We start from the raw sequence: 51,982 nt of genomic DNA on the forward strand, positions 1-51,982 counted from the left end.
GCAGCATTGCTCATCCTTAAAGCCAATAGCCACTGGGCCTGGAAGTAAGGATCACCTTGGTTGGTCCCACTCCACATCTTTCACATATGATTATTGTGCACTACAGCCAGAGATTTTGATACAGCACAGACATGTTATGGCTGGGTTGTATCACAGGTATTGTCATGGACTGCTAGCTATGATGAAAAGTAATCAGGCCCAGGCTCTCTCTCTTCACTACTCCTAATCATCTGGCCAAAGGAGGTGTTAAGTGTGATTAAATCATAATCATAGTCCTCCCACAGCCACTTTCAAGGAAACAGCTCCTACCAACACTTTGGCACCACTATGGACAATAGTTTAACAGCAGACAAATGAGACAACAAAGCTGGTTTCCCTTTGCCCATGCCCTTCAACTGATGATCGATTTGTAGATGCAACCGAGTCCCTAGGGCTGCCTACTTAATCCACTTGAAACATATCATAAGAGGAGAGGAGAATGTGTGTGATGGAATTGTCACTCTAGTTTGGTCATTGCAAAACCAGAACAAATGTGGGCATTATGCCAACCTCCTCCCAGCAACCCCAACACAAAGGAGAGGGAGAATGGCTGGCTGGCTATACAGCAGACCCAGAACAAGCAGTGCCACCACACATCTGGGCAATGCGAGTGTGAGCCCTGGGATGGCTATGTCACACCGAGGGTACAGACACTGACAAGTATAGACACAGTAAATAGATTTGGTTTATTAAGGCTTTTAATATCACTCACACCCCTATACATCCAGAAGCCCAGCCTAAAGTGACAGCTCCATTTTCACACCCATCTTGCTTTGATACGGGGTCAGCATTGGGCGAGCTTCCTCCTTCAGGAACCTCGCCACCTGCTCAAGGGGAAAGAGGAAGGGAAGGTTAGAAAAAGAAATGGGTTCTTCTCTGTGCTTCATTCAGCTCCAGCTTGTGGCCCCAGGGTCTCAGTCTCACAGATGCACCCAGTCACCCAGCACATCAAGGATCGAAGACTATGGGGGAGATAGAAGGCAATTGAGATGGACAGAAAAGGGAATGAATGCCTTATGTAGCTAAGAAAATGGTAACCCTTCCTTCCTTTAGAAGAATGGGCAGAGATCCAATCCTTTAATGGAAGGGGCAGAGATACAGAAAGCGGATTGTCTCAGACACCTAAAGGGACATGGTTTGGATAATTTATGGCATGATGCCCCATAACATCTTAAGCTGCTTCCCGCAACCTCACCTGCTGGGAAGCACGTCCAGTGAAGGAGGTGGGCTCCAAGAGGCTCTCCAGTTGTCCCTGGATGGGGCTGAAGTAGGGGTCAGCACGGATCCGAGCAATGAGGTCATTATCCCCCCCTTCCTGTTTCACAACAGCAGCTGCCTGCTGGGAAAGAATGCGTATCTTCTCATGGCAATCCTAGGGGGAAGAGAGCCATCATCACATTACTGACAGCACACCTCAAGCCAGCTGACTCACTGGTACATGGAGGGTAGAGGTGGGTCAAAGGCTGTTGTATCGCATAGCATAGGAATGAAACAGCTAAACTTTGTATCATAGCTATTTGATGCCCATCACCATATCATCACAGCACAGTGTGCACACGCATGCGCTGCATGGTGCATCCTTTAAATTTCCCCCCCTGAGATTAAGGCTCTGAATTATAAATACATTCCTTGTTTAATTACACTACACCCACAAAATAAGATGGTGGAACTCTTTCCACTTCCTCAAGCCCTTCCTTGGGGACACACTGTGGGATACTTTTAGTAATTCTAACCCATCTATGGTCTGTTGCTGGAAAATCATCATGACTGTTCCCAAAGCATTCTATAAACTGGGCATGCAGGAATTCCTTATCCACCACTAATTGCCCCTGAGGTGCAGGGTACATTGCAGGAGTTGAACAGCACAAAACATTCACAAGTTTGGAAAGGAAGAGAAGAAAACTGTCCAGCTTAGCAAGCAGGGAGAACGTAGTTACCCGAAGTGAGTTAAGGTTTATTTGGAAAAAAAACAAGGGCCCAAAATATCCCCTCCCAAGGAAAATCCTACAGGATTGGGCACTGGGGGAGGTAACAGCCATAAGGATTTCCTTAAAGAGATGCCCCTGAATGGAAAAGCCTGTGCCAGCCAGTCTCCAAACCTAGGGAAACCAATGGCAGGCAGGGGTGTCTGCATAAAGACCCTGTACCTCCACACTGATCCCTGATTCCCACCCACGTAGCTCCACTGGAGCCATGTCAACAGAGACTCCACCGGCTGTGGTTTCCCAAAACCCTAAAATGCATTATTTTTTATTAATGCCCTTCCCACCCCCATGCTGCCAAAGGCCAACTTGCTCCTCCAGTGGACCACTCAGTTCCCCACCGCAGATCTATAGAGCACTCTCTATGGGGTCCAGAGGTGAGGGTGATGGTGCCAACACCATGTAAGCAAATGAGTCCACATCCTCTAGCTTAGAAAGAGAAGATCACCCTTGGTAGGATCTGTGGGAGACCATTTGGATTAAAGATAGCACAAAAGCAGAACAAGTTAAAGTTAGTCAAAGGAGTTAATGGGAACAACAGGAGATTTTATTATAACTGTATCTAACTATAACTAACTAACTAATACTAGAGAGAAGGAAGGCTCTCTAATAAATAAGAATAAAGTTAATTCCAAGGGTATGTCTACACTGCAGTTAAAAACCCAGGGCTGGCCCATGTCAGTTGACTCAGGCTTGCAGGGCTGTCTAATTGCAGTGTAGATGTTTGGACTTTGCCTGGAACCTGGGTTCTAGGACCCTGCCGGGAGAGAGGGTCCCAGAGCCTGGGTTCTAGCCAGAGCCCAGATGTCTACATTGCAATTAAACAGCCTCTTAAGGGAATTAAGTTACCAAATTTAAGTTACAAAAAGCAAGTACACTGGCCCAAGCTATACTGGAGGGGAGGAGTGTTCAGGAGTGTCTAAGTGAGTTAGGAACACAAGTTCCATTGAAAGCTCCAAACTCACTTAAACAACCTGAAAATCCCACCCATTGTTACCAACCTGCAAGTCTAATTTCTGTCAATAATAAAACGATGAAACTAATATTTAGGGGGAAATTACTGTCTATAGGCAAGTGGAAATATAGGCAGCATGAATTTATTAAGAATTAATCCTGCCAAGCAAGCTGATTACCTGATTTAGACTGAACCACCAAAGCTAGTGATGATGGGAACAGACAGTCCTGGTGCTTGGATTGTATTAGAATATTCAGTAACACTCGCTGTGAGACAGAGACTCAAATCAAATGGGTCTGATATGAAGCCTGTCTCCTAGATTAAAAACTGGAGGAAGGATCATAAAGAGTAATGAAAAAAGCACAGACTGATTTTGTGGGACAGGTAGCTAGTGAGGTGTCACCTAGATGGGCATTCAGTACAGCCTTATTTAGCATCTTCATTATAGCAGTGATTTCCCCCAGTGTTTTCATATACAAAAGATATTCAATTTGTCAAACTTGTTCCATTAACAATCATCCATCCTGCACTAGGTGCCTTTGCAACAAACAATTAAGAATTACAATCTGCTGTCATAATCTAATGTAATAAATAATGGACAGCTCGCTATATCGTAGGTGGATAGATATCTCCTCCACAGAGCTTCTAATAATGAATAAGAATTCCCCCCAAGCTGCTCCCTTCCCAAACGACTGGGAGAAGACTGGCCCTGCAGCATAATCATAAGATTAACAGCTCTGGGCTCTGGTAGACCAAGGAGTCAACAAGGGAGAGAGGGAAAATAATTCCGAACTTTTATATACCTCGATTCCTCAAGAGTATGATGCCTGGCAGTAAGCATCAGACCCTCCTAATTGGGTACATACCTGGCGATTACCCCCTGCTTTCACCATGGCCATGATGATATTCTCTGTGGCCATGAAGGGCAGCTCCTGTCGTATCCGCCTCTCAATCACCTAAAAAAATGAAAAGAAACAGGCACTACCACACTGGAGTGGACAATCAGTAGATCTGATCAGATATTTCCTGCCGTACCCTTGCCCCATGAATGCCCCAAATTGTACAATGGGGAAAAACAAAACAAAAGACACCTTTTCCAGACCCAGTCTAGAAATAAACATAGTAAGACTGAAATGTTGAAATTTTATCCTAGCTAATGTTACTGCAGGTGTGAGTCACATTCATGTAATTGCCTATACTTTCTTGAATCTTAGTAAGGGTTGGTTCAACCATATCCTGTGGCAGCAAGTTCCACAAGTTAATCGCATACCTCAGAAAACAGTATTTTCTTTGATCTGTTTTAAGTTTGTTGCATTTTAATTTCTTCAAGAGCCCTCTGATTTTTGTATTGCAAAGAAAAGTGCCATGGTGAGAAACTGGACAGCTTGGCTCTGCAGCCCTTAGGAATATTCACTGAGCCAGCAGATAAGAATTCAGTGCTCTGAGTGGGATGGCTTCTTCTGCAGGCCCGCAGTGCTAACGCGGATTCAGGATTGCATGCAAGTTCTGTTACTTTACCTTGGGATACACCACAAATCCTTCCGAGATATTCTGCAGCGTGCTCAGTATGATGTCAGCTGTGAGGAAAGCCTCAGCCAGACACACACGCCTGTGAAACAGATGTAACCAGGGTGTCTGGGTGAGCAAAAAAGGATGAGGCAGCCTAACTCAACCCCTAGTACCTGCACATGTCTCTCTAGATGGCAACTCCCCCTCCCAACAGCCAGAACTATTCCTTATAGGCACTTCCTGCTGGGATAGGCCAGAACTGGGGAAGCTAGAAGCAACCTACAGCATGTGCTGCTGGGACAGGCCAGGACAAGAAGAGCAGTGTGTTACCTTTACCCATGGCTACTGCACCATTCCCAGGTACTGCTGTTCTCCTTTTCAGAGGATCTTTACTATGTAAAACTTTGATTATTGCCTCACTCAAAAGAGAGAAGCCAGTCTACAGCCTCTGTTGCTGGGCTCCCAATGTCCTCTAATGATGTTGTTTTTCATAAAGTGGTGTCTGCCAGCATGAGATTCAGAATTGAGGGGTGTAGATTAAAAATACCATATTCTAAATATGTCAGTGTGCTGTTCCCTACAAGCACTTTCTAAGCTCTGCATTGAGTGAGAGGAGAACATTTACCCCAAACCAGTTTAACCCTCTAGAGTCAGCCTCTTCCTTTATTTCATCAATAACTAGGGTTTCTCTGCTCACTACCCTCCACCGGCCAGCCGTGGAGCACGTGGATGGACCTGTTTGCGCTGTCATCCAAGGTGCGTTCAAACCACTGCACGGAGGCTGTATGGAGTGGATTCAGGACCAGAGTCATCAGGTGGCGAGCCAGGCTGCAGCAGCGCTCTGAACGCATTGGATTCCTCTTGTAAGGCATGGCGCTGGAACCTGCAGGCAAGAAAAATATGGGGTGGTAAAAGAGAAGATGATAAAAAGAGGTCAGGAGACAAAACACACAGAAGAGGAGAAATCAAAGATACTGGCCTTCCCAAGAGGAAAAAAAAATCCATCGTTCACTTTTCAGTCTGATTCATACTATGCAGAGACACAAGGTGGGAGAGGCAATATCTTTTATTGGACCAACTTGTGTGGTGAAAGAGAGACGCTTTCGAGCTTATACTGAGCTCTTCAAGCTCGAAAACTTGTCTCTCTCTCACCAATAGAAGTTGGTCCGATAAAAGATATTGCTTCACCCACCTTGTCTCTCTAATATTCTGGGACCAGCACTGCATCGTACTATGCAGGTCTTTTCGAAACCACCTCCCCGCCCACCGAACCAGAACTGTATCTGTACTTGCAGGGAAGAAAGTGGGGGCCTTAACTCCTAACTCTGCAAGATTAACTTTATCAAATTAAAAGAAAGAAATGAGGCTGAGCTATTTTAGTGTACTGTATTTCGCACTTCTGCTCAATGGCCTACCCATGAAAGTTAGCAACCTGCAGCGACAGTGACTGAAAGTCTGAGGGTTCAATATTTAAAAAGCCTGTCACTCTAGTATGGCTGAGGTAACTGACATGGGTGAGGATCAAAAACGCTGACTCATCCTACAACACCAACTTGGGTGACCGGGCCTTCTCAGTTCTGGCTTCACAGGTCTGGAATTCTCTCCCCTTCTCTATATACATCACAGCTACATCAGGGACCTCTTTCAGTACAAGGCTCCAGCCTGGTTTTACTCTTCCAAGTTTGTTAATATACAAATGACAGCAATACTGAGCCAATTAACTTTAATGGGAGTGGAGAGTGCACCGCCCCTTTCAGAATCACTCCCTTATCTATGCTGGGGTGGGGAGCAAGGGCATTATTATTTCTGCACTTTGACTTATTTGGGACAAAATTGGATTTTGTTTGTTAATGAATCATTAGACCTAAAGTGTGCAGGCATAGATAGATTAAAAAAATTAAACTTTTTAATTAAAAGCAATTTATGCCAGTGACATCACTATTGTTGCTGGGAAGAAGGTGCTGGTGAGGAGATCACAAGGCAAATGAAAAGATAAGCTAACTGGAACACCCATCATGAACCAATGTCTGCCACCCTTACCAATCTGGTCTGTCTCGAAAGGCTCCTCTATCTCCTTGAGGTTGGCCAGAAGGCGGATGTCAGTACAGATCTAAGAAAAATCAACAAGAGCAAATGAACAAAGCTGTTCTCACAGGTACTAGGTAGTGTGCCTGGGGACACTGTGTGTCTATGTCCATGGAGTAGCTTGGGGGAAGACAGAATAATTCCCTTCAAAAAGTGAGCAACTCCAAAATTAAGGCTTTAGCCTTCTTATGAAAAAATTAAGGTTCAATCTAGATTACAAATTAATCACATCTGTATCCACATTACACAATCAGAGAGCTGCAATCAGGTTTCTTGACAGGGTAGCACCTCAGAAAAGATAGAGGCCAATTTCCACCAGGGTTGCAATTTTTCGGAAACTTCCTGATTTATACTTAAAGAGCTCAAGTCAAAAGAATGGGGAAGAGGGAAGGGATGTTTGTCCTACTGAGATATGATAGGATTCCATAAACAGCCAAGGGAGAGAAGATAAATTAGTAAACTTTGATACACCATTTAAGTCTACATTGTACTTAAACACTGAAATGTTCACTGACCAGAGAACATAGTCTAAATAAGACCACAGGTCGGAAATGCAGGCAAGGGAGGGTGTGGGGATAATCAAAGAGAGGAAAAATCCCACAAGGACTTATCTTCATGAGGAACGTACTGGGGGAGGAAATGGTGAGATTTTAAAATATGTTCCATTAGGGAGGGCATTTATTCTAACTGGATTAGCTTTAACACAAATTTGATTGCTATCTTGCTTGGGATCTCCCCCCATAGGGTCTTTCTACGTGAATTCATTTTAATTGCCCTTTGCACCACCCTCAAGTAAGAAATCAGGTATGGGATCTCTCCCGGTGCTCTGATATCTGAGACAAAACATCCAGTGAAGAATTAGTCTGGTAGAGCAGAGAACAGTTAAGCACTCAACTCCAACTCATGTTTCCTGTGGGAAGTGTTCTGCACCAGGATCTCCCTCCCCAACCTCCTCAGATTGACAATGTTTCCTTTCCCCTTCCATACTGAGTTTGGAGACAGGGACCTCACCTTGTGTATGGATGCCCCTAGACTGGCTAGCACAGATAGGACTTCAACATCCACTTTGCGGCTGTAGGTCTGCCCTGTGACGAGATAAGCTCTGGAAACAAAAACAAAGATAAAGCCCTTCGGACACAAGCACCATTAAAATAGGACCGAGTATGCGCTCTGCAGGGGCACCATGCTGCAGAGCTCTGCCTGACTAACACCTGCAATACTTCACTTGACTTCCTGGCTTCTCATTCACACTAGTGGGACACTTGATTCACACTCCTGTGCTCCTTGGGCTGGCATGCAGGCATGTAGAGACAGGGGAGGAAGAACAGTAGACCATACTTTGACAGGGTGAAAAAAGTGTAAGGGAGAGAAGTAGAAACAGAGACCTAGCAGAGGAAGTGGAGTTTCCTTCACAGAGCTGCATTGTGGAGTGTGGGTTGGAAAGGAACAGAACCAGGTGAAAGTGCTTTCTAAATGTGAGCCCAACAGAGTGGAAATTAGTTAGCTGGATAGAGGAACTTGTGTCGCTGCGGACAGCGGGAGAAGGTGTCAGGCTATTAATTCTCCTCAGCATATTTTAGAGTTCAAGGTAAGCAAGCTTTTTACTTACCGCTTAAATCCCGCCTTCATAGTCACCAGCCTGTCCAGCTCCTCCACCTCAGGAGAAAAACAGATAGGAACCTCAGAACGTAATGACTGAAGTGTCAAACATGCAGGGCTAAGGGATACTGATAGAGGACAAAAATGTAAAGGCTTCAACTCCCCCTCCCCCCTTCTGAACACACTAAGAGCTCTGCAAGCACACCTCAACCCTGTCCTGAAGCACCCCCACTATTACAATTCTGCTCTCCCAGAGCTCTGCCAATGAACCTTCATAGTGACCCACAGTGTCCATGCTTATTCGACCCCAGACCCTCTCCTCCCCCACAAGTCATCTTCTCAACCCGCTTACTGGGAATTTTGATCCCTGGATTGATGACTCACTTTATCATGATCTCCCTCAAACAGCTGCAAGAAGCTGGCCTGGGTGCCAGTGGTGCCTTTCACACCACGAAATCGCAAGTCGTCTCGAGCCCGCTCCAGGTTCCGCAGGTCCATGCACAGGTCCTGGATCCACAGGCAGCAGCGTTTCCCCACTGTGGTTAGCTGTGCAGGCCTGAGAGTAAGCAAGGCAGATTGTCATCGTGTCACCACCTGCACACAGACTTCGCACAGCCTCGCTAGGAAGGCAGGCACTCAGATATCACTGTAACGAGAACCATCACGACTCCTTCCTTTCGAATCTGAAGGGTCGGAGAGAAGAGACAGTAACGAAGGAGCTGAAAGGCCCAGTTTATGGCGAAGAGATTTAAAAGCTAAATATACGGACATCTGGGAGCCACTAGGGGAAAGGAGCTGCAAAGCTATGCCACACCATGTCCCACCTCCTGAAACACACAACCATCAGCAAGTGAATAGCTTCTTTAAATCTAATATTCATCAGATCTTATTCCACAACTCTTTAAATTTAATACCATTAAGGATGCTGGTCCACCTCCAGACTTCCTGTAACATCCTAAAAAGCAGAAGCGGTCAGACAGTCCTCTTGCAGCCAAAATGGCTGACCAGGGAGAAACCACCCCTCTGAGACAAGATGAAATTGTGGACTAGCTAAAACAAATTGAGTGAACAGACTATTTTAAGAAACCTATCTGAAGCTGTAAGTGAGATCAAATATGTTACTAGCACACATCAAGCTAATTTGCAAAGCTTGGCATTAAGACTAGAGGAAGCTAGAATCTCCTTGCTAGAAGACACAGTCTGTACAACTATAACCCAAAGCAACAGGAAAAAACTATTAACACACTGCAAGTAAGGTTAATTATCTCAAGGGAAGATCAAGGAGAAAATCCTGAGAATTGTAGGTTTCCCACAAGGGCTGAAAAAGGGAGGCCTGTGGAATTTTTACCCACCATGCTACCAGTGCTTCTCTCTCATCTTCCTGATCAGAACTTAGATACTGAGAGCCCACCTCTCCTCTGCATCCAAACCCTCTCCAAATGCAAAGCCCCAAGCCAGAATTGTAAGATTTTAAACATGCAATATTAAGGAACTCATTCTTAAAAAAGCCTCTGAACTGAAAAACCTAATATGAAAGTGACATAGGCTGATGATCTTCCTGGATTACACCAAGGACATGGTGGAAAAAAGGACTACATTCAGTAGATCAAGGGCACTAGCCAAAGGATTGGGTTTGGACTACTTCATCTTCTTCCGGGCTACTTTCAACATTAAAAGGGAAGATAAGATGCTTAGTTTTGTGACAGCAGAAGCAGCTGACAGGTATCTGATCCCACTATATGCCATAGAAGATACAGCCAGGATGCAATAAAACAACATTACCAGATCAGTTACTGCAGTGTTGGAATTCAGTTCTCAATCTAACAAACCGTACAGGGCAAATCCACCATTTTATCTCCTCCTTCCCTGGTGTCACTTCTTTGATGTTCCCTGGTTTCACAGGGGAACAGCTGGGGAGCAAGATGGTGGGAACAAGGATCTCATCTTTGACTGAATTATGCCTCTGCTGGCCCTCCAGCTGGATTCAGGAAGCAGCTGGGTTCCAGCTGCTGCTGTTGGGAAGTTGGAGTGCTACAATAGGGACACACCTGTTTTGCCTGCATCTACCCTACCCCCCCTGTCCCTCATGATTCCAGTGCACTGGGGTACACCCACCTTTGAGACTCTAAGTAAACGACTTCACCAGATGCAGGAACTCTTTACCCTTGTGGATTGGCAAGGCTCAACAGAGACATATGATTTTGTTTTCTATTAGAGGCACTTTCCCTCCCTCTGGAACTTTTTCTAACCCCCCCTTCCCTCAACAATTTTACTTTCTTTCATCCCCATCTAATTTTCTGTATTTCAGGTTTATAGTAAATCTGGAAATATTCAATCCATTTCCCCTAAACCTACACTTGTGAGAGATTCCAGATCTAAACAATGTAATGAAGATTTCAGTTTAATGATGAATCTTTTCAATTCCCCTACTGTAAAGAAATGTGATCTTCTAAAATGCTATCCAAGAATAGTTATTTTTGCTGGGTATGATTTACCAAATTATTGATAATGTGTTAGTATGAGTGTCAGTTTTTTCAGTAATATTATTTCAGGTTCTTTTCTTTAGTTTTTATTTTTGGAAAATGAGTTGAAATACATGTTATGCTGATTTACATTGCTGATGTAATTAACTATTGGGCAATGGAATTCACACTATAATCCAACATGGACAAAGCTATAGTGGGAAAAGTTTAAGTAGAACTGTCCTGCTAATGAACTCATCTGCAGATAATCCAGATATGTCAGAATATGATTATTTAAACAATTTGTATAACTTTCTTATATATCTACTATAGACTTGTTAAGTTTAGATGCTAACCTTCTTCCCCCAGAAACCATGCCCTCCCTTGAGATGAAATATTTCTTCTTTAAAAGAATTAGAGAGAATCCGGTTATATCCTGAGTATTGTTTTTTTTTTTTTTTTTTGGTTTGTTTTTTTTGTTGGAGGCAGGGAGGGTTAAGTGAGTGACAAGGCCACCCCCTTGTAATCCTCCTGGACTTATTCAAACTGAAACAGGACCTAAGTTACGTATTTTTTTAAGTGAACCTTGGAAAACATTGATCACTTCATTTCTTTTTCTCAGTTTTTCTATCTCTTAGCTTTCCTGATCTGTCTCACCCGGTCCCCTTTCCATTCCCTTTCATGTTCCTGGTGCGGTGAGGGGAACTCAGATATAACTTTCCTACATCTGGAATTAACAATAGCCCAAGCAACAACACTATTCGGGCCCCCGATAGAGAGATATTTGACCTAAAAGCATTCTTTGTGGCTAATATTATATATTGTGTTTCTTGGAACATCAAAAGGGTCAGTCATCCATTAAAAAGAAAAAGAATTATCACTCATTCAAAAACAATGAAAGCAAATATTATCTTCCTATAGAAAACCCACCTTAATGGCTTGGAGGCAAAGAAATTTAGGAGAGAATGGATGTTTAACAATTTCTCCTCCACAGTCAAAGGCCTAGCAATAGTGTTTCACAAAAGACTCAATTTACAAATTCTAGATGTAAATAAAGATGAGGAAAGTAGATTTTTGGTGGTGAAGGCTATGATCTCTGACTCTCTATATATACACCCTAATTATTGTATGATTATTTATATGGACCAAATAAAGATGATCCAAATGTTTTTAAACAAGTTTTTTCCAAAATTAATTAATATCCCACTAGAATCAATCATCATAGCAGGAGATTTTAATGAGCTGTCGGACACTTTTTTAGATAAGTGAGGCCAGCCCAAGCATATACAATCACATACTAGAAACATTACAGAAGATTATATGGAAGAATTGGGGTTAAAAGATGTATGTTGGTTGCAGAATGCCAAAATGAAGGATTTTGCTTTTTTCCCCCTCCCCACATTCCACATATTCACACACAGATTTCTTAATAATTTCTATGATTCTGGTGCACTCACTACTTAATAACGAAATCAAGTCTATCATGACCTCTGATCATACACCAGGGTTACTACAATCTTCCCCTCCCAACACAAACTGGACTTGTAGAAGATGGAGACTACTTTTGTCTTTTGAAAGATAGTTCTGAAAATGTTTATGTCACTGAAGAAATTTTATTTTTCAAAACAAATAACATGCCAGAGAGATCCTGATCCACCCTCAGGCCTTGGCTACACTTGCGAGTTACAGCGCTGTAAAGACTCCCCCAGCGCTGTAACTCACTCCCCGTCCACACTGGCAAGGCATTTGCAGCGCTGCATGTACTCCACCTCTCCCAGAGGAATAGCGAGTATTGCGCTGCCGCTGCAGCGCCAGTGTGGCCGCCCAATGCGCTGTGAATGGCCTCCAGAATTATTCGGCAGTATCCCACAATGCCTGTTCTAGCCACTCTGGTCATCAGTTCAAACTCTACTGCTCTGGCCTCAGGTAACCAACCATGTGACCCACCCTTTACATTCCCCAGGAATTTTAAAAATCCCCTTCCTGTTTGCTCAGCCCGGCATGGCGTGGAGTGCTATCAGCGAATCTTTCCAGGTGACCATGCGGCAAGCGAGCCCCAGCATGGAGCAATGGCGAGTTGCTGGACCTCATCAGTGTTTGGGGGGAGGAAGCTGTACAGTCCCAGCTGCACTCCAGCCGTAGGAATTACGATACCTTCGGGAAGGTATCAAAGGACATGATGGAAAGGGGCCATGACCGGGATGCCCTGCAGTGCAGGATTAAAGTGAAGGAGCTGCGGAGTGCTACTGCAAAGCCCACGACGCAGCCGCTCGGGTGCTCCCCCCGCAACCTGCCGATTCTACGAGGAGCTGGATGCGATACTTGGGATTAACCCCACCTCCACTCCGAGCACCACCATGGACACTTCAGAGCTGGTGGGGGGGGGGGAGGGGGAGAGGAGGAGGAAGAAAACGGGAGTGATGGTGGTGAGCCGGATGGAGACACCCCGGAATCCCTGGACCCATGCAGCCAGGAGCTCTTCTTGAGCCAGGAGGAAGGTAGCCAGTCGCAGCGGCCGGTACTTGGTGGAGGACAAACAGAAGAGCAGGTTCCCGGTAAGTGTTTTTTTTTTTTTTTTCCCAGGAAGCAATTTTTTCAGTGCGGGCTCTTTGGGAGAGGAGGGTTAGGCATGCATGCCTAGATGCGGAATAGTGCATTGATGTGGTTTATCACATCGCAGTAATCGGCCTCGGTAATCTCCTCAAATGTCTCATCCATAACACGTGCAATGCGCTTGCACAGGTTTATCGGGAGAGCCACCATGGTCCTTGTCCCAGCCAAGTTAACGTGTCCGCGCCACTGTGCCTTGAGGGGCGGGGGGACCATTGCTGCACACAGGCAAGCTGCATATGGGCCAGGGCGGAAGCCGCATTGCAGTAGAAGACCCTCCCTTGCTTCCCAGGTCACCCTCAGTAGCGAGATAGCGCCCAGGACGAACTCCTGTGGAAAATGTTGGGACAGTGTTCAGTGTAGGTGCCCCCTGAAGCTGTTGGCTCTCCCCAAGGCACAGAAACCCAGAGGACAGTGCAGCCCTGAAACAATCAGTCCCCATTAGTCACCATTTTGAGGCTCCCGTGGGATGTGTGCTCTGTTTCAGACGGGAAAATTATGCTATTGTGTAGACCCTGTGTGTTTTCTACTCCTTAAGTGCGGGGGGAATCATTACTCTGTCTGGTATAAACAATGCTGCCTCTGTTAAATGTTGCATTTTGCCTATACAGCTGCATCAACCTTGAGACCTCAGCCGTCCTTCTTATCGCCTGCTCAGAGACTGCAAAGACTCAGGAAGAGAACGCGAAAAAGCAAAGAAGACATGCTGCAAGAAGTGATGCGGCAGTCTATTAAAGAGAATGAGAAAGCACAGAACTGGAGGGAGAGAGAAAGCAGAATCCGCCAGGAAAATGCAGCACACCGGTGGCAAAGCACTGATAGGCTCATAAGCATCCTGGAGCGCCAAGCAGACGCTATCCAGGAGCTGGTAGCCATGCAGAAAGAGGAGCAGCACCGCAAACGCCACCCCCCCACACAGCCTTGTCCCAAATCTCTTTCCGTTGTGCCCCACTGTCACCTCCAATCCACTTTCCCCAACTTCCGTGTTCTTCATGCCACCCGCTGCCTCCAACACCAGGATCTTCACCACCCAGCCCTGAAAACCACGACCCTTATCCTCTGCACTCAACCCCCATCACCATGCAGTATAGCTGTCCTGAAGTGCAGCACTCACTGCACAGCACACCGGACAGGACATACACGAATCTGTGATTGTACTGTTCCCCACTCCACCCCCTTGTTTCTTTTCAATAATTTTTTTTTTCTTTTCAATAAATGGATTTTTTGGCTTTGAAAACATTATTATTGCATAAAGTAAAAGACTCCTTAGCTCAGGAAATAAACAGGCACTGCAAGTCTGCTTAACAAACACTGATTCCTAAAGATTGGAACTACTGCACTTCACTCTCATACAGGGCACCAGATATATCACTGCTGGTTTTCAGCCTCAAATTGCTCCCTCAAGGCATCCCTAATCCTTGCAGCCCTGCGCTGGGCCCCTGTAATATAGGGTTACCATATTTCCACAAGCAAAAAAAGAGGACACGGGGGGGGGGGGGGAGCCCCGCTCTAGCCCTGCCCCTGCCCGGCCCCCATCCACTCCCTCCCACTTCCCACCCCCTGATTGCCCCCCTCAGAACACCCAACCCCGCCTGCTCCTTGTTCCCTGACTGCCCCCTCCTGGGACCCCTGCCACTAACTGCCCCCTAGGACTCCACCCCCTATCTAAGCCGCCCTGCTTCTTGTCCAGACTACCCCCTCCTGAAAACCCCCTACGACCCTACCTGTCCCCTGACTGCCCCGACCCTTATCCACACTCCCACCCCATATTCACACCTCCGCCCCCAGACAGGCCCCCGGGGACTCCCATGCCCTATCCAACTGTTCCCCACCCCTTGACAGGACCCCCAGAACTCCTGACCTATCCAACCCCCTCTGCTACCTGCCTGCCTCAACCCCTCTCCACACTCCTGCCCCCCTGGCAGCCCCCCCAGAACCCCAGTGCCATCTAACGCCATCTGCTCCCTGTCCCTGACTGTCCCAACCCCTCTCCATACCCCTGCCTCCCTGACAGCTCCCCCCTCAAACTCCTGACCCATCCAACCCCCCCTCCCTGTCCCCTGACCAGGACCGGCTTTAAAGAGCCCAGGAATCGGGCTGCACTCCGGCCGGGGTTGCGGGGCTTGGGGCCGAGCCGGAGGTGCTTGGCCGGGGCTGGGCCAGCGCGCTTGGCCAGAAACAGGGCCGGCGCTGCTGGGGCCTGAGCTGGGCTGGGGCTGCTCGGCTGGAACCGGGGCCGGAGCTGCTGGGGCCGGCGGGCGCCGCTCAGCCTGGGCCGGAGGGAGCCGCTTGGCCAGGGCCGCGCCTCCCCAGAGCTCTCCTCCTCGCGCCCCCCCCCCGCCCCAGCTTACCTGCTGCTGCCTCCTGCTTGCCCCTGCTTCTTTTCAGACTTCCCGCGAAGATCTGATTCGCAGGAAGCAGGGGAGGGGGAGGAGCAGGTGGGCGGAGTGTTCAGGGGAGTGGAGGAGGGGGAAGACAGCTGCGGGGCCGGACAGCATGGTAAGGCTACAGGGGATGGGGGGAGCCGGGAAGGGGCTTTGGGTGCCCAGCGGCACTTGGCCACCGCTTTTCTGTCTATAAATAGCCGACCGGGGGGAAATCCCGGACATTTTTAGATTTTTAAAAATCCCCCCCGGTCGGCTATTTATAGACTGAAAAGCCGGATGTGTCCGGGGAAATCCGGACATACGGTAGCCCTATGTAATAGCCCTGCTCTCTGGCTGTGCAAATTCAGCCTCCAGGTGTTGAACCTCAGAGGTCCATGCCTGAGTGAAGCTTTCACCCTTCCCTTCACAAATATTACGGAAGGCACAGCACGCAGATATAACCGCGGGGATGCTGTTTTCGGCCAAGTCCAGCTTCCCATACAGAGATCGCCAGCGGGCCTTTAAACGGCCAAAGGCACACTCCACAGTCATTCAGCACCGGCTTAGCCTGTAGTTGAAACGTTCCTTGCTGCTGTCAAGGCCCCCTGTGTAGGGTTTCATGAGCCACGGCATTAACGGGTAAGCGGAATCTCCAAGGATCACAATTGGTATTTCAACTTCCCCTACCGTGATCTTCCGCTCTGGGAAAAAAGTTCCAGCCTGCATCTTCCTGAACAGCCAAGTGTTCCGAAAGATGCATGCGTCATGCACCTTTCTGGGCCAGCCTGTCTTAATGTCAATGAAACGCCCACGGTGATCCACAAGTGCCTGGAGAACCATAGAGAAATACCCCTTCCGATCAACGTACTCAGATCCTAGATTCTGGGGTGGTGCCAGAATAGGAATGTGCGTGCCAGCTATCGCCCCTCCACAGTTAGGGAACCCCATTTGTGCAAAGCCATTCACTATTTCCTGCACGTTACCCAGAGTCACAGTTCTTCTGAGTAGGATGCGATTAATGGCCTTGCAAACTTGCATCGACACGATTCCAACGGTAGACTTTCCCACTCCAAACTGGTTTGCGACTGACCGGTAGCTGTCTGGAGTTGCCAGCTTCCAGATTGCAATAGCCACCCGCTTCTCCACTGGCAGGGCAGCTCTCAATCTCGTGTCCTTGCACCGCAGGGTGGGGGCAAGCTCCTCACACAGTCCCATGAAAGTGGCTTTTCTCATCCGAAAGTAGATTTTTTTTGTTACATAAAATTGCACTCAAAAAAACAAAACAATGCAAAACTTTAGAGCCTATAAGTCCACTCAGTCCTACTTCTTATTCAGCCAATCACTAAGACAAATAAGTTTGTTTACATTTACGGGAGATAATGCTGCCCCCTTCTTATTTACATTGTCACCAGAAAGTGAGAACAGGCATTTGCATGGCACTTTTGTAACCGGCATTGCAAGGTATTTACGTGCCAGATATGCTAAACATTCATATGCCTCTTCATCTTCGGCACCATTCCAGAGGACAGGCTTCCATGCTGATGACGCTCGTTAAAAAAATAATGCGTTAATTAAATTTGTGACTGAACTCTTTGGGGGAGAATTGCATTTCTCCGGCTCTGTTTTACCCGCATTCTGCCATATATTTCATGTTATGCTAGTTTCGGATGATGACCCACCACATGTTCATTTTAAGAATACTTTTGCAGATTTGACAAAACTCAAAGGTACCAATGTGAGATTTCTAAAGATAGCTACAGCACTTGACTCAAAATCTGAGAGGGATAAGGTGTGGAGCATGATTTCAGAAGTCTTAAAAGAGCAATACTCCGATGCAGAAATACAGAACCCAAACCACGAAAAAAGAAAATCAACCTTCTGCTAGTGGCATCTGACTCAGATGATGAAAATGAACATGCCTTGGTCCACACTGCTTTGGATTGTTTTCATCAGCATGGACGCATGTCCTCTGGAATGGTGGATGAAGCATGAAGGGACATGTGAATCTTTAGTGCATCTGGCATGTAAATATCTTGTGACTAGGGTGACCAGATGTCCCGATTTTATAGGGACAGTCCTGATATTTGGGGCTTTGTCTTATATAGGTGCCAATTACCCCCCACCTCCTGTCCCGATTTTTCACCCTCGCTATCTGGTTACCCTACTTGTGACGCCGGCTGCAACAGTGTCATGTGAACAAACGCCTGTTCTCACTTTCAGGTGACATTGTGAACAAGAAGCATGCAGCATTATCTCCTGCAAACGTAAACAAACTTGTTTGTCTGAGCGATTGTCTGAACAAGCAATAGAACTGAGTGGACTTGTAGGCACTAAAGTTTGATATTGTTTTATTTTTGAATGCAGGTTTTTTTTTTTTTAACATAATTCTATATTTGAAAGTTCAACTTTCATGATAAAGAGATTGCACTACAGTACTTGTATTAGGTTAACTGAAAAATAGTATTTCTTTTGTTTTTTACAGTGCAAATATTTGTAATAAAAAATAAATATAAAGTGAGTTCTATACACTTGGTATTCTGTGTTGTAATTGAAATCAATATATTTGAAAATGTAGAAAACATCCACAAATATTTAAATAAATTATATTCTATTATTCTTTAATGGTGCAATTAATCACAATTATTTTTTTTAATCGCTTGGCAGCCCTAGCATAAAGTAAATAGACTGACTTCAGCAGAAGCCAAATTTGCTCTTTTTAGACTCAAACATCGGGAGAGAGAGCAGGAAAAATTCTTACATAGAGATTAAAAGTGAGAGGTCAAAGTCCCAAATAGTATCAATCAAATCAGAACAAGGGCGGGTTATTGCTAATCACAAAGAGGATCAATGATCAATTTTTGAAATTCCACCAGGCTCTTTACAATAATGATTTACCACCTGATCCAGAAGAACTGAATAATTTTGTTAAAACTCTTAACCTCCCACAAATCTCAGAAGAGCAGCAGGCCAGACTGACCTCTCCCTGGCAATCAGAGGAAATAATCAAGGCCAGGAAAGGGTCTTGGCAAGACTCAGAGCCCTGATTGTCTACTGTTAGAATTCAATCAAAGTCTCAAAGAAATTCTGGTCCCTCAGCTGTTCTACATTTACAAAGATGCCTTAAAGAAATGTACATTACCTCCTACTATGAGGGAAGCACTAAATACTGTACTAATTAAACCGTGTAAGGAAGCGCAAAAGCTATAGACTCATCTCTTTAGTCAATACTGATATATAAAAATACTTTTTCAAGCCTCTTGGGCAATATTTTTGAAAGTAACAAGTGATAAGGTTCACCCCAAATCAGGTGGGATTTATTAAAAAGGGCATGGTCAGATAACACATCAGTTGATTTATATTATGGCATTCCATTAACACGCTAGAAATTCCGACGCAATCATTTCACTCAATGGAGAGAAAGCCTTTGACAGAATGAACTAGCAATATCTGTTTCTTACCCTGGATAAATTTGGCTTGGGAAAATCCTTTATTTCATGGGTATAACTGTTATGTTTCAATCCCAACTCTCGTACCCTAACGAACAGTGTAATATTTCCCACCTTTGATCTGTTTCAGGGAAGTAGACACAGATGCCCCCTCTCCCCACTCCCATTCAATCTAGCATTAGAACCACTTGCAGTACTAATTAGGGAACACCAAGATATTCAATGGATCAAATCAGGAACTCTGGCCAAACAAAAATCCTTCTATATGCAGATGACATCCTCCTATTTATTAAAAACCCAGGTCAATCTATTCCAAATATTACAAACAATAGACAACAGTGGTAAATTCTCTGGCTACAGGATTAATTGGGTAAGTCAGAAGCAATGAAGATCTCATTAGATCTAGCTGGAAGTAGCTCTCCTATAGGGACATTTAGATGGCATCAGACAAACCTCAGATAGCTTGGCATCTTGTTCCCTAAGGAAATTAAAAACATAGTCAAGGTTAACCTAGCCCCATTAATCATGCAGTCAGCAAACAATTTAAACGGATGGAAGGCACTACCCCTCTCCCTTCGGGCGGGCGGGCGAGGGATGAATGCCCTTCCCAGGATACTTTTTATTCTGAATTCTCCCCTCCCTACATATTCCTTTTATTTTACTGAAATCGACAACATGTTTAGGTCTTTCTTGTAGGTGCTGGTAACAAGCCCAGAACACCCTTACAAAGATTACAGCCCCGTCAATACAGGTTGGTTTAGATTTCCCAACTTCACACTTTATGATAGGCAATAATTTTTAGCCAATCAGCACAGTGGCTTGTTCTTCGTGCTGTACAGTCCCAGATTGGCTCCAACTGGAGGCAGAATTGGTTGCTCCTTTACCCCTTTCCAATGTGGTGCACTTGGATTACTACAGATGCCTTAAAGAGCAATTACCAACGGTTGAGGCAGCCAGAAATACTTGGCATGCTATTTTGAAATTTAAAGACCACCCCCCTTCTACATATCAAAGCCCCTATCTGAAGTAACTTGAAACTCTGTATAAAAAAGAAACTTCATCATTTGGCCAGATAGGATTAGGAAAGGGATTTTGACCATCAATTTATTGAAAATGATACTTTCCTCCATTTTACAATATTAAAAGAAGTTTTGGTCTAGAGATTAAGAAGTGGCAACTCAAAAATGCCATCTTCCACCTGTTTGGCCCCAATGCCTGAGCTACCCTGACCCACCTGAACTGCTTTAATTTCTCCAAATATTATCCAGATTACCAAGACCTATGGCAACACTATATATACACACTTGGCCAGCAAATCTGAATTAAACATGGATTCCCTAAAAAAAGAAATGGAAGGAGGAACCAGACCAGTTATTCTCTGCTAATGGAAACAAATTTTAGCCAATGCTCTGAACTGCTCTTTGAACCTGCATTTAAGATTAATCCAGCAGAAAATGGTGGCAGCATTGGACCTCTCTCTCTGTTCAAAACAGGTGCCGCTAAATCAGACAAATGCTGGCACTGTAATTCATAAAATGCTAACTTAATCCATATACTCTGGGAATGCTCCTATCCCTGTATGTTTTGGGAAGAACTTAACTGCAGAGTTAATTTTTTCCTATTAAATACAATTGTGTTACAAGCTAAACATGTAGTATTACAAAAATGGAAATCCAAAAAGCAGCCAATAATTGAAGACTAGAGCACAGACATAATAAGCTTGGCGACCACAGAAAGGATTGTATACTGTAACAGAAATACCCAAGAAAAAATTCTCAGATATTGGATGCTTTCCTGTAAGTATCTGAATGATCCTATTAACTACATGGGCCCCCTCCTCACCATCTCTATCCCCGTCTTCTGAATTTTGCTTCTATTCTTTACCTTATTCTAATAATTTTACTTTTAACTAGTTGGATTTTTATAAACAAAGTTGTTTATGTAAATTGTGTAATACAAATGATTTATAATTTAATTGTTCATATTATATGATTAAATATTTCAGGTAATAGTTAAGATTAGGTAGCAAATGGTTAATATATTATGAGAAATTTTTTTATAGTTTGTATGTTTTTCTGTGTGTGGATATTTTAAAAATTTAATAAAGAGTTAATAGAAAAAACTAAAAATGTACATCTTGACTAAGTGACAACTAAGAATATGATCACTGCCAACAGGAATTTGAAGGGAGCAGACAGCAAGGAAGAAGAATGGTTCACTGTAAGCACAAGAGGGCATGAATTGGATTAATTGAATTCAACTGACCCAAGAGGAAATTCAGGATGGCTATCAGGAGCTATTTCCTAACCGCAAGGCCTATTAGATCACTCTTTGGAAATTACTGAAACTCCACTGCTTGTGACATTTAAAACTAGCCAGGGCAGTGGTATGGAGAATAAACTGTATGGAGAAATCTTGCATTAGCTGAATAAGAAGGCAGACAAGATGTAACATAATAGATTTCCTCCCCAACCCTCCCAAGAAACTTCTCAGTTTCATGATTCTGTCTTCCATTCACAATAAGTTACTTGAACACAGAAATCTGATCTACTTTTAAATACTGTTGTACTGATGGGGATATATACTTAAGTCCACCTATCCAGTGAAGTCTCCATTTCTTGTGACAATTTCCAGAAGATTAAAAAACAAACAAACCCAAGATTGAGTGCTCCCCCTGCTGGATCTCTGGCAATGGTTCAGTAACTATTCCCAGGACTATGCTTGATATCACTCACACACACACACACACACACACACACACACACACACACACACACACACACACACACACACACACACACACACACACACACACACACACTAAGCTGAGCAAAAACAAGAGACCGGGGGTTGATAGGAGAGGGGGATGAAGTCACACTGGCACTTTTGTAGTTCTGATGTTCAAGGACAGCGATGACATACAAGCTACTGCAGAGCTCAGTGATCTTCCAAATAGAGCAATTAAATGATTAGCTTCTTTTAATCAAGAAGGCTTAGGGTACACACAAAATTTGGGTTGGAATGGATTACAATGATTAAATACTTGTTTAATGTGTATATAAAACACACTCATCACAGTCTCTGAGCACATATACAATACTTAAGTGACCCACATCTCTTGTTAACTAATGCTAACATCAAGACTCCCATGAAATAAGCCAAGTATATGCATCTTCCAGTCACATTTTTTCCAGGCAAAAGCTCTTTCACAACAGCTTGGGGAAAAATAATCCAAGTTTCAGATCTGTCATAATCAAGAACAAAAATAGAGATCAGTCTGAAAAGATCATGTGCCCTATTGCAGCATCTGAGACATCTCTTCATTCACCCGTTTCCTCGACAGCAGTAAAGAATACACAGCTTTTTGTGCTCCTCTGACAATATGCAAGGCAGACAGAGGCGGCACTAGGATTTTAGTTAAATAAATTCTGCTGACTGGCCTCACTGGCTTCTTTATTTCCATCTATGTACCCTGACTGAGACTTGGGGTAGGTCTACGCTACCCGCCTGAATCGGTGGGTAGAAATTGATCCCTGAATCGCCACTTCTACTCCACCAGCGGAGGTAGGAGTAAGCGCCGTCAACAGGGGAGCGGTCTACTCCACCAGCGGAGATCGATTTGCTGCTGTCCTCACAGCGGGGTAAATCGGCTCCGATACGTCGAATTCAGCTACGCTATTCACGTAGCTGAATTTGCGTATCTTAAATTGACCCCCCTCCTCCTCCCGTAGTGAGGACGTAGCGTGAGAGGTTCTCCTCAGGGCATCCTAAACCTCTCCCTTACTGAGGCAGAGAAATAACACAATGGCAGTTTAAACTGTGTCAGCTCCCAGCCACACCAATCTGCCCCCCTCACCAGCAGACTCCAGGAGACTCTGCCAGTCTTAATCTCTTTGCAGGTAACATTCAGTGAATCACAGTTCCCCAGAGATCTGTCTCTGCAGTGTCCAGTCCATTCTCACTAGCCACTCACAGAAATGATTTAGTTTGCTTCCTTCAAAGAGATAGCTTACACACCAGCACTCACCAAACACACACTCTTTACCTTAATATGACAGCACTGAGATATTCTTAGTTTTACTATAAACTAAGTTTATTAATAAATAGAACAGAGATTTAAGTGATACTAAGCAGAGAAAACAAGGAAATGGTTACAAACAAAACAAAACATACTTTTCAGTGTCCAAGACTCAATTTTAGCAAGCTATAATCTTTGTCTAAACAGCTTTCTCACTTACATCAAGCTGCCAGCATCTTCAGCCCTTTCGGCAGGAGGAAGCAAAGTTAACAGAATCAGAGACTGTTATCCCCTTTGTTCTCTATGTGATGGATAAATATGTCTTTTTGCTCTCCTTATGTTTCCCAAAGTCTATGGTCGTTACCTGAAGAGCCAAGAAACCTTCCTGGGGGTTCAGACTTATGTGTCCCTTGATGTACTCACCACGCTGTGTCCTCCACCACTTGTTAGCTCGATTGCTTTGTTTACCTTATATGTAAATGTACTTGCATTGTCATCTGCCTGTAATCAAGCCAGGCAGAACCACATTCCTTTGTCTAAGGCAGATTTGTTTATTCATTGCTTCCAAAACATATTTCAATAACACAATAATAAATATTCTGACCACAGTGTGTTGAGTGTGCCCTTTGCCAGTTAGCATAAAGGGACTCTTAGGGTCACACTTGGATTGATGCTTTCTTCACTCTTCTTCAGGAGTGATTTCCTATGCAACAAGGACATTAGATCTGGGTACGAAGTGTCAGAACCTTCCCAGTCTCGGCTGTCCCACACCACTTCCACTAGTGGAAAAATAAGATTTAAATCAAGGTCCATAGTGTAAAGTCCTGAGAGTTAACAACTGCCATCCCTGGCAGCAGCAAATTAACCCACATCTCCAGCAACATTCTTGTCCAGGTCTTGATTCCTTTTCAATAAACCATATTCTCAAGAGCAACAGAGAGATACTGTCATTATAGAACAATCCAGTCTCCTGACAGTAGCCAATGCCAGATGTACCACAGAAAAGGCATACGCCTTTCATGATACAGAATGTTGTGCAAACTTATAACATGGGAGAAAGATTTCCTGATTCCTGCTAGTGATCTGCTTATGCCCTAAAACAGGGTCCATTGATTTAAATCAGCAATTTAAGTCACCAAGTAGAAAGTCTCCATTTAAATTATCAACTTTAATCAACTTTTTTGTTTGTACTTCTGTTATTTTCTAAAGAAAGGTGCATTCTCACTGGTTGATACAGCCATTAAAACATGTTGATTTACAACTAAATAGAGACTTTACACTATGTTCAGTACATCTTTTTGCTACCTAGGAGGGCGCACTATAGCTATATGTGTTTATTTAAGCAAAACTTAAATATTTTCAGATTCTTATTATACATTTTTAGTATGTTAGAAAATAGTAAATGATACATTGCTTATTTACTAGATGCTTAACTTTTTGCTCATGATTTGTGTCAAGCTGCATTAGGATTGTAACTGGTTTAATTAAACAAACAGCATATACAATTTAAATAAATAAAACCTTAAATGTTTTGGATACATAATCTTCTCTTATCAAAACAAGTTTCACATTTACAACCAAATGAGGTATTAAAGGAATAGAGGGATTAATTGTAGCCAGTGAATTAAGCTGGAGTATTTCAAGTCAGCCTGGGGAAATTTTCAAATACACCAAAGTGTAAGTGACTGGAGATTAAATTACTACTCGCCTTAGGCCTTGTCTACACTACACAGTTTTGTTGAGGAAAGTCAGCTTTTTGTTGACAAAACAGTGGATGGGTACTCACCAAAATGCTCCTCCTGCCAATGTAACTCCCCTGCTATGCTGACATAATAAAACCACCTCAACTAGAGGCTTATGTAGGTGTAGTTAAGTCGGTGTGGTTAAGGCGATGCAGTGTCTGCATTCCTTAGATCAGCTGTTAGCTGTCATTCTTGTTAATTTCATGGTGGAGCCCCAGGGGGCTTCCCCCCTGCTCCCAGCGGGGAATGGGGAGGTGAGAAATCCCCAGCAGCTTTCCTCCCACTCCTGGTGAGGAACGGGGAGGCGGCAACCTGTCTGGAGCCTGTAGGGTGTCCAGGCTCTCAGATTCCCACACTGCCCCTCTTATGTCGGTGGAAGTGCTCCTGGTGAAGACGCGCACCACTCATCCGAGAAGGGTAGTGTGGACATCAGCCATCGCAGTAATTAATGCGGTGGCTGTACGTCAACCTAACATAGGTCGACTTATCTTTGTAGTATAGAGAAAGCAGATTGTCTCATTTTCAAGAGACTTAGGCTAAGTTACTTAGGCTGTCCTTCAAAGTTTTTTTTTAAACTAGTAAATTTTATGTCCCTCCATCTTAATTTTTATTCCTAGACTGGAAGAGAAAGACCATTTTTTCTGCTTTTTCAACTCCCAATCAATTTCAACTTTGAATGAATTAGTCCAAATGAAGAACATATTCTCTCTATGCCTGCAAAAGAGGCTACTGGTGTCAAAAGCTGGTTTAGCACTTCAACAAACGCTGGCTCCAGGTGCTTAGCTAGTGCCTTCCACCAGTTCAGTGGTGTGACTTTCTTTAAAACATCATCAAACGTGTACTGCTTGAATGGTTCATTTCCAGCCCTGAAATTTATTATGGTTGGCAAGATTGATGGGTGATTATTCAATGCTCATGTCATAGCAGCATCTTCTTCAGCAGCTTGGCATCTACCTGGTACTCTCGGTTCAGAATACTGGCAAGAAAATGAGGTGGAGTAAGTGCTTGATCCATCCGATTATTTTACTGCCTAAAATTTAATTTTGGTGCTGGGTATTTCTTTTATCAATATCTCAAACTTCTTTCCAAATTTTAACAGCATTAGCAATTCAGCAGCAATCTTTCTGTAGTTCGTCCAAGGCTATGAAAATAGGTTTCAGTATATTTATCATATCTTCTACATTTCCGTTTAGTCCGATGTTGAATACTCTGGCTGTGAGAGTTCCATTTATTTTGTCTCAATTTTCTTCACAAATTATCTTCAGAATAGGCTAGTTCTAAATAAACAGCTCAAAACAGTCAACCACTGACTTCCATCATACATCTTGAGTGAGAATTAGTTTAAATACATCTATTCTCTTCAGTGAAGCTGGAGGAAAGTGGTTGTTATGGAAGCATTTCACAACTTTAACTACTTTTTCCTTTATTCCTGCAGTTGTACTCAACTCTTTAGATAAAAGATGCATCAAATGAGCACTGCACACTCATATGTTGTAAGTTTCAGGTTCCCATCACTATCTTCTAGATTTCTTCTCATCTTTGCTACATTTGCCTCATTGCCCATGACAAAGCTACATACCTGACATTTGAATTTTTGTTCATAGTTTGCTATAGCTTTTACTGCCAGTTCTTTTAAGTATTCCGCGGCGTGGGCATTTCCTGTTGTATCAATTGTTTCTGTAAGAGACAACCGTATCTCTGTTATCACATAAGCACATATTATTGGAGCACTGTGTACACTGTTCCACACATCAGGACTCAGATTAACAAATTTCCCCATCATTGTTTTTTGCACACTGTTCAATTTTCTTCTCCCAACAACCTTTCAGCAATGTCTGCTCTGCTAGATGGAGTGTACCATATTTGTAATGATTGAACCATGTCAATGAAATATTTGTTCTGAACAACATGAAAGGAAGAACTGTGCAATCTTTTCATTTATGGAGTCTTCCTGGAATTTGCTGGTCCTGATTGCAATTCATGCCTTTCTTAACTGGATTATGATGAAGAAAGCTTGTTTTGATGCAGTTAATTTACTGTCTGAAGTATGTTTAGTTGCAGTACTGCTGGTGGTATCAGCAGATGACTCTGATGTTGTGGACATTGCAAATGATGGACATTCACAACTCCTTATGTCTAAGCAGGGACCCTGCAACAACAGGTAAAAAAGTCCCCCTCAGTCACTGGTTATTACTCAGGGCATTGCTTTAAAAAGATTGTAAATGAAAGATTTTCTCCTACTGCAGCTGACTGTACCACTGTTTAAATGGTATTTATTTCTAAACTCAGTTTTATAGGGCAAACAATTAGTAAATTATAAGGATAATCTTAATCTATTGTTGTGACGTTATTGACATAAACTGGGACCATATAGATCAATGTTGCAACCAAGGTCCTATAGTGGCACCCAAATCTTGTATAAAGGGGGTCAAATGGGGTGTCTAGGACAAGGTTATGGTTTACTGGTTATGATTATGCTGTCTATATGTGTGTATCAGTTTTGTAGTCGAAGTTATGAATAATGGCTCTATACTGTCTGTATGGCAAACTTATGCTATGCTTCTGGGTGACATCCCAGACAAGCTGAGATTAGCTCTGCCTAGCCTGCTTGATGGCCCATTAAGGACCATCAGCTATACAATGGACCCATTGAGAGAAGGCAGATACGCCTTGTACCTCAGCAAAGTATGCAGGGACTGGCCCATGTGACTCCAGACTCCATTTTGCTGTAATTTTCCACAGTAAGAACAAAGAGGTGTTCTTACACCTGGAAAAGACTATATAAGGCTAATGCCTGATCTCCATCTTGTCTTCAATCCTGCTTCTTACCTCTGGAGGAACTTTGCTACAAACTGAAGCTCTGAACAAAGGACTGAGTGACCCATCCCAGCGGGGGATGTATTCCAGAGACTTGATTTGAACCTGCAGTTTATTCCATCGCTGCTGCAAGCCTGAACCGAGAACTTTGCCATTACTGTATGTAATTGATTCCATTTAACCAATTCTAACTCTCATCTCTATCTTTTTCCTTTTATGAATAAACCTTTAGATTTTAGATTCTAAAGGATTGGCAGCAGCGTGATTTGTGGGTAAGACCTGATTTGTATATTGACCTGGGTCTGGGGCTTGGTCCTTTGGGATCAGGAGAACCTTTTTCTTTTACTGGGGTATTGGTTTTCATAACCATTTGTCCCCATAACGAGTGGCACTGGTGGGAGTACTGGGAAACTGGAGTGTCTAAGGAGATTGCTTGTGAGACTTGCAGTTAGCCAGTGGGGTGAGACCGAAGTCCTCCTAGTCTGGCTGGTTTGGTTTGCCTTAGAGGTGGAAAAACCCCAGCCTTGGGCTGTAACTGCCCTATTTTAGCAATTTGTCCTGAGTTGGCACTCTCAGTTGGGTTCCGCCAGAACAGCATTGTCACAATTGTGACAAAGTTTCTCCTCTATCTTGGTGGGTCCTGCACTTTTGGGCGGATTTTCTTGCCTCAGAGATTCACCATGTGGGTTGAGGAACAGCCCAGAGACCTTCCCTCTGGTAGAACCCACAGTCCAGGTCAATTGGGAGGTTTGGGGGGAACCCGGGCCCGCCCTCTACTCCGGGTTCCAACTCAGGGCCCTGTGGACTGCAGCTGTCTATAGTGCCTCCTGTAACAGCTGCACAACAGCTACAACTCCCTGGGCTACCTTCCCCATGGCCTCCTCCCAACACCTTCTTTAGCCTCACCACAGGACCATCCTCCTGATGTCTGTTAATACTTATACTCCTCAGTCCTCTAGCAGCACATCCTCTCACTCCCAGCTCCTTACACCCACACCTCACTAACTGGAGTGAGAGCCTTTTTATACCAGGTGTCCTGATTAGCCAGTCTGTCCTAATTGATTCTAGCAGCTTCTTCTTAATTGGTTCCAGGTGTCCTAATTAGCCTGCCTGCCTTAACTGGTTCCAGCAAGTTCCTGCTTGTTCTGGAACTGCCCCTGTTACCTTACCCAGGGAAAAGGGATCTACTTAATCTGGGACTAATATATCTGCCTTCTACCACTCTTCTGTAGCCATCTGGCTTGACCCTGTCACACTATTTAAACCCTTATCTCTAGCAACATACCAAACAACTTAGAGAAAAAACATATTTTAAATGTTAAAATTCATAAATGCCTAATAAAACTTTACTTTTAAAGAGGAAATCTTCACCTAGGATATTTGATTATACGGAGCAATAAAAATCCTTTCTAAAGTCCAGTAGTAATAGTAAAAATGTAATTGACACACTCCCACAACAAACTAACATATCAGTTACATTTTGAACAAACATTTTGAAATTCACAAGTAATTCACCAAAACCATAAATTTATGACAATAATCTAAGTTATCATTATTATCATAGTGTGACATGGAAGACAGCCCATAAAAATGGTGCAAAAATAAGTTTACTAACCAGCTGATCCAGATTGTTCAGGCACATCATCTTCAAAGTCACTGTCTTCTGAGGAGCAATTTTCATAATGTTGTTTCATTCTGGCAACCAGGCCTTGCATCTCTGTTGCACCATTCACAGTTGCCATGAGTTATTTTTTTACCCAGAAGTACAGGAATTTCTTGAATATATTCCCAAATAGGTTCTTTTTTACAACTTGCAGCCATGGCAGTTTTTTCCCTTCCAGTTCCTAGGTGTTGAAATCAACACTAGAAGCTACATTCTAAAGCAGGCCTGCACAACTCGTAAAGCGGCGAGGGCCATATTACTCCAAAGCAAACAACTGAGGGACGAAACCCCCCAAGCGCCGCCCAGCCCCCCCAAAACAAACCACCACCACCCCCAGCACCGCCCACCCCACGGAAACAACCTCCCCAGCGCCGCCGAACCCCCGCCACCCCGCGCGCGCCATCTGCTCCACGGAATTAAACCCTCTTCCCCAGCGCCGCCCCACCGAAACAGCAGTATTGAACCTCGGTAATATGTTATAGCAGCCCCTAAGATAGTATAATTAAGGTAAAAGAAAAATGTCTTTTTGCTAGAAGTAGAATAAGATCTTCCCCCCCACTTTGTAATCGATTGCCCTGTTGAATGAATGAGGTGTGAATGCGGAAGGCGTGGAAGGCAGGCACCTCTGGACAGCTGCAACGCTTGGAGAGGGCAGGGCCAGCTCTAGGATTTTTGCCGCCCCAAGCAAAAAAATTTTTGGCCGCCTCCCCTTTCTTTTTCGTGCCCCCGGCCCCACCCCAACTCCACCCCTTCCCCAAATCCCCAGCACCGCCTCCTCCCCTGGCGTGCCGCATTTCTCGCCCCCATTGCTTCCTACGGGCCCCCCATGATGTCCCACCCTAGCTCACCTCCACTCCGCCTACTCCCCCGGGCATGCCGCCGCTCCGCTTCTCCCCCGTCCCTCTCAGGCGAGGGAGGGCGGAGAAGTGGAGCAGCAGCGCGTTCGGGGGAGCAGGCGGAGCAGAGGTGAGCTAGAGTGGGGGGGCGCAGGAAGTAATGAGGGGGTTAGGGGAACCGCTCCCCACTCCAGCTCACCTCCGCTCCACCACCACCGCCTCCTCCGAGCGCCCCGCCGCTTGGCTTCTCCTCCCTCCCAGCCTTGCTGCGCAAAACAGCTGTTTCGCGCGCAGCAAGCCTGGTAGGGAGGGAGAAGAAGCGGAGCGGTGGCGGCGTGCTCAGGGGAGCAGGTGGAGGTGAGCTGGGGCAGCGAGGGCACTTTTTTCCCATGCCCCGGAGTCGGCACCTATGATGGCCGGCGCCAGAATGCCGCCCCTAGAAATGTGCCGCCCCAAGCACCTGCTTGTTTTGCTGGTGCCTGGAGCCGGCCCTGGGAGAGGGGATCGGAGCAAGACCAGATCAGTAGAACAGGTCAGCAACCGACTCACCACTCGCCTCCTCAGCTCCCTTGCCCCAGCTCGCCTACTCACCCCCCGCCACTGCCCGCTCACTCGCCTCCTCAGCCCTCCACCCTCCCGGCTCGCCTACTCATTCCCTGCCACTGCCCGCTCCCTCACCTACTCACCCCCTCTCCCTCACCCGCCGCTTGTCTACTCACCCCCCCTCCGCCCGCGGGCCGCACAGTGAGCCCATCTACTCAACCCCCGCGGGCCGCACAATGAGCCCATGTGGGCCGCATGTGGCCCCCGGGCCGCATGTTGTGCAGGCCTGTTCTAAAGAATGTTGCCCTTTCTTCCCAGTGTCCTGTTTCGACAAATGTTGCGCCTTTCTGGCTGCATATTCTGCTTCTTGTCACATATCTCCTCTACCCCACTCCTACCCCAGAAAAACAAAAGAACCAACAACAATCCAAGACTTCTGGTAACATAATCTGTTGCACTGCAGTATTTTACTTGTTTAGAGACAGACAGGGAGGCAGTTGAGAAGTTAATGGATTTCTGTTTGTATCTGTCCATGTGCACATGTAAGAAGAGAGAGCAAGGCCATTTACCCGAAGTGCCCAGAACTGTCTAGAAGCAAGGGCTGGTAGTTATTGGGCAGATCAGAGTATAAAATATTCATAGTTTGAGAACAGAGCTCAGGTGGGGAGAAGCTATAAAGTAGAGCTTGAAATCACTCCGATGGGTTCAGTGGATGAGCATGATGAGATACATGGTGGTGTCTCCTGGAGTCAGAGGCTAGGACCAATGCCTGTGATAACTTTGTCAGTCTCTTCACTCAGTAGCACAGCCCCCAGATCCCCCACAGGATCAAGCCCTTAATACAGTACATGACCTACTTTGCCATATTAACCTCAAAAGTTAACCCCCCGCCCCAATTCTTTCTTTATATAGAAAAGCAGTCTTTAACTCAAAGCTTTTGATAGAGGCTCATGGATTCAGCATATTAAATCTTCTATATTAAAAAGAAAAATAATTTAAACAAAAATCAAAAAATTAGATTTAAATAATTTAAAAAACCTTTAAGAAGAAGAAAAAAAAAAGCATTGATTTTTATCAACCCCGCCTTGAAACATGAAAATTGACAGGGCTTGTAGTTATAACTGCAGAAGCAAGTCTCATTCATATGAAGTCCTCTCTACATTAAGGAATTGAACAGCTGCCAGCAATAGGTTTTTCTGAACTGTTGTTGAAAACAGATTAAGTGACAGTATAGACAGAAAGTGTCACAGGAGCTTGGCATCCAAGCACAAGTTTGGTATAAGTCCCAACTATGCTTTCTGTAACAGTGGTTTTGTACCATTTACATTAGCAGTTACATTGTTACTAGCACAGGTTCAAATGGAGCAATTGCTGACAGCTGCGGTTCAATTGCCCAGTGTAAAAGGAGACCAGGCCTTAAGCATCTATCCCTTTTTTCAAACTCACTGCTGCTGGATCTTGAGACATAGGGTGGTGAACTCAACTGATCAGATGGCGGAGAAAATGTGAGACAGACCTGGCAGCACCAGCACCCTCCATCTAATGAGTAGACTCGGAAATTAAAGGAAAAGCTCTTGGGCTACTTACTGGTAGTGAGTGAAACCCAGGGTAGGTAAGTCAGCGTACTGCTCAGCAAAATCAGCCAGCCGGCTAATCACCGTGGCGAGCTGATGAGAGTGGGGGATGGGAGAAAACAGGCAGAGAGTCAGAAAAGGAATTGCAATGTAGAGAGAAGTTACAAGCTAACCTTGAACTGTCTTGGTACAGTGCTGACCCATGCTTAAGCATGATAGCGGTGGGGTAGGGATTAAAAAGCATATAACACCTTAACTGGCTCAATTTCTACAGCCACTAGGAGGCTTCATGTTTATTTGTCACTTGAGGTTGTATGCACAAGTTTTGCTCCCCATAAAACTTAGAGACACAGAAATGGTCACACCAGATTAGATCACAGGCCAGTCTAGTCTGTTTATCATCTCCACCAGCACCTGCTGGGCGAGTGATTAACCATTTAGTTCTCTCTTTTTCAGAACTGGGACAAGTAAAACGAAGCCACTTCTGGCACAACAGACCCTCCCACTTCCATACAGCCCCTCAGGAAGCAAGAGGCCTTGGGGGAGGCTGGGGAGAGACAAGAGATCACATGAAGCTAAGGACTGCTCACCCACTCCACAGTAGTCAGCCACTTTTTCCTGGGTGTCTAAGTCCCAGAGGAACTCCACCTCACCAGCATCCACCCAGAGACCAACTAGGATAAACATCATTCACCCAGAGGCCATCAGCTGTGTCCACCTGCAGGATGCTGCGCACACGACCTCTCTCTCACCTTGGGCAGCAGCAGGTTGAACCCATCGCGGAGAACAATCAGGTCCTGGAAGGAACGAGTAAAGAAAGTTCAGTTCAACTCTGCTTGACAGCCACCTGTTCACTCCCCTTTCTCGTTTGTGGGGGGGAGAAGTTCTAGCCTCTCTGAACACACAGCTGCCATGGATAATTAAACTGCTCTTCCCTCCCAAGGAATCTCTAAGAAAGAGCCTCTCCATTTCTCATCCTAAAACTCACACTTTCCTGAATCAAAATGCTGTATCAGAGGGACCTTCTTTAAGCCAAGGAGGACTGGATATTTGTCAGGGCCCATCAATGTCATTGCTTCTATATCAGCCAGAAGGGGTCCTGCAAAGCAACATGAATCCTGTTCAAACCCTCTTGGGTGGAAATCATGCTTTTGTAGAATTCCTAGTGCCCCAAGGGAATGAGACTAAATCCTAATCGCCCCACATGAAAGTGCAGGCACTACTTGCCACAGATCTACAGGGCTGTTTCAAGACTTCACTTCAAAAAGGCTGGCTGGCCCGGTAGAGCTTTCCTTTAACCTTCTCTGGCGCAATCAAATATAGCTGAGTCCAAATGGTATGGGAAAAGCAGCTACCAAGCTGCTAAAGTCCAGGCAAAATGCAGGACTGCCACAGGAGAAGAGCAAAAGTGCACTACGAGGTCTCGTCGAACAAAAGGAACAACAGTGGTTATGATGAGTTTGGGAGGGGTTGGGGAAGACAGCAACATGCTGGGGAATAACACTATTTTGTATTAGATTTGTACAGGCCACCCCGCAACCCTTGACAGAAGCAAATACTGAAGAGCAGGACATTATGTGTGTGTGTGTGGGGGGGGGGGGGGTATACAAGATTCCTATCCATTCTATTGACCCTGAATAGCTCTTCTCCTATTGGAACAATCCAGATTTTCCATACAACAATTGAAAGCTCATGATCTGCATATGTCAAAAGTGGCCTTGATTTCTCAAATCAGTGAACTGGTGACCAGCTGGCATGACCAACAGATCTCACAGACTTTTTTTCTTTGTGCAACTCACATGATTGTGAATTTCCCTAGTTTAAAGCAACAGATGACACACATGGGGCTTAGTAAGTGCTGTTGTTGGAGGATGGATCTTGCTTCATGCCAAAAAGAGTGCAGCATTGCTCTGCAGCTGTCAGTATGTTTAGGAGAACTAGAACTCCAGCCAACACTGACTAAAATAGTCTCTAGTGAGATTGGGACAGGGGGAATTAGCTCCAGAAGTAAAATTAAATAAAAAAAACTTTCAAAAAATTCTATTTGGAGATTTTATTTTTAAAAGTAAGTTTATTTTAAATTATCAAGAGCAGCATTTGGTGGGTTCGGTGCAGCTCTCTAGAGAACAAACTCTCTATTATTTTACCGTGTTATCGCCCACATAGCAGGAAGTGGCTCCAAGATGAATGATAGCAGCAGCTTTTGGACAACAGTGGGCAAAAGTATGCACGTGAGCCATCACATCATGACGCAACCTCTTCTCCTCCTCAGCTGCCATCTTGAAGTCTATGTTATCCAGGTTTGCTTCCATCTCTTGGATTTGATCATCTGTGATAGGCAGTCCCAGTGACTGAAGGGGAAAAAGAAAGCAAACACAAAAAAATCTCTCTCCCTCTGACAGAAAGAGCCCAAACCAAATGGAGACAGAAGCAACACACACTTTAGCCCCATGTAACTCTTCTTGGATTACTGTCAATTAGAGATTCTTGTGAGTAAAAGGCCACATTATGGGACTGTTGTAGCAAGTGATTTAGTTCAGGGGTTCTAAAACTTTTTCAATAGGGTAGCCTATATATTAGCGTCTCTTGGTCACCATTCCCTTCCGAAACACAATTACATAACATCTTTGTGACAATAGCAGCAATTACTTTCATGGAAAGGCACTTTCAGGAAAGTAATGTATTAGAGCTTCTCTTAACGGAGTTTAGTGGCTGGAAAGGAGAAGCACCACCATGTGAACTTGCCAGCAAAACTCTGCAGACCATCAGTTGTCCACAGTTTGGGAACCTTTGCTTTAAGTAAGTACCAAACCCTCTATTTTCTGTTGCTTGTAAATTTCTGAATTTTTTTCCTTCATAGACCTCATCTTAGCTCAAAACTAAAACGTCTCGGAAGTTGGGGTAAATCAATTCAGTCACTTCGCTTAGACAAGTGATGTAAACAGCACATTTTTCACTTGAAAAAAATATTGCTACACTTCGTTGTCCCCCCGCTCCCCGCCCTTAATTTACGTAAAACTGGAGTAGTAGATTTCAGACTGGCAAACTGTTAGTATTCCATGCGGAACAGCCACTAGGCTGTGCTTAAAAAAATATGGAAGTTATTTTAGAGGGACAGCTACTTAAAAAAATTACACTTGTTTGAAAAGTTATTTTACCTATGTTTTACAAGTAATACCTTAGAATACTATAGTTTAAAGATGTATAATTAGGCAGTTGGATTACCATTCTGTTTGTGTGCATCTTTCATACAGCAACAGGAGAAAATTAAAATGGGAAAATGTAATAAACCACAAGAGTTAGCAGGAACCCACAAAACTCACTAGCTGGCAAATTGATTCCATTCCTTTCAAGTTAAAGGTTTAAAGCTAGGTATTTGCACATGCGCATAAGTAACAGTGTGTTTCAATTGTGCAAAAGTGCATGTCCCACAGTCTGAACTGGCAGATGGTATTTTGCTATATTCCTTATTGTCTGGTCTACACAATTATGCTTTTGTACAAATCTCACAAACATGGAATTGTGTAAGTTATCAAGGTCAAGAAGATACCGTATATACTTGATCATAAGCCGGTTCGTTTATAAGCCAACCCCTGCAAGATGGATAAGTAAAAATGGAATTTTTTTATGACCCGTTCATAAGCCGACCCTATAATTTAGGGGTCGGCAAACTTTGGCTCCCGGCCCATCAGGATAAGCCGCTGGTGGTCCGAGATGGTTTGTTTACCTCGAGCGTCCGCAGGCCCCGGAGCTGCAGCTGCTTTGGAGGCAGGGGGGAGAGCAGCGTGGCCAGAAGTGGAGAGACTCTGGCCTCACCTCTTCCCTTCTGTCTCTGTGCTGCCTCTCCTTGCTCCCTCTGTTGGGGGAAGGGGCTGTGTCCCACTCTCCCTCTCTACACCCGTTCAGAAGCCAAACCCCGTCTCTGGTGCGTCCCTTTTTTACTAAAAAAAATTCGGCTTATGAATGAGTATATACGGTAGTTTCTCCTAATTTAACAGTACTTCAATTTTTATGCAAAATGGCACCTGCTGGCACTGTGCTGCAGCTCTCTCCTTTTGGTGAGAAAATTAATGCAACAAAATACACTGAATTCTCAACGTCAGTGCTGGATTAAACACATCTCAGGATAATCAAAAGATAAGGATTTGAGACCAACAATAACTCAGCCCCACTGCTCAGGCACCATATTTTTAGTCCAGTGGTTTTCAACCTTTCCCATCTGCGACCCAAAAATCCATCCACAGATTGGGACTCATCCAAATCCCACAACTCTTTGGGGCAGCAAAAGATTGTGGACCTGGAATCACAGCAAGAACTCAGCTGGTTTGCATGGAGGCACTAAACAGAGACGTCTGAGTGTTAGGAGGAGTTGCTGGTAGTGGATGATGCTCCGCCTGAGGATGCATCAAGCTCTGCACCTGGTGAAGGACTGAGAGGAAGGAAAGGACTGCAGTGGGAGAGCTGGGACAGGACAGAAATGGATCTGTGGCAGGGCAGCAGCTTGGAAGGAAGGAAATAACTTGGAATTACTTTAAGTCAAAGTTGCAGAAACTGTCTGAAGCCTGCATCCCAAAAAAAGGGAAAAAATTCATAAGGAAGGGATGCAAACCAAGCTGAATGAGCAAGGATCTCAAACAGGTTATTAGGAGAAAGCAGAAGCCTACAAATAATGGAAGATGGGATGGATCAGCAGGGAAAGATACCTGCTGAAGGTCAGAAAGTATAGAGAAAAAGTGAGAACTACCAAAAGCCAAGCAGAGTTGGATCTTGCAAAGGAAATTAAACCTACAGTAAAATGTTCTATAGCCATATAAATAAAAAGAAAACAAAGAAAGGAGTGGGACTGGCTAAACACTGAGGATGGGGTGGAGATTAAAGATAATCTAGGCATGGCCCAACACAATACTTTGCCTCAGTTTTTAATAAGGGTAATGAGGATCTTAGGAGTAGTAGCAGGGTGACTAATGGAAATGAGGATATGGAAGTAGAAATTGCCACATCTGAGATGGAAGTCAAACTCAAACAATTTAATGGGACTTGTCATAACTATAAAGGGAAGGGTAACAACCCTCCTGTATACAATACTATAAAATCCTTCCTGGCCAGAGGCACCAAAATCCTTTTACCTGTAAAGGGTTAAGAAGCTCAGGTAACCTGGCTGACACCTGACCCAAAGGACCAATAAGGGGACAAGATACTTTCAAATCTTGTTTGTGCTCTTTGTTTTCGTGGGTGCTCGCTCTTGGGACTAAGAGGGACCGGACATCAATCCATGCTCCCCAAACCTTTCTGAACAAGACTCTCAGCTCTACCATGTACTGGTCTGTGGATGCTGTACCCAAGGCAGGCCCTTTCGAAATTTTCTAAGGCGGCCTCAGTATCATTGCCTGCCTTGTAGGTGGGGAATTTTCTGGGATGGGAAGCGGTACCTGGAGGGGGTTGCTAGGGTTGTCTGGTATATCCTGCTTATCCCTTGCCCTCTCTAACTCCAGTTCATGCTTCCTTTCTCTTTCCCTCTCCTCCATCGCTCTCTTGTGGGCAGCCTCGATGGCTTTCTCTGCCTCCATAGCTCTCTGGTGGGCAGCCTCTTTGGCTTTCTCTTCTCTTTCAGCAGCTTCCTTCTTGAGTTTTTTTAATTCGATCAGTCTCTTATACTCCTTTTCTTTCTCCTGTGCTTCCAGTCTGGCCAGCTCTAGTTTATTAGCAGCATCACTGGTACTCATTTTCCTGCTTTCTTGTGCTGGGCCACACCCCCTCTGCAGTTCATTGAAACTGGGATGCACTCAGCTCAGGGGCTGCTTAGTTAACAGAGGGCTGGTCTACACTTAGTTCGGACTAAGGTACGCAAATTCAGCTACGTTAATAACGTAGCTGAATTCGAAGTACCTTACTCCGGACTTACCGCGGTCCAGACGCGGCCGGAAGTCTCCCCCCGTCGACGCCGCGTACTCCTCTCGGCGAGCTGGAGTACCGGCGTCGATTGTGAGCACTTCCGGGATCGATTTATCGAGTCTTAACCAGACGCGATAAATCGATCCCAGAACATCGATGGCGTGCCTCCGGACCAGCCGGTAAGTGAAGACTAGGCCAGAGACTTTCACAGCATTCAGTGTTCAGCCTTTCTGGGTTTAAATTAGCTATACCCAAGAATTAGAAAGAAAGAAAACAAACAAACAAAACAGAAACAACCCAGCTTGTGAATTCCTTTGCTACTATAACTTGACCCCTCTGCCTTCAGGCAGAGAAAAAAAAAAAAAAAAAAAAAAACTCTAACAAGAAAAATGTGTCCTTTTAAAGTCCTGTTGTGCTTTTGGTTAAAAAATGATCCCACCGCTCTGCCACCATGTCAAGGTTCCTTCCCCACTTTGAAATCTAGGGTACAGATGTGGGGACCCGCATGAAAGCCCCCTAAGCTTATGTCTACCAGCTTAGGTTAAAACCTGGTACACAGCCACCACCAAGAGATTTAACAAGAAACAGGGAAAGGACCACTTGGAGTTCCTCTTCCCCCAAAATATCCCCCCAAGCCCTTACACCCCCTTTCCTGGGGAGGCTTGGGAATAATATCCTAACCAATTGGTTACAAAGTGATCAAAGACCCAAACCCCTGGGTCTTTGGACAATGGAAAAATCAGTCAGGTTCTTAAAAGAAGGATTTTATTAAAAAGAAAAAGTAAAAATCATCTCTGTAAGATCAGGATGGAAAATAACTTTAAGGGTAATCAGATTCAAAGAGCCCAGAGGAACCCCCTTCTAGCCTTAGTTTCAAAGTTACAGCAAAACAGGAATAAACCTCCCTCTAGCAAAGGGAACATTCACAAGTTGAGGAAAACAAAGAAACTAATACGCCTTGCCTGGCTATTACTTACAAGTTTGCAATATGAGAGACTTGTTCAGAAAGATTTGGAGAGTATGGATTGATATCCAGTCCCTCTTAGTCCCAAGAGCGAACACCCACGAAAACAAAGAGCACAAACAAGATTTGAAAGTATCTTGTCCCCTTATTGGTCAGGTGTCAGGCAGGTTACCTGAGCTTCTTAACCCTTTACAGGTAAAAGGATTTTGGTGCCTCTGGCCAGGAGGGATTTTATAGTATTGTATACAGAAGGGTTGTTACCCTTCCCTTTATAGTTATGACACACTAAACTGGGGGGCCTGGATAATCTCCACCCAAGAATATTTAAGGAACTGGCGCACAAAATTACAAACCCAATAGCAAGAATTTTTAATGAATCTATAAACTCGGGGGTTGTACCCTGTGACTCGAGAACTGCTAATACAGTACCTATTTTTAAGAAAGGGGGAAAATATGACCAGGAAACTAGATCATGCCAGACCAACCTGATCTCCAAGAAGATAATTGATTTTTTTTTTCGACAAAGGAAATGCAATAGTTCTGATCTATCTGGATTTCAGTAAATTTTCACATAGGAAATTATTAGTTAAACTGGAGAAGATGGGGATTAATATGAAAACTGAAAGGTGGATAAGGAACTAGCTAAATAGGGAACTAAAACAGGTCATGTGAAAGGTGAACTGTCAGGCTGGAGTGGAGCTCTTCAGGGATCGGTCTTGGGAGCAATCTTATTTAACATTTTTATTAATAACCTTGGCACAAAAAATGGAAGTGTGCTAATAAAATTTGCAGATAACACAAAGTTTGAAGGAATTGCCAATATGGAGGAGGACCAGAATATCATACAAGAAGATCTGGACGACCTTGAATGTTGGAGTAATAGAAATGGGATGAAACAGGGCCGCCAAGAGGATTCAGGGAGCCTGGGGTCTTCGGCGGTGGGGGCCCCGCCGCGGAAGGACCCGCCGCCGCAGATCGAGAGCAGAAGCTCCAGGAGCCCAGGCCCCACGAGAGTTTTCCGGGGCCCCCGGAGCGAGTGAAGGACCCCGCTCCAAGGGCCCCAAAAAACTCTCGTGGGGGCCCCTGTGGGGCCCGGGGCAAATTGCCCCACTTGCCCCCCCCCCCCCCCCCAGCGGCCCTGGGATGAAATTTAACAGTGGAAAGTACAAGATCATGGCACTTGGGACTAACAAGAATTTTTGCTATAAGCTGGCCATTTATCAATTGGAAGTGACAGAGGAGGAGAAAGACTTGGGCGTACTGGTTGATCAGAGGATGACTATGAGCCACCAATGTGATGCAGCCAGCTGTGTAAAAGGCTAATGCACTCCTAGGATGCATCAGGCAAAGTATTTCCAGTAGAGACAGGGAAGTTTTAGTACCATTATACAAAGCACTGAGACATCATCTGGAATACTGTGTGCAATTCTGGTCTCCTGTGTTTGAGAGAGATGAATTCAAATTGGAACAGGTACAGAGAAGAGTTACTAGGATGATCAGAGAAATGGAAATCTACCTTATGAGACGAGACTCAAAGACCTTGGCTTGTTTAACCTAACCAAAAGAAGGCTGAGGGGAGATATAGTTGCTCTCTCTAAATACATCAGAGGGATAAATACCAGGAAGGGAAAGGAGTTATTTAAGTACCAATGTTGACACAAGAACAAATGGATATAAACTGGCCATTGACAAGTTTAAGTTTGAAATTAGATGAAAGTTTCTAACCATCAGAAGAGTGAACTTCTGGGACAGGCTTCCACGGGCATCAGTGGGGGCAAAAAACCTAACTGGCTTCAAGACTGAGCTTGATGATGGTATGCTGAGACTGCCTACAATGGCACGAAGCTGACCCGCAACTGCTGGAAGCAAATATCTCCAATGGCTGGTAATGGGACACTAGATGGGGAGGACTCAGTTACTACAGAGAATTCTTTCCCAGGTGTCTGGCTGGTGGGTCTTGCCCACATGCTCAGGGTCTAACTGATTGCCATATTTGGGGTCAGGAAGGAATTTTCCTCCAGGTCAGATTGGCTGAGATACTTGGAGGGGGAGGGGTTGCCTTCCTCTGCATCAAGGGGCATAGATCACTTGCAGGCTTAAACTAATGCAATTGGTGGATTCTCTGTAACTTGAAGTCTTTAAATCATGATTTGAGGACTTCAATAAATTAACCAGATGTTCCGAGTCTATTACAGGAGTGGGTGGGTGAGGTTCTGTGGCCTGCAATGTGCAGGACGTCAAATTAATTAACATAAAAGCCCCTTCTGGCCTTAAAGTCTGTGAAAGAGGTTCTTTTTCATTTAGCCTTGCTTGGTTTCTAGAACTCCTGATTTTGCTAAATATGTTGTTGTTTCTCAACCCTAGGGTGTACCCTAGAGGACTCAAGCTTGCAATGCACTTTTGAGCCATTTCCCATAGATTGTGAAACTATATTTGACATAGAAAGTTAAGGGCATAATCTGTTATCTTGTTACACATAGTACCTTATTTGCAACCTAGCAGATGTAACTCAGATGTAGAAGCCTTAATTTTTTAATCAACTGACTTTTGTTCATTGAAAATCTGAAGATGTAATTTTTTTGCATTTAACAAATATGAATGTCAGAAACATGTCAAACCCCTAACTAGTCAGAAAGCTCCAATGGCACACAGCATTTTAAAAGTGGTTTTCTTTCCAGGAGGAGGAATCCAACTGGCTGAAGTGTTTTGAGATATGGGGATCTAGTATTATTGCACCCAGAGGGGAGAGATGGTGAGACAGAGGGATTTCCTGGAGAACCCATTAGCTAATTACTACCAAAATGGAACTAAAAACAATATGCTTCAGGAAGGGCAATAGCACCTTGAGTATCCAGACCCAACTAAAAAGTCACTTAGCCTCACAGTGCTGTCACCAAGACCAGGGCCGGCTCTGGCTTTTTTGCCGCCCCCGACAAAAAAGCCTCCCACCGCTCCCCGACCGGCCGGAGCGCCGGGGGGAGGGCGGCAAGCCCGGCCAGGGCCCCGCTCTCCCCGACTGGCCGGAGCGCCAGGGGGAGGGTGGCTAGCCCGGCCGGGGCCCTGCTCTCCCCGGTCGGCCAGAGCGCAGTGCTTACAACTTGTGGGGATCAAAGGGTGTGAGTTCAGTATCCTAAGGTTTGATTTCTGTTGTGAATATACTGACAAAGGTACCCTGGTGTGTTGTGTCTGCAGCTGCTGGTATTGTGGCCTTCAGAGGCTTTGTCTACACTGGAAATTTCATTGTCGTTCAGGGGTGTTAAGTGTCACCCCCCCTCCCCCAAATGACAAAAGTTTACCAATGAAAAATGCCGGTGTGAACAGCACTTTGTTGGCAGGAGAGCAACAAAGCTGCTGCCATTCGTGGGGGATGGAAGTTTTTTTGTTGGCAGGAGAGCTTTCTCCTGCCGACAAACAGCAGCTACACTGCGCATCTTTTAAAAGCACAGCTGTGGCAGCACAACTGTGGCACTAAAAGTGAGGTAGTGTAGACAAAGTCAGAGTCTCCTGCCCCACACACCTACAGAACAGCTAAGCCTGATAAGGAGGAAAAAGAAGAGGACTCAGGATGACATGTTCCAGAAGATGCTGCAAGCCTGTGCTGCATCAGAGAACGAGCCCAGGGCCTGGAGGATGACAGCATGGAGAAGGAAAGAGTGGAGAGGAGGAAGGCCCAGGAGTCCAAGCAGGACAAGGAAAGGGAGATGCATCAGGACATAATGGGGCTTCACAGGCAGCAAACAGACCTGCTGCAGATGCTGGTAGATCTGCTGGTCCAAGGATCCCAGGCTCACCTCCATCTGCAACCCATACACAACTCAATGTTGGGACCACCTTACAGCACCCCTCAACATTCCACATGGCATCAGGGACACTGTACTACCCCTACCAATCCAATTTGGGGGGACATTAAAGACAATCACAGCTGCACATGCACCGAACTGTGAAAGACACGGTTGGTGTATGTGTATCTGACTGTTCTTTCCCCTTCATAAGTTGTGTTCCCTTAATTTATTAAGTTCTATAAAGTTCTACTTTTTTTTTTCCTGGTTCATGATGCAGAATAAAATTCTGTTTTCTGGAACATAAATCAACTTTATTAGTTCACAACATATGCTGGCTTGTGCTGAACGTGTCTGACACCCACCAATTTACTGTTACTTCATTTTGTCACAGAACCCACAACATCATTCTCAGACAATATTAATAGGTGCATTGGCAATGTTATACTACTACACACACAGCACTCACTACAAGATTCATACCGGGCTGCAAAAGAGCAAGGCCAGGTAGAGCAACACACGCTACTCTGGCCCCCATTAAAATGGTCTTTCAAAGCCTCCCTGAGCCATACAGCTCTGTGCTGAGCTCTTCTTATAACCCTTGTATCTGGCTGTTCAAATTCAGCAGACAGCCATTCACTCCACCTCTGCCCTCCACCCTAGGGTAAACTTTTCCCCCTTTGCTTCACAGATATTATGCAGCACACAGCTGGAAGCTATAACCATTGGGATATTTTTTTCCACTGAGGTCTAATCTTTTAAGTAGACAATGCCTGCGACCCTTCAAACGACTAAAGACATGTTCAGCTGTCATTCTGCAGCTGCTGAGCCTGAAGCTGAAGCGCTCCTAGGTGCTGACGAGGTGGCTGGTGTATGGTTTCATGAGCCATGTTAGCAAAGGGTAGGCTGGGTCCCTGTAATCATTATTGGCATTTTAACATTCCCAGCGGTAGTCTGCTGGTGGGGAAAGTCCTTGCTTGGAGCTTTCTGAACAGGCCTGTGTTCTTAAAGAGCCGCGTTTCCCACACTTCACTTCCGCATCAGTTGTCTCCTGTTATAGGCACCTAACTAGAAATACTGCACATCTCCCATGATGGAGTGCAGAGGAAATTGCTTGTGATTGTGTCTAACAGTCTGCGACTGACAAATGACCGAGCTAACAAGTGCTGAGTGTAGCTTACTCCCACGCCACTTCCAGTCCAGGACTGACATCATAAGGCTGTAACTCCTCAGGAATGTGAACACATGGATAAAAATAACAGTCTCCCTCCTCCCAATGGGGCCAGAATACTCAAGATATCACAGGACAGAACTCCTACTCACTGGAAACAAAACTCTATTTTGAGAGGGCAGAAGAAAAAGGGAGAGCTGGCAGAGAGAAAGGAAGACAGGGAAACCCATAAGCACAAGGTTTGGGAATCCTCCAATTTAAACAAAACACCCTGCAGATATACACTACACAGTAAAAGTAACATATTTTAAATCACTTTTTAAAGTAGCACTCGGTCATATGACCAAACTGACATTGCTGTACAGTAACACAAGAAGTCAACAGAAGTAAGAGCCTGTAACAGTGTCAATTTAACTAAAATCACATTTGATTAAAAAATAAAAATAATGCACTAAACATAAAATAATCCAACTTTGCAGCAGTCATTGCTGCCGTTCTAAATTAAACTCACTACTTTCAAGCTTCCTATATTCTGAAAGAATGCTTAAATTAATTTCAAATTGGATTAAATAATTTCACAATCAACTGTTTATTGCTGAGTAGTATTATAAATTGACAAACTTAAATAACATTTTTGCCATCTCCAGCAGACATCTCCATTGTGGTACGTTATGGTTATCCTTTTAGTGTTTTCCTCAGAAAGTGATTCCCTCTTGTCTGTAAGTAGATTTTTTTTATATTTACTATAGCTTCTCGCTGTGTCTAGAGAGCTGATGGAGGAAGATGTAAGGTAGGGCAACCTCTGCCACTCTAGGCACTTGTCCCTTCACACCCTTCCAGTAAGCACAAAGACCCAGTGGATCTGGGATGGGCTCATTTTGAGTGTTGCGCAGAAACACAAGCCATTGGTTCACACAGTTCTGGTGAGGAGTGGGCAAAAGGTGGTAGCTTGCTATACTGATCAATGTTTTGTTGCATGGCTGGAATCTGCCTGTCAATACACATCTTTTGCTGGATGGACATCCAGAGGAGAGCGACAAAAATGGTTAAAAGTCTAAAAAACATGACCCATGCGGAGACTGAAAAAATTGGGTTTGTGTAGTCTGGAGAAAAGACGACTGAGGGGGATACACATGAAAACAGTCTTAAAGTACGTAAAAGGCTGTTATAAAGAGGAAGGTGATAAATTGTTCTCCTTAACCACCGAGGACAGGTCAAGAAGTAATGGGCTTAAATTGAAGCAAGGGAGATTTAGGTCAGACATTAGGAAAAACTTCCTAATTGTAAGGGTAGTTAAGCACTGGAACAAATTATGTAGGGAGAATGTGGAATCTCAATCATTTAAGGTTTTTAAGAACCAACTGGACAAATACTTGTCAGGGATGGTCTAGATCAGGGGTTCTCAAACTGTGGGTCGGGACACCAAACTGAGTCGGAACCCCATTTAAATGGGGTTGCCAAGGCTGGTGTTAGACTTGCTGGGGCCTAGGGCCGAAGCCAAAGCCTGGGTCCCACCATCCTGGGAAAGGGGGCTAAGGTTACATGTCCCCTGCCCAGGACAGACGCCCTTGGGCTTCAGCTTTGTCCCCCCCCTCCTGCCCAGGGTGGCAGGGCTATGGTGGGCTTGGGTTTCAGTCCCCCATCCTGGGGTCATGTAGTAATTTTTGTCAGAAGGGGGGGCATGGTGCAATGACGTTTGAGAACCGCTGGTCTAGATAATACTTAGTCCTGCCTCAGTGCAGAGAACTGGAATAGGTGACCTACTGAAGTCCCTTTCAAGCCTACATTTTTATGATTATTTAATGTCTTGGCTCTCTGCAAATCCATTCAGCACAGTCTGTCTTTTCCAACCACTCCCCCTCATGGTTACTAGGAAAAAGCCTGGAGTAAGTCTCCTCTTCCTTCAATTTCTACATTCTAAGTGCTTGTTTGTTCTTTCAATTTCACTGTACTACTGTGTATGTATCAGGCAATGTGGCAAGCACTCCTGGAATGAGCATTCTGTTCACTCTGCCCAAGATTAGTCTAATCCCAGAAATATGGGCTCCATAAGAGCCATTGGCTGAGGATCACTTTAATGACTGCATATGACACAGATTTACACCAAGGTGAGGACACTTTAAATATTAGAATATTCCAGGTCAGCCAAGTCCCCTGGCAGGCAAGCAGCTCACTAATGGAAGAAGGGCTCAGAAGATAAAACCCTTCCTTCCTTCAGAACTGTTTACAGTAGCTTTACGAAACTCACTTCACAGAGGAATGGAGAGTTCAGGGGGAGTGTAGGTAAAACAAAAAGTCACAGCTTGGTAGCCTGGTCAATAACCTCTTTTCTGAAACGGCACCATGCTGCATTACAGAGGATGACCTGCACAGAACTACATATGAAGTTAAGCTTGTGCCCTTTTTTGCTTTTTTTTAAATTATGTATATAGGTGGCCTGAAAGATGTTTTTTTTATTATGTTTTTCTCTGCTTAGCTTAGAAACGTCAAGAATAATCAGGTCTCCCTGCTCTTGCTGGAGAACCCAGGAGAGGCCGCAAGGATGTTTATTGTGAGCTCTAACATAATAACTGATATGGTGAAGATGCTGCATCTTTGATAAAGGCTTCCTTAAAACTAAAAGGCTAGTCATCAAAATTAAGTAGATGTTAAAAATATGTTCAACGGTCCAAATAAAAATCTCTTCTCCCTTGCTCAAGTGATGTCATTGTTCACTAGCTCTTCAGTTATCAAAGAGTCTCCCTGCCTAGATTTCTAATGAAAAATATCATCAGAAAAAACATTTCAGGCCTTCTTTATACAGCATAAAGATGCAAAATGGGGCACAAATCCATTTCTCCCCCTTCTCACTTTGCAGATCACTTTAGCAACAGATGTACAGTGAAGAGCAAAAGAACGGAGGAGTGTAAGGATCAATCTTGGGTTTTAATCTGGGTGGGCAATGTACTTTAACTGAGACACATATGATGTACTACATTAACTTTCGCCAATACCTCTGTAGTTTATTATGATAAAGAAGGATTTGAACTTCAGCCACTAGCTTCCTGCATGAGTTTTGTGCACAATCAGACCTAGCAGGAAAGTTGTAGTGAAGGTGAAGAAAGCAACCTCTGAAAACCAGAATCTGTCTTCTCTCCTTGCACCCTTCCCAGTCAGCCAAGGTCTCCTTTGTGGTACCTTCTCTTTTCCTCAGGTTGGGATCCCATTTCCCCCCTTGCCAAAATCAGCTACAGCGTTAGCACCCCACCCCTCCCCATTTCCTCTTTCTTAATCCCATCCCTCAAGATTACGAGATTCTGCCCTCTTTGCCTCTAACCCAGCTCCAAAGCATGGGACAAGCGGACACCCGCTACCACCCCGGTTAGGCGTGTGGCTGGGCTTTCCCCCTTCCTCGCCCCCTAGTCAGGGAACTCCAACCGCGCTGCTGCTGCTAAAGGGCGAGGGCAGCCAGGAGCCCTCCACGTGCCGCATAGCCCCGCCCCCGGCAGCAGAGTCTGGCGAGCAGTCAGCGGCGCCGGCTCCGCCACTGGGCCCCCAGGGCAGTCCCCGAACCGCCACGTGCCTCAGTTTCCCCCTCTGTCAAACGCGCATCCCTCCCCCGGCGAGGACCTGGCAGGTGCTTCTGCACCCTCAGCAGTGGGGCTGGGCCCGTGGGATCCCCCACACGCACCCCATAGCGCGCGGGGCAGAGGTCCCGGGGCCGGGCTCGGTCTCACCCCACCGGTACCTTCTCCGCCTGGGCCAGGTAGAGCCAGAGCCGCCGCCACGTGCCGAACTTCCTCCTCTCGCTGAAGTTGAAGCCCATCTCGGGGCTAGCGTAGCGCGACACCAGCGGCGAGCGGTAGCGGCCGAACACGTCCTCCTCCGCGCCGGGCGCCGCCATGGCCCGAGCGAGCAGCGCGCGGCAGGACAACCTCCGCGGGAATCGCACGCGCCGGCCGCACGTCAGGCTCGAGAAAGAGCGCGAGAGCCGGCCCCCTCTGTGTGGAATTCGGCAGGAGGTCGGGAGGATAGAGCGTGGCCGCACCGACCGTCGTAAAACAGTCTAGTCCTCCTCCGAGCGTGAAATACGGCAGGAGGTTAGTGCGGCAGAGGAGGGCGCAGCGCCCCGTGTTCGAGGGAGGCGCCCCGGCTGAGGGTGGGTCCTGGGGCGCGGCCGGAGCGGGGAGGCAGGCCGGCCCCGCTGCTGGCTCCGGGCGAGGCTGTCTCTGCTCCCTATAGCCTTCCCTGGAGGCTCCTGGGCTTTGCCCGCCCCTAGTAGCGGCTCCTCTCCCGGCCTGGTAACAGCTACCACCGAGGGGTCCGACCCCGCTACGGCTTGTCTACACGGGGGCGGTGTTAAATCCAATTTCCAGATCCTCTCACCATTCCTCCCTACCTCCACTTGACCCAGTCAGTGCAAACTGGGTGGCTGCAGCTTCTGCATCTTGAGCTAAATGGCCCAAGGCCTAGAGCTTTCGGAGCAATGTTAGAAAACAATTCGATGGCGAACTAGTTCTCCCTTTCCACAGCTGGCGCTTTACGCCCAGTGCCACTAACGTGGACAGCCTTGAACAATCACCTCTTAACATTTAGTTCCATTCACATTCATCCCGCCAGCCCCGTGAGTTGAAGGATTCAGCTCTTATAACTCAGCTTTAGTGCATTCGTTGGTATTGAGCTGCCTATAGTGTCAGAGAGAGCTGCTCAGAGCCAGGTTAGACACACTTTGTAATTTTTTTTTTTTTTTTAATTGTGACAGTATGGATTTTTGTTGTGTTTTTTTTAAGTCAGTTTTATCAGTTGCATGAAATTATGGGTTTTCAGCTTCAAGGCTATTTAGCACTGCAGGGGCGAACCTCCCTCACTTCCTTCTCTACCACAGAGCCTGTAGAGAACTCCGAAGTAGAGGGGAGGAGGGTGGGTTGTGGAGCACCCATAGGGGGGACACATCTCAAAGAACCATTGTTATTGCACAAGGTGAGTAACTTCCTCTTTGAGCAGTGTCCCTATGGGTGCTCCATTTTAGGTGACTCCCGAGCAGTACCCACCACTGGAGGCTGGGACTTCGGAATGGAGTCTTTTATTACAGAGAGTACTGTGGAGTTGAAGTTGGTGTCATCGGCAAAATCTTCAGTGATCGCATAATGTTCTGCGGAAGTATGGGCAGAGGCCCAAGTCGTTGCTCTATAGATTGCTGAGATTGAGGTAGAAACTGACCTCGTTGAGTGTGTATAGACTCTGGACGAAAGCAACTTGCGTCCTTGATAAGTGATTAATGCAACTAGTGACCCATTTGGATAGTCTTTGAAGCGATATCACAGAGCTTTTGAATCTTTCTGTGGACAAAAGGAAGAGTTATAGGGATTTCCTGAAGTCCTTAGTCCAAGTAGAATGCTAATGTCCATCTAATATCTAGCATATGCACAATTTTCTCCCAGTTGTCACAATGTGGTTTTGGGAAAAGACGGGGAGATGGATCTGTTGATTCATATGGAAAGTGCAGAAAAAGTAGGGAGAAACTTGGCATATGACCTTAAATTAATTTGTCTTTTTTTTTTTAAAAAAAAAAAGGCTGTGAATGATGGATGTGCTATCAGGGCTGCTATTTCTCCTATGTGCCTAGCTGAGGTGATGGCAATTAGAAATGCTGTCTTCATGGACAGGTGAAAGAGAGAACAAGTTGCCCTGGACTCGGAGGGAGGTCTAGTCAAAGCCTTGAGCACTAGGTTAAAGTCCCAGGCTGGAGTGGGTGATGTCACATGGGGGAAGAGATTCCCAATGCCCATAAAGAATCTATGCATTAGTGAGTGAGCAAACACCAAGTGGGAAGCCGTTTTTGTCACGAGATGTACCTTAAGGGAGCTGAGTGAGAGTTTAAAATGTAGTGCAAAATCAGAGGGAGGAAAGATAAGGTTGGGTCTGTGTGTTTGGAATGACAGAAACTTGGAGTTGTTTCCATTTTGTAGATAAGTATGTCAAGTGGTCAGCTTGTGGTTGTGTTGCAACATGTCTTTAAGCTTGTCAGAGCATTATGCCTCTGAGCCTTGGAACTAAGAAGGAGCCAAGCCTGGAGGCAGAGGACCCATGGGTTGGGGTGAAGGGTCAGCCCATTGTTTTGAGAGAGCGGGTGAGGAATGGGCAAAGAGAAACAGGAGGGCATATTGCCATCTGTATCAGGTAAGGGAGCCAGACTTGTCATGGTCAAGAGTGGCAATCAGAATAACTCTCGCTTTGTCTCGTTGAATTTTCAACAGAATCTTGGATAGAGTAGGAAACTGGGAAAAGACATACAAGTGGGACCTGTCCCATGGGAAGATGAGGGCAACTGCCAGTGAACGTTTCCCCAGGCCAGCCCTGGAGCAGTAACAAGGACCTTTCTTGTCCTTGTTCCGTTAAGTAGCGAAGAGATCCATAGGCAGAGTTCCCCAAAGGGCAGATATATCTTGAAGCACCTCTGAAATCAGTACACACTCATTGTCGTGAGAAAATTCCAACTGAGACTGTTGGTTGTCACGTTCTGTATCCCTGGTAGATAGACAGCTGAGCTGAGCACGTTGTGATGGGTGCATCAATTCCAAAGTTTGAGTGCTGTCTTGTAGAGGGAGGGAGATCTGGCAGCTCCTTGGCAGTTTATATAAAACATATAGGTCACATTAAGTCCATCATGACCTGTGTGTGTTGTTTTTGATGAAAGGCAGTGTGCGCGCACAGGCACTCCTGAGAGCCCTTAGCCCCAAAAGAGTGATATAGAAGGTCATTTCTTTGTTGTTGTGTAGGTGAGCTTCCCAGTGTATTAGGGAGACGTGTGTCCCAGGATGGTGAATGTGGGTAGTTAGAGGAGCGCTCTCGTTCGTACTGCATCAAGTTGGTGCTGATAAAGTCCAGTCACTGTACCGGGGTTAGTATACCACTACAATGAAGAGAACCTGGAGAATACCCTGTGTGGAGCAGTCTGTACTGATAATGATCCTGCCCCAAAGGTAAGCAGTAGGAAATCATCTGTACGGTGGTTGTATTGAGATATGGAAGTAGTCACCATGTAGGTTCAAGGCTAGAAATCAATCTCTTTGCTCTAGAGCTGGTCCTAACTGCTGTGAAGTAGGGTAAGGTGACTTCTGAGTGGTGTGACAGATGTATAGATGGCAACTGATGCTGTAAGGTATCATCGTTCAGGCCCTGGACCAGCTCATCAAAAGTGCTTATAAGAGGCAGTTTGAGCGGTTGCGGACTGGGGTGCAGACTGTTCCCCCACTTTTCAGCCCTGGGCCTCTTACACTGTGGCTCATAACAGCACTGAGATGATGGGTATTGAGAAGATTATGACCTGTGGTATGGTTGAGAGGTATATCTTCTCTTCTGTCCCACAGTGTAGATTCCTAAGGAGTGTAATGTGGTCCGAGAATCCTTCAGGATGGGGAGAGCAAATCTGTCTTCTCTGCAAAGAGTTTGGCCCTTCAAACTGGAAGTCTGTAGCTCTTTGGGCAATCTAGAGAGGTGTAGCCAACAAAAAACCCCCCACCTCAGTACCACTAGGCAGGCAGCTGTAACAGCTACATCCAGTGGTGTCTCTAGGACCAGTCTGGCCATTAACTGACGATCTCTAAGAATAGTCTGAATCTGTTCTTTTTGTGTTTCCAGTAATGTTCCAGAAACATACTGGGTTTCCCATAATTAATAAAATTGTATTTGGCCATGACAGTTTGGTAATTTGACTCTAAACAGTAATGTTGTCGATGAATACCCCGTCTTGCCAAGCCTGATCGTATGGAGTTGACTTGACATTATGTTGCTTGCTTCGTGCATTAACCACATCCACTATGATGGAGTTGGGTTGCGGACGTTGAAAACAAAGTCTGCCTCTTTGGGTAGAGATGTAGGGTTGTTTTTGTTTACACTCCGTTGCAGGTTGGTGCGATGGAGGCTGGTGTCTGCCAGATGACTTTGGTAA

The 51,982-nt window shown here is 45.2% G+C and overlaps 1 protein-coding gene across 1 annotated transcript; it reads right to left on the reverse strand.

Annotated features, from left to right (window-relative positions):
* Window positions 1-704: 704 nt before the first annotated feature.
* ADSL (adenylosuccinate lyase) lies at window positions 705-48,008 on the reverse strand. The gene is made up of 13 exons (XM_054031171.1): window positions 47,780-48,008; window positions 34,394-34,597; window positions 32,999-33,043; window positions 32,260-32,339; window positions 8,554-8,725; window positions 8,180-8,226; window positions 7,582-7,672; window positions 6,526-6,595; window positions 5,221-5,368; window positions 4,495-4,585; window positions 3,843-3,932; window positions 1,235-1,411; window positions 705-863 (listed from the first exon to the last, which is right to left on the reverse strand). Exons 1-13 carry the CDS (start codon window positions 47,933-47,935, stop codon window positions 777-779), a joined length of 1,458 nt encoding a protein of 485 aa, XP_053887146.1. The 5' UTR covers window positions 47,936-48,008; the 3' UTR covers window positions 705-776.
* Between the last annotated feature and the right edge of the window lie 3,974 nt (window positions 48,009-51,982).

The sequence above is a fragment of the Malaclemys terrapin genome, chromosome 1 (assembly GCF_027887155.1).
Source record: "Malaclemys terrapin pileata isolate rMalTer1 chromosome 1, rMalTer1.hap1, whole genome shotgun sequence".
Classification (NCBI taxonomy): domain Eukaryota; kingdom Metazoa; phylum Chordata; order Testudines; family Emydidae; genus Malaclemys; species Malaclemys terrapin.

Coding starts and splice junctions, on each gene's coding strand:
- ADSL (XM_054031171.1), bottom strand. CDS start 47,935: ATGGCGGCGCCCGGCGCGGAGGAGGACGTGTTCGGCCGCTACCGCTCG. Junction 8,726..32,259: donor CTGGGTTTCACTCACTACCA/GTAAGTAGCCCA, acceptor GCTTACTCTCAG/GCCTGCACAGCTAACCACAG. Junction 5,369..6,525: donor TTTCGAGACAGACCAGATTG/GTAAGGGTGGCA, acceptor TCTTGCCTGCAG/GTTCCAGCGCCATGCCTTAC.